General features: G+C 49.5%; 2 protein-coding genes and 2 pseudogenes across 5 annotated transcripts; all 4 read left to right on the top strand.

Annotated features, from left to right (window-relative positions):
• Nucleotides 1-15701: 15701 nt before the first annotated feature.
• LOC146176911 (uncharacterized) lies at nucleotides 15702-22237 on the top strand (annotated as a pseudogene).
• Nucleotides 22238-24984: 2747 nt separating this feature from the next.
• LOC146176910 (iris-like) lies at nucleotides 24985-49328 on the top strand. Its single transcript, XM_084581422.1, has 6 exons — nucleotides 24985-25322; nucleotides 27698-27887; nucleotides 38933-39114; nucleotides 43489-43749; nucleotides 44274-44517; nucleotides 49026-49328. The coding sequence occupies exons 1-6, from the start codon at nucleotides 24985-24987 to the stop codon at nucleotides 49326-49328; spliced, it is 1518 nt and encodes a 505-aa protein (XP_084437548.1).
• Nucleotides 49329-57902: 8574 nt separating this feature from the next.
• LOC146176909 (protein roadkill-like) lies at nucleotides 57903-63978 on the top strand (annotated as a pseudogene).
• Nucleotides 63979-66669: 2691 nt separating this feature from the next.
• LOC146176908 (myosin heavy chain, non-muscle-like) lies at nucleotides 66670-71167 on the top strand. 4 transcript variants are annotated; one of them, XM_084583027.1, is made up of 2 exons: nucleotides 66670-66756; nucleotides 69749-71167. In XM_084583027.1, exon 2 carries the CDS (start codon nucleotides 70189-70191, stop codon nucleotides 70624-70626), a length of 438 nt encoding a protein of 145 aa, XP_084439153.1. In that variant the 5' UTR covers nucleotides 66670-66756; nucleotides 69749-70188; the 3' UTR covers nucleotides 70627-71167. The 4 variants fall into 4 exon arrangements, 3 of the variants coding, with proteins under 3 accessions (XP_084439153.1, XP_084439155.1, XP_084439154.1); XR_014701576.1 differs by lacking the exon at nucleotides 66670-66756 and adding an exon at nucleotides 66763-66967 and having other exon boundaries at nucleotides 69749-70189; XM_084583029.1 differs by lacking the exon at nucleotides 66670-66756 and adding an exon at nucleotides 67041-67190.
• Nucleotides 71168-71415: the final 248 nt, after the last annotated feature.

The raw sequence follows: 71415 nt of genomic DNA, 5'->3' as shown, positions 1-71415 counted from the left end.
CGAAAGCGTTAAATGCCTTTTTTCCGGAAGGTTGAGCGGAGGCATTGCGTGCGAAAAATTCCATAAAGCCTTGACGTCACAACCCTGCCTCACCGCCTGACAGGATATCTGCCGACTCGCGGATTTCATATGGTCTGTGACGAAACACACCTAACCAACCAATTAGCATCGGTGATGCCATTGATCTAGTGTCGCCTGCACGATCACCTACCAAATCGGCCTTGAAATTGCCTGTTGGATGACAGGTTGAAATCAGAAGTTAACGTGAAGTGGCCGAGCTATGATTGTTCGGCGGGATGTACGCGTCAAGAGACACCGTGACCCTTCTTTCTGTGACAGATTATTGGGTAAGATGAAAAACGTTCTCTTGACCAATCAGATTTTCGGTGCAGTCGCAGCATAGCACTAGGACGTTTTCTAAACGTAGTCTCTATAAAACTATTGAATGAAATTTTCGACTTTTCATTGTGCAAACCGGTAAATAATGCAGTAACGAGTCCTAATAATCGAAATGCTTCTCGCTAGTGCTGGTAAACCGGTTCACACGAATAATATAACTAATATTTGAAAAAAAAAAACGACTGTCCTTGGCAAATTATGAGAATTATGAGTTAAACGTCATCATGAATTCAGTCGCATTTCAAACATTTAACGAAACCAGATAAGTCTATAGCATAACTTACCGAAATTTATGCTACCGGATTCACTTAACTGTTTTCAAAGATGAGCGCTCTCTCCAATGTATGAAATCTTCTGAAAACAGCGGAAACATTTTTTTTACTTTCTTAGCAATGAATATCTGTATTAGTAAAAAGATGTTTGCCAACCCCGTTAGTTGCTATCTAATGAACAGAAGCACATGAACTGAGGCGGCGGAAATAAAGGAATAGTGGTGAGGGGGAGAGGAAATCAAAGAGTTCAGCAAGAGGAAGAAAGGACGGGGTAAGTTAAATATTAAAGGTATGTACAGGGGGGGGGGGGGGGGTCAAAAAATCTCAGGTCACTACGAAGAGCCGCGGAATAGCTGCTCTCCGCGATCGCGGCGCTGTTATCGCACGCGTGCCTCGCCATGGGTTGCCATGGCGCCATGGCGTGCGCTTAGAGGGGGTGAAGCCTCCCTCTTTCTCGCTCTCCTCGATAACGAAGATGGTGAAAAGATAGTGCGGCATGAGTCTTCAATTTTCGCTATTCGCTCTTCGCGTCCGGCTGTGACGCAGCGCTTCGCGTAGCAGATGACAGATTGCAAAAAGAAACGCGCTATAGGACTAGCGACCATATTAAGTTACCGTCTGCTTCTCCCTGCTTCTCGGCTTCTTGGCGGACGATATCTTGAGTTTACTTTCACATAATCGCATTTGTGGCTAGTACTGATTTTTCATGGCCTATAATAGTGGTATTGCCGTTTTATTTTCTTGTTTTCTCGAAATTTAATGCATTCAAAACGTGCCAGAGGATGCATAGTTAGCTTGCATGTCTAACTGCCATTATTGCTCCATTACTGCGAGGTTGCTGTGTGAATGAGTGCTTCAGCGCAGGTAAAGCAAATGAAGTCGCTCGTTTGTAGCGCAGTTAGGACGCATTGCTAAAGGTTCTGCGGGCATTTCGTGCATTGCTATCAACTATGATCCAGCTATCAGGCTTACATGTCTGGACCAGCACTCGTCCGAAGCATTCCCGAGATTGAGGAGAGTATTTTGCTACGATGCCAGAAAACAAGCACTGACGTCTAGGTTTTAGGAAAAGCCGTCTATGACCAGCAGAATTTGTTGAGAATAACCGAGGTGTTCGTACGCCGTTCCCTAGAAATTAGGCGCCGCGCTTCTATTTCAAACTTTCCACCTCTGTATCAGCTCTGTGGCCTCATCCATCCACCGCAGCGGGGGAGAAGGGCGCTGTGGTCGCTTTGTGATCAACTCACGCCGGATCGGCGATCGTTTTGGCCCACTTCGCACCGCGCAGTTCTCCAGCTGTCTCTAAGAACGTTGGCCAGTGCATTTTTTTCCTTCTTCCTACAGTCGCAACAACAAAACCGTTATCTCTTCCGCACTCACCGAATCAGCACTGCACGTTGTTATTGTTGCGACTGTAGGAAGAATGAAAAGAAAATGCATGGGCCTGCTACAGGCTCTGCAGCTCAGCCACCTCCGCTGCCTCGTGCGTACAGAGGAGAAAATAAGAAGAAAGAGGAAGAGAGAAAGAGCGCGTCGCAACAGCCGTCATCGGCCTCCAAAGCGGTGGCAGTGACGGCCTACAACAGGTACAACAGCCAGTGGCAGGCGAGCCCCCGCCTGAAAAGGCGGGGGCTTACCATTATCGGCCCCCTATACTCCGTTTCATACATCAGGTGCAACGCCGCGAAAGCTACGCAAGTAGTCCGCAAGAAAAAAAATGGAGGCGTATGACTACACGCACGTTTTATGGTAGAGTGGTTCTTGCGGAAACGGACTGTATTCCGAGCATACAAGTTTGCAATAACTTGCTTCACGTGCTTAGACATCTTCGCAGTGCGGATCTTATAGAAAAAATGCGCACCGAAGAACCATTTTCTCAAAATGAAATGCGCAGCGCAGAGGGCACAGCCAGCGCCATCTAGTGGCACAGCTGGCAAGGTTGCGGGGCAGCGAAAACGCGACACGAACGCAAACCACATAAAAACATACAAATTCACCGAATCCGGTCCTTTCTCCTTAAAAAAAGGTGCTCTTTATGAAGTTGATGGCAAATGTAAGACGTAGTAAGCTTGCAGACAAAATAACTATTATTTGCTCTCGTCAAGAGTAGGCACTATTTTTCATCGCGGATGCGGAAAGCGCGAACAAGAGCTATAGCATTGGCAGTGTTGCACTTGATGTATGAAGCAGCCACCCGTTTTAATATTACCGGCGCTGCGCGTCCGCTACTGTTCTAATGGCGCAGTCCGAACAAACCCAATTGGACCAGCAGGGATCTACGCATAGAACAAGCATCTCCAACACAGTTTTCGAGTTTTTTTTTGCGCCGTGGTGCGCGAGGGCAATGAGCTCGTGCTCATCGCTGTCAATCTAGGCGTCGCCCTTCCTCCTCACCCCACCATCTGCACATGCAGACGTGTCATTGCGAGGGGGTGATTCGCAAAGCATCAAGCGTAGCAAATGACGTTTAAGCTTAGAAACTGAATGGAGCTATACTACAAGACACGTCGGTAATAAGCCGTTTTCATGCTTGCACCACTCTCGAATGCGGGAGATGCAGTGAATTTTTAATTAATCAGTTTGATTGATTAATGCCAATTGCGAGGAATGTATGATAATGCGAGAGAGAATCAGTAATAATTGGTTCACAAAATTAGGTGAGAGGTTTTTCTTAGTCCAGGATCCCAATGGCTTGGGCTGCCTCCCACTGGTGAGCAGCGTGCACTGCTCAGAGAGACCCGTGTGGGCCAGCTCCGCCTTCCACACCGTTTGGCTAAGTGCTTGAGTTTTATCTATTATTTGCAATTACATATCATGTGAACGATATCATAGACTTATCCGCGTTCGCTGCATATGTTTAAATTTTTCGGGTCAGATTTTGGGGCACTTAGCAAGGTTTGGAAAGGTATGTTCCTCCAGGCTACTGCCCCCTGTCTGCAGAGGTCTTTGTGAGGTCCCGCATATCGTTTCCTTTATTATTTTCAAGTATTGCATTAGATCCATGCATGTGAGATGTCTTAACGGATTTGAGGAAGCTGGTCAAGTATCAAGGTCGGTCTATCGTGCCGACTAACTCGTTGCTATCGATTCCCTCCTGTGTCGGTATCCACAGAATTGTGTCTTTCAAGTTGCCAGTTTTGTTTTGACATTAGTGTTTGAGACAAAAACATTTTCGTATATTGTGCAGTGCGAAAAAATATGGGGATTCTTTTGCGCCAGACAAAAATTCAGTGCATCAGTCTTCTGGTTCATTATAATGCATCAGTAGACTGATGCACACACAAATAAAGGACACGGGACTGGCGCGCGGCGCTAATCTTTCTATTTAAAAAACTTCAGTGCAAATGAACTAGCCCGAAGGTGAAAAGAAGAAGGGACAGGAAAGAGCGCTCCTACGACACAACTGGATGCCGTCGTCAACAACACCACATGGTCAACCTGTCGGGCCAGACACATCGCGTACTGCCTTAAGAAGGGATTGGTTCCATAAGAATTTCAGCGCTCTTTCCTTTCCCTTCTTCTTTTCGCCTTCAGGCTATATCATTTGCGCTGATGTTTTTCAAATCGTTATGGACCAACTAGCCCCAACAAAAAGTTTTACTTCTGCTAAATTATCATCTGGCTTTATTCGTGTCCTGGTGTGAATCCCGGAAATGCATACCATTTAGCCAATCTTCAAGTTTTTATGGCGAAATACTTTATTTGCTCATACTTTCGCCGTTCGTTCGTCCGTTCACACTATAGCAGTCAATTATTTGGTTTGGTTTTGGGGTTTAACGTCCCAAAGTGACTAAGGCTATGAGAGCTAAACGCCGTAGTGGAGGACTCCGGAAATTTCGACCACCTCGAGTTCTTTAACGTGCACTGACATCGCACAGCCCACGGGCGCCTAGCTTTTCGCCTCCATCGAAAAGCAGCCGCCGAGGCCGGGATTCGATCCCGCGTCTTTGGGCACAGTAGTCGAGCGCCCTAACCACTGCGCCACCCCGGCGGGGTAGCTAGCTGTCAATCATGGGACGCGTTGTAAAAAAATAAAAATCCTCTCTCTTCCGGGATTTTTTTGTTCAGCACGGCGCCGCCGCTTGGCTGCAGCAGATCGTTCCAGCCTCGCCTTATACTCATCATCTGACATACCGAAAGGCTGCGCCCCGACTACTGCGAGGAGCCGAGCCACAGCCCCATTTATCCTCCTAGCGTGACGTCACAAACAGCAAGCGCCCTCTCTCGGCTGCGACACAGCGCCGTGTATGGACTTACCGCCGCCATCCGATGGCGTGAGCTGGGGCCCTGTCTCTCGGTCTGGCATCAACGCAGACCCACTGTTGAAGTCAACCTCAATGGAAACCCAATACCACAGAAGGACACCATCAGGGTTCTAGGGCTTTACATCAACGACAAGGGCAGAAATGTGTACGCCCTCACTCGGCTCAAAAACACCAGTCTGCAGGTTGCGCGTATGATAGCCAGGGTCACTACCAACAACAGGGGTATGCTCGAACAAGACACCCTGCGCCTGGTTCAAGCATTCATCATTAATAGAATTGTGTATTCGACACCGTATCTGCACCTCAAAACGGGAGACTATAAGCAAATCGACGTCATTATACGAAACGCAGTTAAAAAGGCGCTGGGCCTGCCCCAAAGCACTTCCACAGAACGTCTTTTGCAATTAGGGGTGCACAATACAGCCGAAGAACTCCTTGTCGCCCAACGCGCCACCCAGATAAATCGACTAGCAGCAACCCGCACGGGCCAGACCGTTCTTATGGACCTTAACCTGACTAGCCCGCAAGGTCTCGTACAAAAACAGGCTATACCGCCCGGGTGGTCAGACTCGTTCATAGCCAATCCCCTACCCCGCAATATGCATCCTCTGTTCCACCAAGGGCGCCGGAAGGCGCGGGCCAAATACATCCAGGAAAAGTACGGGACGGACACTGCATCCTACTACGTAGACGCAGCAAAGTCAGAAGCGGGGTACACGGTAGCGGTTGTGATTCACCAACAACAACTGGTTGATGCCCTCACCATCTGCGATGACAATATAGAAATGGCGGAGGAGGTGGCCATTGCTTTAGCCGCCACGCATACCACCTGCGCCTATATAATAACAGACTCTATGGCTGCCTACCGCAACTACATCAAAGGGCGAATATGTCCCCAGGCTGCCAGAATATTGAAAAATTATGGACACCCCGAACAAGACAAATGCCTCGTCTGGACACCGGGACATCAAGGCGTGGAAGGGAACGAGTGCGCCCATGCCGCTGCGCGAGCTCTCCTCCCCCGGGACTCGACCCCTCCATCCTCCACACCGCCCTATCCCGGCCCTCTGGCGACGTATGCGGAGAGGTTACAGCACTGCAGACTCTCTCGCAGAAAATATCCACCCCCAGCCAAGGGGCTCTCCAAAGCGGAGGAAGTTAGATGGCGACGCCTACAGACAGGTACATATAACACACCAGCCCGTTTAAACACAATACACCCCGGGTTCTGCGACCCCAAATGCAAATATTGCGGGGAAAAGGCAGGCCTGCACCACATGGTGTGGACCTGCCCACACAATCCTCCAGATGATCCGAATGCAGTGCCAACAATTGAGGGGTGGGAGGCTGCCCTATCCAGCTCTGGACTAGAGGCCCAACGGGCCATCGTGACACGTGCGCGGGTAGCAGCGGCAGCCGCTGGAGTCCCGGACTAGGGACCCCACCTACCATCCCCCTCCCTTAAATATCCTTAATAAAGTTTTTCACTCACTCACTCGGTCTGGCATGACGTCGCACTGTCCCGTTAAAGGTCATGTATGGAGGCACCATGACACGCCAAAGGCTCGAAGTGCTAGCAGTATTGCTTTCGCAATAAAAGTGCTCGCTAAAGCACCCGCTGCACTTAAATCTAGAGGGATATCTGTAAACTGCTATTAATAATCCGGAATTACCTACCAGGTTTATTCTACTCAAGTATCCTCTTTATTAGCCAGCTGTCATGCTTTTGACAACATGTTTCCTTTCCAAACTTGCTAAACTATAAACTTTAGTTTCCTTCTTAATAATGTTAGTCTCACCTTTCAGCTCGATGAATATCTTGAAATTCGATATTGAAAAAGTATGCTCAAATACAATTTCTGCAGGGACTACTCTTACCATGGTGCCCAGCCGAGCGCATGGCACGCGCTTTCCTTTCCGCCACGCTAAGCGGTATGAGTGCCGTTGCGGTGCCCAGGAACTTAGAGGCCTGCTTGGTCAACACGCGCGGCACGAGGTTCATCCTCCGTTTCCGCTTCCGCTGGCCCGCCCTGTCGGCTTCCTCCGCTGCTGCCTTATTGTGGTCGTCGTCATTCTTTTTGGACAAGCTGGAGCGGTGCACATCGAGCGCACCGGAGGCCTTGGACGCCTTCCGGCTAACAGACTTTCTCCGGTTGACCGTCTCGCTCTTCTGCATGCCGCGCGGGGAGAGAGCCAAGAGAATGAACATTCTAAAATTTTGCTCACTTGAATGATTATGTGGTTTAATTGTCTCCCAGCCCGGACAAGAATCTGACAGGTTGCAAATGATCTAATGAGTGGAAGTTTAGTCAGGGAGATCGATTTTCGCTAATAACGCGATAGTGCTATCGTAATCATGCAAGACATGCGCACACAGTGCACTTTAAATATCCCCAGGTGGTCGGAATTACTCCGGAGCCCTTCACTACGGCACCCCTGTCATTGTGCTTTCACTCCCACCTTCCTCCCTTCCTTTGCGGAGCGGTTTAGGTATTCACAGAACAAGTATGACAGATATTGCGCCTGTCCCTTCCTGTGAACCAATTAAAAACACGACAGTGTTAAAGGCACTGATCAGCAGAAAATACGTTGGCATTGTGTGCTTGCAAGTATGGGCGGTTCACGTTTAAATCGGCCTTCGCTTGCGTAAAAGTAACACATTTCTGTGTATTTAGGTGCTCAAAAACTAATCATTCTAATTTAAGAAAACTGTGACGAAGGCCAGATATACCACAACTACTTAGCGTAGCAATACTCTAAGGAGAGCTCCGCCCAAGTAGTCTTGGCTGCATAGCAATAGAAATCGACTCCCGAGTATAGGAATGACGTGCCTGATTCCGAATCCATAATCCTGGAGTACCAACCTCCCACCAGGAAGAAGTCCAAGTATACAGCGCCTGCCAACTCGACCATGTCATACGATCTCGTGACGTCATACCACCCGTCGACCAATCAGTGCCCGGCATTGCAACCTACCAACCACCACTTGTTAGAGGCATGCTAGTAATTGTTAGTTCGCAACGCCGACGCCAACTCCGACTTTGGACTTTCTAGCAAAACTGATGATTTGAGCGCTGCTGGATATATATATATATATATATATATATATATATATATATATATATATATATATATATATATATATATATATATATATATGGCTCTTTAACATATATCTTGTAATTGAGAAATATCACGTATAGCAAATTGATTATCTGCCACTTGCCGCCTTGCGTGATCACCTCAACCAAATAGAAGGCCGCACATGATTAGCGCAGCATCACAATACGTTTCTTTTTTATTTTCTTACGTATCTCAAGCTGCGTCATTAAGATATAATACCATAGCCACCGTTGTAAAAGGGTCAGCACTGAAGCAACTCCGAACTGTCATTAGCCTTGTCGCCTTGAGCAACGGGGGCGGAATAGTGCTGCTGCAGGCGTCAATAGTAAATATAGAGAAAACAGATGGAAACGGGAAACGCTCAGAATTGCATATTACGTATTATTGATCCTGTTGCGCGTTTAAGTCATTTACTTTTTCCGCTCGTCGATACGACCCCCTTAATACTTTATACTTTTTGTCACGATGTGACGCCACTATAAGCGTGGCACAGCTGTCCGACCCTCTGACATAGGGTATCTCGATCACGATGACCTCTATGAACGACGGCGGTACTAGTATCGGGGTGCCTTATATACTCCTTCAAGATATTTCCAACCTACCACCGCTTAGGTGGTGGACGACGGCTGTTATTGCGGCACGTGTCTTTCTCTCCCTCTTCTTTTTCTTTCTTCTCTATTTTCTTTCTGTCTGCCCGAGGCAGCGGAGGTGCCGGAGTACCCGGGTTCGACGACTACTGTGCCGGAGTACCCGGGTTCGAACCCGACCTCGGCGGCTCCGTTTCGATGGAGGCGAAACGAAGAGGCGTCCGTGTGCTGTGCGATGTCAGCGCACGTTAAAGATCCCCAGGTGGTCGAAATTACTCCGTAGCCCTCCACTACGGCTCCTCTTTCTCTCTTTCCACTTTCACTCCCATCTTCCTCCCTTCCCTTACGGCGCGGTTGCGGTGTCCACAGAAAAGAAGTGAGACAGTTACCGCGCCTTTCCCTTCCTATAAATAAATCAGGCAGCGGAGGTGGCTCAGCTACAGAGCCAGTAGCAGGCCCGTGAATTTTCTTGTCCTTCTTCCTACCGCCACAACAACAACAACCTGCAAGAAGGTGTGGTGAAGGGTGGCTGTTCCCGGCCCTACGAGGCTGGGGCTGTAGGTCAACGGCGCTTGAGGCAGGGGCTAGCCAGCCACCGATTTTTATCTGTTTAGGCCGTCATTGCACACGCCACTGCTTCGGTGGAGGACGACGGCTGTTGCGGCGCGCGTCTTTCTCTCCCTGTTCTTTTTCTTCTCTGTTTTCTCCTCTGTCCGCACGAGGTAGCGGAAATGGCTCAGCTACAGAGCCAGTAGCAGGCCCGTGCATTTTCTTGTCCTTCTTCCTGCCGCCACAACAACAACAACCTGCAAGAAGGTGTGGTGAAGGGTGGCTGTTCCCGGCCCTACGAGGCTGGGGCTGTAGGTCAACGCCGCTTGAGGCGGGGGCTAGCCAGCCACCGATTTTTATCTGTTTAGGCCGTCATTGCACACGCCACTGCTTCGGTGGAGGACGACGGCTGTTGCGGCGCGCGTCTTTCTCTCCCTGTTCTTTTTCTTCTCTGTTTTCTCCTCTGTCCGCACGAGGTAGCGGAAATGGCTCAGCTACAGAGCCAGTAGCAGGCCCATGCATTTTCTTGTCCTTCTTCCTGCCGCCACAACAACAACAACCTGCAAGAAGGTGTGGTGAAGGGTGGCTGTTCCCGGCCCTACGAGGCTGGGGCTGTAGGTCAACGCCGCTTGAGGCGGGGGCTAGCCAGCCACCGATTTTTATCTGTTTAGGCCGTCATTGCACGCGCCACTGCTTCGGTGGAGGACGACGGCTGTTGCGGCGCGCGTCTTTCTCTCCCTGTTCTTTTTCTTCTCTGTTTTCTCCTCTGTCCGCACGAGGTAGCGGAAATGGCTCAGCTACAGAGCCAGTAGCAGGCCCGTGCATTTTCTTGTCCTTCTTCCTGCCGCCACAACAACAACAACCTGCAAGAAGGTGTGGTGAAGGGTGGCTGTTCCCGGCCCTACGAGGCTGGGGCGGTAGGTCAACGCCGCTTGAGGCGGGGGCTAGCCAGCCACCGATTTTTATCTGTGTAGGCCGTCATTGCACACGCCACTGCTTCGGTGGAGGACTGCGGCGCGCCTCTCTCCCTGTTCTTTTTCTTCTCTGTTTTCTCCTCTGTCCGCACGAGGTAGCGGAAATGGCTCAGCTACAGAGCCAGTAGCAGGCCCGTGCAACTTCTTTTCCTTTTTCCTACAGCCACAGCCACAACAACAACCTGCAAGAGGGCAAATGCTCTCTGGAAGCTGTGTGCTCCTTACGCCAGCATGCGTTCCCTGACGTCTCAGTATTGTTCCCACACCTATTGTTCCCATACACGGTCGACTGGTAGCGTCGGGTGAAGAAAGGAGCCCACATCACTGAGGGTATACAAGACAAAAGATGAAGGTAGTATGATCTTTTGTCTTGTATGCCCTCACAGTGATGTGGGCTTCTTTATTCATCACTGTGTGAGGGCGTACAAGACAAAAGATGAAGGTAGTATGAACCCACTGGGGTGGCGCAGTGGTTATGGCGCTCGACTACTGTTCCCAAGGACGCGGGATCGAATCCCAGCCTCGGCGGCCGCTTTTCGGTAGAGGCGAAAAGCAAGGCGCCCGTGTGCTGTGCCATGTCAGTGCACGTTAAAGAACCCCAGGTGGTCGAATTTTCTGGAGTCCTCCACTACGGCATCTCTCATAGCCTTAGTCGCTTTGGGACGTTAAATCCCACAAACCAATCAAACCAAACCGAAGGTAGTATGAAATGACAGCTGGTAGGGCAGTCTAATGAATCGAAATATGCTCATGTGGTTATTATCAAATATTTTGGATCCGCTTGCAAGGAATTTCCAGTGACCGATTTGTGATTCATGGGTAGTTCTTTACCTGCCTGTCTAGACGTGACGGGACCCCAGAATCGTTTAAATGATTTGCAACGTTAGGCCATAATAATTCCCGATAACGCACATAGGTTTCAATGTAGTTTAATGACCGGAATAAGTGTTCTCTATTGCAACAAATGCTTAAGATTAGAACATTGTCAGTCGCTCAACAAACAACGCAGTCATGTAATTACTGCACCGCCCACGGCACGTATTCTGGGCGCAAACTAAGATTGCCGCGAAAGCAGAAGCCGCGGGATCGCCGGAAATTGTGAGTTCGCTTATTAGACGGCACGTTGTTGAGCAGATGTGATGAATATATGTTCTCGGCCGCTGATGGCCAGCTCAATGTAACCCGAAATAATCCCCTGCTCCCAACATTGTCAGCTGTTTACAGCGCGTATAGCCTTCTGCCGCGATCACTTGCCTCGTGCTCTGCAGCTGACTTGCTAGCAATGGCAGACGTCCGAATCTCTTCTTCAGGACTCTTGACGGAGGTTAGCTTGCTGCCGGCTGCTGGCGCAGAGCTGTACTTGCGATTTCCAGGATTACGTTCGGGACTCTTGGGAGAGGTTAGCTTGCTGGTGGCAGCGGCCGAGATGGACTTGCGCTGCCCAGATGTCGCCGGGGGATTACGTTCGGGACTCTTGGGAGAGGTTAACTTGCTGGCTGCATGGGACGTGATGGACTTCCGTTGCCCAGAGGTCGCCGGATGGTTATGTTCGGGACTCTTGAGAGAGGTTAATTTATTGCTCTCTGCAGCAGCCGCGATGGACTTGCGTTGCCCAGAAGTCACAGGCGGGTGGCCTTCGAGACTCTTGGCAGAGTTCATCCTTTTCATTTTCGAGGGCGAATAAACGTTCTTGCGTGCACCTCCAATGACTGATTTTTCGGCACCCTTGGTGGACGTTGCCTTCAGTGGACCAGCTTCCGCATCAGTCTCCTGCTCTTGTGGTCTTTTGGCAGGGATTGACTTCTTTCTACCTGCTGGGCCAGCAGGTGATAACTTGCGCGATATGGTAGTGGCATGCTTGGAGCCTGCCGGAGGGCTTGGCTTCTTCGAGTCTACCGGCAGATGATGCGTGCGCAGCTCCGAAGGCCTGTTTTCGTCGCTCATGCTTGCACGGTGGAAGCCCCGGCACACAAGGACTAACGGGGGTGAGAAATTTGCGACCGTGCAGATTCGAAACATTCGTGGAATCGTCCAGGAGCACGAACCACGCGATCTCGTGCCCTCGAGTCTGTGGAAGGAACGATGATGATGCGTCACATAGCTGATCGACGTTTTGCCAACAAGAAAAAGATGAGTGGCATACGTACAAAAGGGGCGATGAACATTCCAAGCGGTGTTCGTTCTTGTCACGTGGAGAAATACCACCATCACACTGCTCTCTCTAGAGATGCTTCCATCAGCCGCGAAAAAACTGCGATTAAGATACTTTCGCAGAATTTATATAAAACTATTCCGCTCGTGTTCCGGATTACATTCCTATATTCTTTTGCGGAATGTTTAGTTCTTGGATTGGCTCTGTACAATATTCCATGTCATGTATCACACGGCATGTAAAACATGAGGTCATACTAATTAATCGGGAGGAGATTGCCCCTGGCAATAGGACTTACGATTACATTAGGGATTTTCTAATCGAAAGAACAACAGAAATAGGTATGCCTCGAAGAGATCAGGTCGGAAAGAATTAGGCTAGGCGGCAAGAGCACCCCACAAGGCTCAGTGATCACTCTTTCTTCTTCAACCTGGAGTTAAAGAACCTTCCACTATTATTGAGGACTATGATTATTGAACAATTTTAAAGGGACTAAAAATACGCTATATGCTGACAATGTCGCAATATGGACACACGCAAGGTAACGATGTGGAAATGGAAGAAATTCTGCAACAGGCAATTGATCTTGGGCCCGCCGAGGTGTTGCAGTGGTAAGACGCCCGACTACTGTGCCGGAGTACCCGGGTTCGAACCCATGACTACATGAACATGACTACATGATTCAAGTTCGTTTCTCACTTACGCCCTCTGACCAGTGGGCTGTAGCGGCGGTTTAGCTCGGAGCTTGTTCATGATATCACGTAGGCGGGATGCGTAGTAGCCGGTGGAAATAAGGCATTGCTGTAGGCCGGAGGCAAAAAATCACCAGGCAGACGAAGTGTCGTGCCGTAGACAAGTTACGCAGCGCTTGCAGCCGATGTCTGCCTTGAACGCCATGCGTAGACCCAAGAGCTAGATAGAACATTCCTCGATTCGAAAGTGTTCCTCACTTGCCATGAGTGTTGCTTTCAGTTGCCGGTGAAACTTCAACTCTTCCATTGCTCATTGGGTAGTAGGCCGTAGTCTTGATGCGCGAGGTGCCGAAGAGTTTTGTCAGACTGGCGAATAACGCGGACCCAAATTGGCTTCCTATGTCCGTTGTAATGTAGGAAGTAACACCAAAACGGCATAACCAGTGGCCTATAAAAGCGCGAGCAACAGTTCCAGGTAATATCCGGAATCGAAATAGCCTCCGCCGAACGTATGAAACGGTCGACACAAGTCATTAAGTATGTTTTGCCCTGACAAGGTGTCAACGGCCCGGTTATGTCCACATGAACATGGTCTAAATCGCGCATCTGGTCCTGGGATCTCCTCCAGCGGTATCACATCGTGATGCTGAACCTTGAAACTTTGACCTGCAAGGCACTCGCGTGTCCACTGTCGGGAATCACGGTTGATGTCGGGCCATGTGAAATGTGCCGTGAGAGGCTTTTGGATTGCCCGAATGCCTCGATGTGAAAGCTCGTGTAGCGATGCGTACAGCAAGCAAACACGAATGGTCGAGCTTTACCTATAGATATGTCTCAACAAATTTCTCCTCCTCCGGACACAGAGCAGGTTGAGTAACGTCGATGCTTCCAGCAAGCGACGCAATTTGTCATCATCGCGTTGAGCCGCTGCCACTTTTTTTAGGTATATTCCCATGGGACAAGTGATGGCATTTAATAGGCTGCACGACAAAGCATCGGCAACCGAGTTGTCGATTCCCTTGATGTGGCGGATATCCGTGGTGACTTCTAATATGTAGGACATCTGCCACAGTTTGCGAGCCATGCGAGTGCCACTATCAGAATTGAGGGACCATAAGGCGTACGTGAGGGGCTTGTGATCTGTCTTGACGAAGTTTTAATTTCCTTCCAGGTAATGACGAAGTACCGGATTGCTGCGTACACGGCCAATAGTTATCGCCTGAAAGTGCCGTAATGCTATGCAGTCGGTGTCAGTTTCCGAAAAAAGAAAGTGATAGGCCGCCGTGCTCTCCTGGGTGATTGAAGGATGGCACCGATAGCTGCGTCCGCGGCGTCGACTATGACGCACTGTGGAACGCAAGATTGCGGGTGGGCGAGAAGTGTAGCAGTGGCAAGGCGTTCCTTGATTCCATGAGCCTATTCGGCGGCGTCCGTCCACTGTTGTTGTTGTTGTTGTTGTTGTGGCAGTAGGAAGAAGGAAAAGAAAATGCATGGGCCTGCTACTGGCTCTGTAGCTGAGCCACCTCCGCTGCCTCGTGCAGATAGAAGAGAATATAGAGAAGAAAGAAAAGCAAGAGGGAAAGAAAGACGCGCCGCAACAACAGCCATCGTCCACCACCACCAGTGGCGTGTGCAATGACGGCCTACAACAGTTAAAAATTCAGTGCCAGGCTAGCCCCCGCCGCAAGCGGCGCTGACCCACCTGTACCAGCCCCACCAGAGTCAACCCCTCTCGCAGCGTTGTTGTTGTTGTTGTGGCTGTAGGAAGAAAGAAAAGCAAATGCACGGGCCTGCTACTGGCTCTGTAGCTGAGCCACCTCCGCTGCCTCGTGCGGACAGATGAGAAAATAGACAAGGAAGAAAAAGAAGAGGGGGGAAAAGACGCGCGCCGCAACAACGGCCGTCGTCCACCACCGAAGTGGTGGCGGGTGCAATGACGGCCTACAACAGATAAAAATCAGTGGCAGGCTAGCCCCCGCCGCAAGCGGCGTTGACCAACAACACACCTGCAGCGGAATCTGCCGCTGCTTTTTATGCGCTCATCAGTTCAGAGGGAAAGGGAGGGAATTCATGTGCGAGCAAGCTGTGATGACTCAGTCATGGTGTCGCGACGGAAGTCTCCTCCACCTCCTGCAGACGGATGAGGGCGACGCTTTCTCTCGAGTGCCGGGTTTGGCTGGCGTTTGCACTAACATGCCGCACACAGATTACGGCACGTGTGGATCTGACAGGTCGGAGCATGTTCGCGGCAGGAAGCGTGAGTGGCCGATTGCACGGCGCTGAATTGGCCGAAATTCTCGCTGCTGCGCTGTGGCCGCGTCGGTTGTCGCAAAAGACGGAGGCGAATCGTAGCAGTAGGTAGTCGAGGTATGCATGACAGAAGTGGAGGCCATGCAAAACACCATTGATAAAGCGCTGGAATATCCGGCATTTATGAGGCCGAATGGCATCCGCGGGAGCTCGAACAGGCCGAAGGGCGTTGCTATCGCCGTCTTCGGCACGTCACCTGGAGTCATTTGTATCTGATGGTAGGCCCACACCAGGTCGCTTTCAGAGTAAATCGTCGCATCCTGTACGCTCGCTACATTATGAATATGAGGTACTGTATAGCGATCGGGCACTGTTGTTCGATTGAGGGATCGATAATACCCACAAGGTCGCCAGTCTGCTGGTGTAAATTTAGGTACCATGTGCAGTGGTGAGGCCCAAGGGCTGGTCAATGGGTGAATTGGGCCGAACTCGAGCATGTGATCAAATTCCTATTGTGCTACTTGCATCTTTTATGAAGACACGCGTCGTGGCCGTGCATAAACTAGTGGGACTGTGGTGATGATGTGGTGGCATACATTGTGTTTGATGGCCGTCCTTGGCTGTGGTGGCCGCGTCAGCTCGGGGAAATCGTTGAGGATGCTAGCGAATCGGCCTGCGCCTGGCATTGCGCCACGAGCGCGGGAATGAGGGGCGGATGCTTGGGTGGCTTCCCACGTACTTCTGAACAGGATTTGTCTGCTTTTTGAAGCAGAACGTTCTGTAGTATCATCAGAAATTTCTGTAGTTACAACAAAAAAGTGCTACAGAACTACAGACAACAGAAATATACTACAGAAAAACTACAGAACTACTGAAAAAGCTGGTGTTTATGACAGAACTGCAGAATATTTTGTAGTTCTGTCGTAAACACTAACTTTTTATGTAGTTTTGTAGTAATTTTCTGTAGTTCTGTAGTTTCCTGTAGTATATTTCTATTGTCTGTAGTTTTGTAGCACTTTTTTGTTCTAACTACAGAAATATCTGATGATACTACAGAACGTTCTGTTTCAAAAAGCGGACAGAAATCCTGTCGTAACAACAGAAAATGTTCTGTAGTTTTTAGCTGGTGTTTACGACAGAACTACAGAATATTTTGTCCGGAATATCCGGGTTTGAACCCGACCTCGGCGGCTGCGTTTCGATGGAGGCGAAACGAAGAGGCGTCCGTGTTCTGTGCGATGTCTGCGCACGTTAAAGATCCCCAGGTGGTCGAAATTTCCGGAGTTCTCCACTACGGCGTCTCTCATAGGCTGAGTAGCTTTGGGACGTTAAACCCCACAAACCAAACCAAACCAGTATATTTTGTATTTTTGACACGGTTCTGTAATTTTTTTCGACTGAGAATGACTAGGTTTTAGAGAAGACGAAAGTTTAATGTTGTTTATGCATTTTGTCCTCAAAAATAAAAACCAGCGCATTCGCCCCACGTACATGAAACGAATATTGCAGTACATGTGCCGCGCATACATTCATTGTGCACTGAAAACAAAACATAACCAAGTATTTGTCAATGGCCTATACAGCTCGTTCTGTCGAAACGCTGTACCTGACATGGTCTGCACCGCGTGATACAAACAATCGGGGCTGCGTAAAAATTATGTGCGGTTAATTTGCAGCTCCAGCGATTGGTGATTGATTGCTGTGTGATAATAATAATAATAATAATAATAATAATAATAATAATAATAATAATAATAATAATAATAATAATAATAATAATAATAATAATAATAATAATAATTGGTTCACAGGAAGGGAAAGGCGCAGTATGTCACATTTGATTCTGTGGACACCTGAACCACGCCGTAAGGGAAGGGAGGAAGGTGGGAGTTAAAGTGGAAAGAGAGAAAGAGGAGCCGTAGTGGAGGGCTGCAGAGCAATTTTGACCACCTAATGATCTTTAACGTGCGCCGACATCGTACAGCACACGGACGCCTCTTCGTTTCGCCTCCATCGAAACGCAGCCGCCGAGGCCAGGTTCATGTCGAATTTACGAAATAACTGTGATTAACTGATGAAATAAAGAAATGAAAAAACTATAAAGGGAATTTTAAAGATGCCGAACTGCTCGGAATAAAAAGCCAATGCTTGATTATGCTAATTAAGAGGTTTTCAGGGTAATTTTTTGGAATAAATAATTGAAAAAAAAAATGAAACGCGCTCAGTAGAGTCAAACTAATCGGAATGGAAAGGCAACGTTTGCTGACCAGGAGCATCGATGTATAAACTATAAAAAAAAAACTGAAAAACTAAAAGAGTATCGTCCCTGGGTGTGAAACACTTTTGTGTCATACCCTTAACAGCGTAGTTTAAGTGTCCCCCATACTTTTAATTACGTGCGTAGTCGGCCAATTCGCACACAGTGGGACCGCTGAATATTTGTTAAACGAAGAGGAAGGTTATTAGCCGCAGTCAAAATAGATCCGTTCATACCCGAATAGGATAAAAATTTGCGGCATTGATAGATAAACCTAACCAGGGTCAAGGGGTTCAGGGCGAAATGAAGTGAGTGTTTCTAGGACAAGTAATACCCAACGGCTGCGCTAAGAGGTTAATTGAAATTAAGCAAGGTGTAATAGTTCTTGTAAGCATGAAAGTTGCCTAATTGCAATTCAAAAAATTTTGAAGCAATGTTTACTAAAATCGTCCCTGCCTTGGTGCCAATGCAAAAGAACTTATGTAATTTGAGCATGTGCATCACGTCATTTACTGGGATAAATTACATTGTTACATTCTGACATATATTCCTTGAGTGAGGTCAGAGAGGCATGTTTATCAGTAGCATATCCCAGCTGCGCATCCTTGCATTGCTGGCAGCTGACAGAAGGCAAGATTATTTTTAAAATCAAACTTTCTATGTGGTGTAGATGCTGCACTCTGTTGTGGATGGTTCTTTTGGTTGGTTTGGTTGGTTTGGTTTGTAGGGTTTAACGTCTCAAAGCAACTCAGGCTATGAGAGACGCCGTAGTAGAGGACTCCGGAAATTTCGACCACCTGGGGTTCTTTAACGTGCACAAGCGGCCGCCGAGGCCGGGATGTGATCCCGCATCCTTGGGAACAGTAGTCAAGCGCCGTAACCACTGTGCCACCCCGGCGGAGCCGATGAACATAATTATAATTTCTGAGTCATAATTACCTCATCAGCTTCAACTTCTGCCCTTTCTTTCTTTGTTTGGGAGAGAAGGCCTACAAGGTATTCTCGGTCGTCAAGATTGCAGCTGAACTGGGCGCGATATTCGGAGGTCGTCGGTTCGAGTCCAACCAACGGCGCTTTGGTTTTCCTTCCGCTTTTCATTTAATAATCTTGCACCCCTAAAATCTCATGAGACTTATTGCCAATATAAACAACAAAGGTAAAAACAAAATCCCCAACGTTTACCTTGGACTCATAGACTTTTCGCTCCTTTAAATATATATATATATATATCAGTTGCGACATCGCAATTCCACCAATAAATACCATTTGATCGTCTGGTTTAGCCAGGAGCTTATAAGCAGCAACATTCGGATACGGAGTGGCGCAGTGGTTACGGCGCTCGACTACTGTTCCCAAGGACGCGGGATCGAATCCCGGCCTCGGCGGCCGCTTTTCGATGGAGGCGAAAAGCAAGGCGCCCGTGTGCTGTGCGATGTCAGTGCACGTTAAAGAACCCCAGGTGGTCGAAATTTCCGGAGTCCTCCACTACGGCGTCTCTCATAGCCTGAGTTGCTTTGGGACGTTAAACCCCACAAACCAACCAACCAACTCGTAAAAATACCGCTGCAGCAATAAACATTGCAACATGCATTGCGCCGCAAGAGTATACACTAATCGACAAATAGCACTCTCTAATTTACACATTATAAGGATTGCTTAGGAATCCCATGTTTTTTTCTTTCTCTCTTTCCAGAATTCTATAATAAAGGGGGAATGGTGTCCGCTATTGTGAAGAGATTTGATGTTCATTGTTTCAATCTCAAATGCAGTCAGTGAGTCAGAATATAGGAGCGCCAAAAAAGGGCCTCTGAGGTTTTTCGCTGAAAATTCTCAGTTTCGAAAAAACGCTTGACCAACCCCCTTTTTTGTGTGTGTGTGTGCTTTTTCAGTCCAACTCGTCAAGTGAATGCGAGCATTTATATGTTTCTTTACCAGGTCCGGATCTTTCCGGTCCGGAAAAGAATTTACATTTCTATTCAGATCGGTATAGCATGGACAGGTCCAGACCATGTGGAACTGCTATCCTATTCCAGTGAGTACAGTTAGGATTAAAGACTTCCGAATGCCATCTACTGTACAATTGAGGGTTTGGAAACACCCCGGTTTGCAATTTCCTCCACGTGATGTCTTCCTTTCTGCTGAGCTGTTTATCCGCTGCTGGATAGGTCTTACCGAGCTTGTAATGAGAAATGATTTCAGTGAACGTTCTGTGTTCGTCACCCGAAGGCGCCGCGTCCTCGCGCGGACGCGGCCCGTGAACGCCGATAGTGTAGAAAGTAAGCCCTCAGGTGATCGCGTGCTTCTCGCTCCCCTTAAGGCCCAGATGAGCCGGGGACCAGATCAGTGCGATTTGCTCTGCTGATACCTGCGCTTCTTTCAGAAGTTTGGTGGCTGCAGCAGAGATTCTGCCCCTATCGTAATTCTTAATGGCTGCTTTAGAGTCAATATCACCAAGACAGGCCGCAGTATACTGACGTCCCTGTGTTACAATCCCCGAGCTCCCAGTCGGCAATCGTGCGAGGTCAGCGATGAGGCGTGGGCCCACATCCACGTGGACCCCATCCCGAAAAACATGCACCCCGAGTACAACCAAGAACGGCGGCAGGCGTGGGCCAAAGCCCTCGTCGAGCAACACGCCCAGGACCCGCACGCCCGGTTCGTGGACGCTGCGGAATACAAGCGAGAAGGATTCGTGGCAGTGGCCGTTGCGGCGGCTACCGGCATCAAAACAACGGCAGCGAGCGTGCGGTGCACGGACGCCACAGACGCCGAGGAGGTTGCCATCGCTCTGGCGATCTCGGAGGCCGAGTGTCGCACCGTGCTCAGCGACTCGAGGAACGCTTTGCGCAACTTTGCCAAGGGGCGAGTGTGTGCGCCGGCGGCCGCCATCATCAGTAAGCTTCCCGACCGAAGCTGCATCCAGGAGATACCCGCCGGAACTTCAAAGTGCTTTGCAGAATGCAGACAAGGACATGCAACTATGGGCCGTCCAGCAGGCCCGGGGTGCGCTCGAAAAGCACAAGCCTCACAACCCACCACAAACGGGCCAAATGAGGTAGTGCAGAGTAGGGCTTAACCCCGGGTAGACGACCCGTCGCTTGCCGGCTTCCTAATAGTTATACACATACATACATACATACATACATACATACATACATACATACATACATACATACATACATACATACATACATACATACATACATACATACATACATACATACATACATACATACATACATACATACATACATACATACATACATACATACATACATACATACATACATACATACATACATACATACATACATACATACATACATACATACATACATACATACATACATACATACATACATACATACATACATAGGTACATACGTACATACATACATACATACATACATACATACATACATACATACATACATACATACATACATACATACATACATACATACATACATACATACATACATACATACATACATACATACATACATACATACATACATACATACATACATAATCACTCTTTTACCTTTTTGTGTTATTGTTAGAGCAATGGCAACTGCTGACTCAGTTGAACCTCAAGTTCACAGCAACAAATCTGGCAGCTCCTAGCGTAATCCGGTCAAGAATACCGTGAAAAGGCCCGCCGAGAGCTACGGATCGCCTTGTACACTGCTGTGCACAGTTCCATGAACGCTGTAGACGAATTCGGTGAGATTCTCAATCGTGAATTCAAGGATTTTACCCTGCACAGAACGAAGTACACAGCTAAAAGTACAATGTTCTTTTCTCATATTTTACGGAAAACCTAGGCAAACAACTGAATGGCTCCAGCTATTCGCTCATGTTGCATGAGACGACCAATGTATCCACTAAAAAGTAACTTGTGCATGGTTTTGGGGTTGTTCAACTCAGCTGAAAACAAGATTAATTGCAAGTACCCTCCTTGATCTTATAGAGCTGTCTGATGGAACGGCAGAAACTCTTCCCGACACAGTATTGGACCATAGCATATCACTGTGCGTCGCTGGCAGGAATTCCATGTGAGGCAAGCACAATTCTCTTTTCAGTCTCCTTAGTGAAGACAACAAAGAATAGATTCTACCCGGGTTCCCCCCCAGGTGGTCCCAATTACTCCGTAGTCCTCCATTACGGCTCCTCTTTCTCACTTTCCGCTTTCACGCCCACCTTCTTCCCTTCCTTTACAGCGCGGTGCATGTGTCTACAGAAACAAGTGTGACAGATACGGCGCCTTTCCTTTCCTGTGAACCAATTATTATTATTATTATTATTAAAGGCTCTGGGCACAGCCTGAACCTGGTGGCGGCGAAGTGGAATGAAGGCGCTTTGCTCTGCAGTTGAGCACTTAGTGCGAGAAACCTACAACTACTTTGCACACAGTAGCAGAGCACTCCCAGATGGTACCCTACGGGGCCAGGGTACTCCCCTGATGGGGCTGGGACAGGTAGACCACCGCCGCTTGCGGCGGGAGCTAGCCTGCCACAGAAGTTTTGTCTGTTGTAGGGCGTCATTGCAACCGCCACCGTTTCGGTGGTGGACGACGGCTGTTGTTGCGGCGCGCGTCTTTCTCTTTCTTTTCTTTCTGAAGCAACGGCGAGCTACGGAGACGGCAGAAGAGCGCGAAGAAAGACTTTCTAAGCGGCGTGCCCAGTATGCAGCTCGGCGACATCGTAGAGACTGACCCGTAGAGGTATTGGTATTGCACAGGGTATTGCTTTCGCAACTACCAGGCTTAACCAAGCTACGCCCCAGCTAATGTTTGGCTGCTCTTCCATCGAGCTGGAGTCGGAAATAAAGTTAAATTGGTTCACAGGAAGGGAAAGGCGCAGTAACTGTCACACTTGCTCTGTGGACACCCGAACCGCGCCGTAAGGGAAGGGAGGAGGGTGGGAATGAAAGTGGAAAGAGAGAAAGAGGAGCCGTAGTGGAGGGCTACGGAGTAATTTCGACCACCTGGGGATCTTTAACGTGCGCTGACATCGCACAGCACACGACGCCTCTTCGTTTCGCCTCCATAGAAACGCAGCCGCCGCGGTCGGGTTCGAACCCGGGAACTCCGGCACAGTAGTCGGGCGTCTTACCACTGCACCACCCCGGCGGGGCTCGGAAATACGACAGTTGTTGTTCTTGTGGCTGTAGGAAGAAGGAAAAGAAAATGCACGGGCCTGCTGACAGTTGTTGTTCTTGTGGCTGTAGGAAGAAGGAAAAGAAAATGCACGGGCCTGCTATATATACTGGCTCTGTAGCTGAGCCATCTTCGCTGCCTCGTGCAGACAGAAGACAAAATAGAGAAGAAAGAAAAGGAAGAGGGAAGGAAAGACGCACGCCGCAACAACAGTCGTCGTCCGCCACCGAAGCGGTGGCGGGTGCAATGACGGCCTACAACAGATAAAAATTCGGTGGTAGGCTAGCCCCCGCCGCAAGCGGCGGTGACCTACCTGCCCCAGCCCCACCATGGAGGACTTTTACACGACAGTCGCAAACAGGTGGCAGTGCACTTGATCACGCATCTGTTTGATTTTCTGGCGCGCAGCGACAGCTTACAAGTACATTTGTAAGCTCTGGCGAATGCCCTTTTCCACACCAGGCCCAAAGAGCACGAAAAATTCTGTCCTATCCAATTTCTAATGCGGATGCAGAGCGCGGATTCTCTTGTGTCACCTTGACAAAAAGAGACATCCGTAACAAATGATGCTGTAATTACGGCGTCTACGAATTGAAGAAAAAACAGCATCTACGTTTAACGTTAATACTGAGTTATTGAATAGAATGTGCCAACATTATGCTGGCAAGGAAAAAATATACTTTAGATAATCTACGCACACTGAATCTTTTTATTGTGAGCCTTCCATGATCTTCTTTCATTTGTACATGCCATGATCTTCTTTCATTTGCACATACCATCATCATCGTCTCGCGGCGCCGGCTCCGGCACGCGCCTGGGTTCGTGATCGGATTAAAACGCTAGACAAGGCATCGCTGGCCTTGAGGTCACGACCTTGCCGTCTCGACCTAGCCTTCTTTCACAGTATATTTAATCATTTATTTTCAAAAACTTCAGGCTGAACATAAGCAAAAGTGCGATACATTTTGTAATCCTAACATTGACTGCTCATTAAAAAGAACTGCATAAAAACGATTGTGTTTTACTTGGCTGCTAACCTGGCACCAAGTTTAATGGTCTTGGTTACTTTACGCTACTTTTAGCTTCAGTTCTGGCTCTTTTTGAAATCTGCCCAACGGCTAACCCTGCTATGAGCAATAATCGAGAAAACGATCCGAAACGTTGGATCGTTTTTTTTTTTTTTTTTTTTTTCATTTCGCCGTTTCAGCTCCCTCTGAAAACATTTTTTATAAGTTCATTTTTAATTATTTTCCTACACCTGTTCCCGCATTCACTCTCCTTTGGTACCACTGAGCTGAGATTCAGCAAAGTACAGTACGCTCCGCTGTTCACAAAACCCCTTACTGCCTCCGGAACATTTCCCTGCTAGCTGCACCATTCCGTTCCTCGCCTTCCTTTTCTTTCCTCTTCAAAATTAATATTTTAATTCGTAGGCAATACCTTTATCCGTGTGCTGTGCGATGTCAGCGCACGTTAAAGATCCCCAGGTGGTCGAAATTACTCCGTAGCCCTCCACTACGGCTCCCCTTTCTCTCTTTCCACTTTCACTCCCACCTTCATCCCTTCCCTTACGGCGCGGTTCAGGTGTCCACATAGCAAGTGTGACAGATATTGCGCCTTTCCCTTCCTGTGAACCAATTATTATTATTATTATTATTATTATTATTATTATTATTATTATTATTATTATTATTATTATTATTATTATTATTATTATTATTATTATTATTATTATTATTATACCTTTATCTTTCTTTTTATCTACATCAGGCACTCTATTTCAATGTTTCTTCCGTACATGTGCTGCCAATACCCCTCATTGGTTAGTGCCACTCTCCAAGGTCACAACTCCTGATGAATTTCGAGCATCTGGAAGCTGGCGTCGCGAAACTCATGGCCCGCACTTTGCGTTTCAGCGAAACGCGTCCTGGATTTAATCCTGCAACCTCAGAAGTAACCACTCTACTGAAAAACCAAAAGTTCTACCGGACAATAACTTCATAAAATCTCATCTAATCGCATAAACTCTCATACGGTGCACATCATTATCGTAAAATATCGTACATAATTTATGATAATGCACAAGAAACTATGAGACCTTGTGCAATTATATGCAACTTGCATGTGATTTGTTATGTGAATTGAGTGAGATTGTGTGAGAAAATGTGAGGTTATTGCCTCATACAATTAGCCCGATAAACATTCAGCCGTACAGAGGAAAAGGCGTTAGGACCGCGCGTCGTCGCGTTTGGTAGGTAGAAGTAGAAAAGGCAGGCAAAGAGGAAGAAGTACACAGCGCAGTCATGTTTAAGGGACGACAACCCTCGGAGGCCTCCGCTGCGGCGCCCGTGACCGCCGTGCGAATCAGTCCGCCGGTGTCGGGGACAAGTTCCCCAGGGGACGTGTGTACCTCTTCCACGGCATCGGAGGACGAGCAGCACAAGCAGCGCAGTGCCACCGCCTCTCACCGTCCTTCCCTGTACCTGTGCCGCCGCAGCAGCAGCAAGGTCTCCCAGTCCTTCGGCGGCCAACCGATCTCGACCACTGGCGGCGCCCCATACTTCTCGCGCTCGGGGAGCTTCCTCGTGGAACTGTCGTCATCCGGGCTAGACAGCGTGGTAGAGAGCACCGAGGTGGAAAGGTACGAGACTAATTGCTAACTATTCATGCGTTCAGTCCTACGCCGTATAAATTGGGCTTGGGAGGGCAGCCTTGAATGCTACGTCAGACATCCTGCGTCAGAATAAGTCCCGCATCAGGAGTGCTGCTGCACATTTCGAAGCAGCTTGCGATCCGCACGCAAGTAGGATCCACGGATGTTAGATTTCAGCCTTTGTTTCGACGGATCGCCAATTGTTCTACAATTAATGGGAAAATCGCAAGCAGTGCCGAGGCCATTTCTATGCGAAGTTAAGGTCCCGTAGCTAAGAATTAGTCACGTATAGCACATAGACATGCCTTCCTTTCCCAAAACATTAATCCCGCCGCGGCTACTGCATTTCGTTGGCGCTCAAATACAAATTGTCCACGAGATGTACGTTGTCAGTGCACTTTATATAAATATCAGGTGGCCTAAATTCGCAGTCAATCACTACGCGCCGTCCCTCATAGATCACGTGTCGTTTCTGGATGATAACCACTTTGTCCATTAACCTGCGGTCATAGCTTGTCTCGAGGTGCTAAGTTTTTGTGCCATTTTACTTCTTGTTAATGATGCGTAAGCCATTGCTGTATGCGAATCATCACGCAGGTTTCGACTATAAGACGGGTAAAAAATTTTCAAATGCCATTTTATTTCTCATCAGTTTCGGTTTCAACAGTCGGGGAATGGCTGTGACGTCATAATCAAGTCTAGATCACGCACGGCATGAAACAAAAACACGCTGCCGCTTTCTGTTGTTTTAATCCCCGTTCTTGTCTGAGGCTTGCTTTAGAGTTTAGCAAATGCAAATGACACAAGAACGATTATATCGCTGTTTATTCATCCCACACGTGATTTAGATTTGACTTTGACGTCACAGCTATCATTTCGTTGTTGAAACCGAAACAGGTTAGAAAAGAAATTGTAATATAAATTTTGCAGAGATCATAGGCGAATATAACGTGGTTATCGTACACTAATGTCTCACACATCATACAGAGGATAAAACACGAATCCAAACATTGTCTATAATCATTTGTGCCTTTCGCGAATGGCAACCCGGCGTAGAAGGATGTGCTGGGATTTCTGAAACTTCTCTGACTGGCGGATTTCCCTCTCCATACTGTACTCTCACGTGTAGCCATAACGCGAGCGTGGCATCAATGTACCATCAGTGACCCGGCTAAAACGGCGTATGCAACCCACTGGCAGCGAGCAGAACCCCGCTAACGGCTTTTCCCGAAAGCGAAATGAGTTCACATGTGAAAATACATGTGATGCGATGCATCTACATTACCGGTATGGGTTTTACAACCTTTCGGATTTTCATTCGGACAACTCTATCGGGTAGGGGGATAGGATAAATGCGGGATAACAATACGAGGAATGCTGCGCTTGAAAGGCTGACGGATGCGGCTTTCATTCTGCCCCTCGCACACCGCTGTTCCCCTATACTTTACCCTTATCCCCCTAAACGATCGTAGGACGACGCTCTCGGTTAGGGAGACAGGGGTAGAGTGGAACGCAAGTGCGCATGCTCAGAGCCCTAAATCACTCCTTGAGTTCTTCGGCGAAGCTAAACGAAAATTTACGAAGGCCTCCGAACTCCGGATATTTTCGGACAAGATAACGGCGTCCGGCGAAGCGGGGGTCACTCGCCTCATCGCCAGTTCTTCGTTGGCGCTCCACTATGTCTTGCGTTATCTGCAGAGGGATGGGTAACGAAGCTTTTCATTTGTCTGAAGGTTACCGCATCGCAAAGTTCTAGCGACGAAACGGCTCAAATTTTAATATAGTTTTTGGATTGTGACAGCTGCTACGCTTAGCGAGGAAGCGTTGTTTGGGCGCTTTGGGGCAGAAGGAGCGGGATATTCAAAATATTACGCAAGCGCTGATTGCCCGGTGCAGCTGCGCCGGAAGGCAAAGGAGAGAAGAAATTGAGAGAGCAACATTCGCTGCTGATGAAAGTATAGCGCCATCTGTGTAGGCTGTTCTGCTTAATGCGAAGCAACCGCTGTTAAAAATGCTTGCATTTTATATGAGCTCCGAGAAGCTGCGACCATAATTGTTTTGTCTGTTGCATATAGATGCCCGCGACAGCGGAACGAACGTACAGTCTTTGTCAAAAGTGTAGAGCCCAGGGTGTCTGCTTTTGAGCAGCTTCGTGCGGCTTGTATTGCATGTCCAGTGTTCCGAATCTCTCGATGGCAAGAAGATTTTTTGTCCTACCCTCTCCAGTGGGAAGGACCTCCACTTCGATGTGCATTCTCGCTATTTCGCGTCATATATTCTCTATTATCACTTTTAATTCCGCATCAGCTGCAATTGAGCTGCTTGATAGTGGATTCTCGCGCATTGTGGCGATTGTCCCGCAGTTTCTTCCCCCTGCCGCGGATGTTCCGAGTGGCTCCGGATCTGAGTGGATGCCTACTTCAGCTGTCGCTCGACCTTTACCGTAAGCTGCGCGAGATGGGCCATGCCGGCAACATGCTTCTATCGCCCTTCTTCGTAGCCAGCTCGCTGGTCATGGTGCTGCGCGGCGCCTGCGGAAACACCTACGACCAGGTATTCCCTTTGACTCCTTCTGAACCCATCCCTAGTGAAAAAAAAAAAAAAAAACCTATTAGTCACAATAACCTCATACATATTCTCATACCAAACTCATAAAAATCTCATATAATTTCATACTAAACTCATACTAAACCATCATATGAGAAATATATGAGAATGATATTAGTATGAGTTTAGTATGAGAAATCTGTATGAGGTTATTGTGACTCATATGGTGTTTTTCACTAGGGATACGTTCCTTTGTTGGCCGCCGGCGAAGGGTCCTGTTTGTTCACACTACTTCTTGGTCGCGGGTTCAACTCCAACTCAGTATGATATACCAGTGCGATATTACAGCCGGATACAGCTCAAGAACAAAGTCCGAATTCCCTTCAAATCAGCAACTCCCACCAATAGCGTCTACCGATTATCACGACGTCATGAATAATAGAGAGATTTAGCATACCATGATCCGCGATTCGCCACCGTGGCCCTCTACCGCTCGTGGGCGGGGCGCACAAGCTGATTTATTCCGATGCAGCAGGTCTATGTGCCGACATCCAGTATGTGGAGCCATCTATCGGCATCAGAGTGATCTGGGCATGCGCAGGGGAACGCGCGGTGGCGGATCACGGTAGCGGATCGCGGATCACGGTGTGCTAAATCTCTCTAATGTCTTATACACGCAATAGCGTGACATAGCGCGATGTGGCACATGTTAGGAGATTCACGAAGCCCTAATCGAATCAACGACGGCACCGTAACAATATATGGGCGCCACTAGCTGAACTGACCTTAAAAAGTATCTGCTGTTAAGTTATTGAATTGTATATCACTATAGTAAATTTAATCGAATTCATCGAAAACAAAATGTTGGAAGCCACCAAGCAGTTTCTCCATGATCATATTATCACTTGGAAAAGATGGCGCTTTTGTTACAGCGCCTACAACTATTGAACTTGGTGCCAAAGAACTACTCAGCTGACCTTGCAGCTGAAGCCCCTTCATGATTTGCCGCAGACCAGGTTCCCTAGTGCCAGCCCCCCTGCCCCACGGCTCTTCCTCCTCACGTAGCTTCCCGGCTTCCGGTATTGAACGGAAGAGCTGCCGTGGCCGCGTTGCATAGCTGTTGTTTTTAGTGTAGCAGCGTAATGCTACACTAGTCGTGCTCGAACTTTGAAGTACGCTGGGCTGATGCGACTGAGGTACCGAGGTGAGGCGAGCCGACGCATGGAGGGAATACTCATACGTGAAGTACAAGGATCTTCTTTTATATTTTTGCATTGAAGCTTACTGGTATGTATATAGTTCATGAGCGTAGAATATTAGGCATGTTGGTTCTTCATAACAGCACATAAGATGTCTGTGAAGTGTGCGGTTACACACACAAGTAGTGAAACAACTTCCTGCAGCCATTTAGTGAGACCAGTAACTGGACCTTCTTGAAACCCGACTACATACAAACTTCCGGCTTTTCTGATTACACTCTCTCTTCGTGTATGAATAAAAAAGCAAACTTGCTTATCTTATTCCGCCACGGAAACATTGCTTACGCATGTATTTGCGGCGTAACGCCTTAAAGCTCAATTTGAGATCAAGAGTGTGCTTTTTGCGTTAGCTTAGGCTTAACTTGATGTTGCACAATTGTCGATGTGTAGGTGAATTAAGATTTTTCGGATGTGGATTGTCGTATTTTTTGTTTTGTCGTTTTATATTCTTCATTTGTGTATAGAAGGTGCTGCCGCGGGTACTTGTGAGTAGCGATTCGAATAAAGTCTGATTTGGAAACTAACGACATATTACATTCTTTGTCGTTGTTTGCTTTTTCGCATCCTACTCTCCTGTTTCACTTTAAAGGATGACTTAGTCGTCAGTGTGGTTCACAAGAGCAAACAACAGTGGTTTGCATTATCTGTAGTCGTTCAGCCACTTCATGGTGTTGAGCGTTTCATGAAAATGTGTCAGGGCAAAGTTCTGCAGTTGGCAAGAGTCATGGGTGCACCTGAGAAGACCCGTGATAACGCTATTTTCCTATTTTTCCTATTCTGACGAAAGACCACGAGTAACTGCATTTTAGAGTCTCGCCGAGTAACTGTAAAGGCAAAGCCATTTAGCATGCAGAAATAAAAGGGGCTGTTAACCTTAATCTTAGCTTCTGAGATGCGGAATCCAAAAGCAAGACTAATGGTTTCCAAGCTCGGCTCATGCTCCAGCCGCCGCAAGCACAGCAGAGTAGCCGACAGCGATAGGATTCCGGAGTACCCTACGAAGTGCGGTGTTGTCTCCCCTGCTTTTCAAAGTTGCGATCAAAGACCTTCCTGTCGAATTAAACCCCATATCTGGTATCCGATATGCCTTATATGCGGATGGTATCTCTATCTGGGCAACAGAGAGCAATTGCGAACACACGAAAATTTGCCTATAGAACGGGCAGCAGGGGTGGTAAATGGTTAAGCCTTATACTGTGGTCTTCAAAGTGCTCCTACCAAATCAGAATTTGTTCACATCCGTCGCTCTCTTCGGGAAGACACTCCAGTTTCCCTCACTCTCTCTCTTCGGGTGCGATTGTGCTCATCCTTGCCATCTTTATTTACCAACAGCGTATACCGGACACAACATTTGCGAAACTCCTCATGTATGGCGACCAAGTGGGTCTTATAGCCCGCCAGGTCTCCAACAACCATTAGGGTGATAAAGCAGATGCCTTGCGGCTGGCACATGCCTCCGTAACGAGTCTAATTCTCTACCCAACCCTCAGTCTTCACATATGCAACCACGACAAGGACTTGACCTCTTACATCGCAGTCTTCAAACGAGCTCGGCCTTTTCCGTTGTTATCGACACTTTTTAACATTGCCCTTATTCATCTCCCAAATCCACTTTCTGAGATTCCAGACATACATTCGCCCTTTATGCGGCATGTCAAGGCAGTGACGCCACCAATATAGACTCGCCTCCAAACAACCCCACTATTGACACCTACGTGAAGGAGAGAGGCCAATCATGCTCACCGTCTAAATCTCAACTCTTCCTTTAGCGTCCCAAATCCACGCATATTGATAGCCCACCTATCACTCTGACACTCAGTGCACAGCCGATTCCCGTAGTAACTCAAATCAGAGTACTAGGAATGACTCTCTACTCCCATGGAGCACATGGAGATGTTATCAAAGCAGTCCAGACTCATGCTCATCAAACTACTCGACTCATCCGTCGTGTAGCACCTCGAAAAACAGGCCTTCATGAAAGAAATACACTTCGCCTCACACAAGCATACGTTACCAGCAGAGTCACATACCCTCTCCCATACTTACCCCTCACTAGCAAGGAACGTGATCGAGTGAATGCTTTACTCCGCAGGTGTACAAAAACAACCCTGCGCCTGCCTCCCAGCACCTCAACACTCCGCTTACTCAAACTTGGGCCCATAATACATATGAACTCCGTGAAGCCACGCTGACATCAGCAGGTCGCGCACTGCTCTCTTCTCAACACATATCCCCAATAGGACTCCCATCTAAAGGCACCCCATTACCTCCTGCAATTATCTCCAAAATTTTGGTACCCCCCCCCCCCCCTTCCCAAAAACATGAACCCAGAACGGGATGGGAAACGTAGAACAGCCAGGGCGCAAGCCTTACACAGACAATATGAAGAAGACCCCAGTGTAGCATATATAGATTCAGCCACCTATGCAAACACCCATTGTAAAGTACTAGTAGTTACTAACAATCATGCAAAACTTATCTCTGCTTGCTCAATTCTCACCGATTCTACAACAGAGGCTGAGGAGGCAGCCATTGCGTTAGCCATGACATCCACACCCGCTGCGAAAATAATTTCGGATTCCAAAACAGCTATCCTAAACTTTGCCAATGGTTTAGTGTTCCCCAACACCCACCGCCTTTTGCGTTTTTGGAAACCCCGACAAACTGTTACCCTTATTTGGACACCCGTGCATGCAGGCCTTCCCGGCAATGCGGAGGCTCACTCCCTGGCCCGAGGTCTCACTTTCCAAGCTGGGGAGGAAGTCTTCCTCAGATGCCGGGGAGTGCCTGCTGTCCTTTCGTGGCATCCTTACCTACCACCGCGAAAATAGGACTTACGCACCCCCTGCCCCGAATCTCACAATAACACAAGCTGCCCATTGGCGCAAGCTACAAACGCGCACAGCCCCATACTCCATCCTTCTCCACGCCCGCTTTCTTGACCAGTTTTCTTCTTCCTGCAAGCTCTGTGGCAAACCTGGCGACTTTCTACACATATTACTCACCTTCCCCTCATTCCCTCATCCGCCTTCACCAGAGGTGGCCCTAGATTACTGGGAGAAGCCGTCAAACCAACCAACCAACCAACCAACCAACCAACCAACCAACCAACCAACCAACCAACCAACCTGGTTTGTGGGGTTTAAAGTCCCAAAGCGACTCAGGTTATGAGAGACGCCGTAGTGGGGGACTCCGGAAATTTCGACCACCTGGGATTCTTTAACGTACACTGACATCACACATCACACGGGCGCCTTGCTTTTCGCCTCCATCGAAAAGCTGCCGCCGAGGCCAGGATTCGATCCCGCGTCCTCGGGAACAGTAGTTGAGCGCCGTAACCACTGCGCCACCCCGGCGGGGTGTTGTAGGAAGAAAAGAAAATGTAAGAGCCTGCTATAGCTGACCCACCTTTGCTGCCTTGTGCAGACAGAAGAGAAAACAGACAAGAAAGAAAAGAGAGAGAGAGAGAGAAAGACGCGCGCCGCAACAACAGCCGTCGTCCACCACCACCGAAGGCATGGAACCTGAGCAGCAACACGTGCAATACGGGGAAACATCTTTATAAACAAGTCATAAGCCCAGCTTGGTGGCCATGTAACGAAGTCTGAGTACACATCAAAGGGAAATAAAGGTTCCTTCGCATCAAACACTTCTCCTATCAGCAGGTTCAAGGGTAGTAAAAAAAATAAAAATCACTGCAGAAGCTGTATTGGAGTAATGCGAAAGCACCGATGCTGCTGTTGGTTGCTTCTGGTTGCTTCTGGTTGCTTAATTCACTTTTTGTTTGCCCATTTTAGTGTTTGGTACTTTCAAATTGCGCGCCAATTCCTTTCTATGCCCCTTTACGGCTCTACTTCCGGTTGCGTGACGTCACATCATCTAGCTCACATTTACTTCTTATTTACCCATTTTAGCCCTTGGTACTTTCAAATTGCGCGCCAATCCCTTCCTATGCCCTTTTTTTTCAGCTCAACTTCCGGTTAAGTGACACCACATCCTGACATCATATCCACTACGGCACCCTTTCTCTCTTTCCGCTTTCATTCCTACCTTTGTTCCTTCCGTTACGCGTGGTTCAGGTGTCCACAGAACAAGTGGCAGATACCGCGCCTCTCCTTTCCTGTGAACCAGTTATTCTAATTAATTACCTAATAACTTATTGGCCTAATTATTTTTAGCAACAGCATTAAGTCACCCCCTATCGATTGACACCACTTATTAACCTCTACCACTTCCCAATTACTCTCAGCTGCTGCGGACACGATTTTACGGACATGTTCTGCGGACACGGTCTGCGGACAGTGCCTGCGGACACGCTCTACGGACATGATCTGCGGACAGAAATGTGTTAACATCGTGAATTAACGCTTTCGCAATAATAATAATAATAATAATAATAATAATAATAATAATAATAATAATAATAATAATAATAACAATAATAATAATTGGTTCACAGGGAGGGAAAGGCGCAGTATCTGTCACACTTGTAGCAGTGGACATCTGAACTATGCGGTAAGGGAAGGGAGGAAGGTGGGAGCGAAAGTGGAAAGAAAAAGGGGAGCCGTAGTGGAGGACTACAGAGTAATTTCGACTACCTGGGGATTATAGCGGGAACAGGGGAGGGACTGCGGAAGGGTGGCAGTTCCTGGCCCTACGGGGCTGGGACGGTAAGTCAACGCCGCTTGCGGAGGGGGCTAGCCAGCCACCAAATTTTATTTGCTGTAGGCCGTCATTGCACCCGCCACTGCTTCTGTGGTGGACGACGGCTGTTGTTACGGCGCGCGTCTTTCTCTCCCTCTTAATTTTCCTTATTTTCTCTTCTGTCCGCACGAGGCAGCGGAGGTGGCTCAGCTAAAGAGCCAATAGCAGGTTGGTTGGTTGGTTGGTTGGTTGGTTGGTTGGTTGGTTGGTTGGTTGGTTGGTTGGTCGGTCGGTCGGTCGGTCGGTCGGTCGGTCGGTCGGTCGGTCGGTCGGTCGGTCGGTCGGTCGGTCGGTCGGTCGGTCGGTCGGTCGGTCGGTCGGTCGGTCGGTCGGTCGGTCGGTCGGTCGGTCGGTCGGTCGGTCGGTCGGTCGGTCGGTCGGTCGGTCGGTCGGTCGGTCGGTCGGTCGGTCGGTCGGTCGGTCGGTCGGTCGGTCGGTCGGTCGGTCGGTCGGTCGGTCGGTCGGTCGGTCGGTCGGTCGGTCGGTCGGTCGGTCGGTCGGTCGGTCGGTCGGTCGGTCGGTCGGTCGGTCGGTCGGTCGGTCGGTCGGTCGGTCGGTCGGTCGGTCGGTCGGTCGGTCGGTCGGTCGGTCGGTCGGTCGGTCGGTCGGTCGGTCGGTCGGTCGGTCGGTCGGTCGGTCGGTCGGTCGGTCGGTCGGTCGGTCGGTCGGTCGGTCGGTCGGTCGGTCGGTCGGTCGGTCGGTCGGTCGGTCGGTCGGTCGGTCGGTCGGTCGGTCGGTCGGTCGGTCGGTCGGTCGGTCGGTCGGTCGGTCGGTCGGTCGGTCGGTCGGTCGGTCGGTCGGTCGGTCGGTCGGTCGGTCGGTCGGTCGGTCGGTCGGTCGGGTCGGTCGGTCGGTCGGTCGGTCGGTCGGTCGGTCGGTCGGTCGGTCGGTCGGTCGGTCGGTCGGTCGGTCGGTCGGTCGGTCGGTCGGTCGGTCGGTCGGTCGGTCGGTCGGTCGGTCGGTCGGTCGGTCGGTCGGTCGGTCGGTCGGTCGGTCGGTCGGTCGGTCGGTCGGTCGGTCGGTCGGTCGGTCGGTCGGTCGGTCGGTCGGTCGGTTCACAGGAAGGGAAAGGCGCAGTATCTGTCACACTTGCTCTGTGGACACCGCAACCGCGCCGTAAGGGAAGGGAGAAAGCTGGGAGTGAAAGTGGAAAGAGAGAAAAGGGAGCCGTAGTGGAGGGCTACGGAGTAATTTCGACCACCTGGGGATCTTTAACGTGCGCTGACATCGCACAGCACACGGACGCCTCTTCGTTTCGCCTCCATCGAAACGCAGCCGCCGAGGTCGGGTTCGATTCCGGGAACTCCGGCACAGTAGTCGGGCGTCTTACCACTGCGCCACTCCTGCGGGGCGCCAATAGCAGGCCTGTGCATTTTTTCCCCTTCTTCCTACAGCCACAACAACAAGCAGTGGAGGTTGTTTTGGCAGCTAGCCTAGCACTCGGGGACAGGCTAAACAAGCCTGCCATACCGCATGATCTGAAACATAACTGCACGCAAAGAATACGTATTGTGTATATACATTACATACAATAAACACATTATCCACAGACTATTAGCACTACATACGCACTTACACAAAATAAGGTCAAATACATGATTCCTCAGAGAGGGGAAACAATATAAGGGAAGGGGTGGGGGGACTGGAGGTTCTATTAAAGCACAACTGGCATCTCAAGTCTGCTCACCGTACAACATAGAAGCGCGTGTGCCAGAGCCGCAAAAAGCACGCCTCGCCATACGTTTCTAACTGGCCAGACTGATACTTGCAGATGACGAGGCGCAGGATCGGCAAGGCTGGGTACATTGCGCGGGCGAGAATTCGGCGCTCCTCAGTGATGCACCTGCGACGCCACAACACATACAGAACCACAGTGAACATGTTCGAAAGGGTTGCGCCGGTGTCTGACACCGGAGTTCATACGGACGTTAAACATCCTATAGGTGAGCCGCCACATTGTTCTCGCAACTACACACTCGAAAAAACATGCGAGAGGCTCTCGGGAGCAACGCAGTTGGCAGGTTGGCAGACTGTTCGTTGGGTGCGATACTCCATCTGGCGAGGCGCTGTCTCGTGGGGATTCCGCCCCAGCGTCTAAGCCAGTCAAAATCTCGCACTTCATTTTGCAGCCGACAAGCTGCCCACGCTTGCCATTCGGGGACAGCGGTCTCTCGTTACTCATAAGCTGAAAGCTTGTCAACGGCAACTGTCAACGGCAACTCGCTGATGCGTATGGCTGGCAGGTCGCCTACATTAACACCTGACAGGTATGCAGCGAGAGTCGACTCGTCTCGGCAACCTCGCGGTAAAAAGGCCGGTCTGTCCGCCTGTGGACCGAGGTGAAACACACTTCGCCTCACCCAGGCTTACATTATAAGCCGTGCCACATATGCCCTCCCATACCTCCCCCTCAAACAAAAGGAGAGAGACTGGGTGAACTCGCTCCTACGAAGTTGCACGAAAACGGCTCTACGACTTCCCCCCAGCACATCTAATGCCCGACTCCTTAAACTCGGTGTACACAACACTTTCGAGGAACTTAGGCTACATTAACGGCACAAATAGCCTGCCTATCCAACTCGGCAGCTGGCCGCACTTTATTATCCCACTTAAACGTAAGCCCAGTTACACACCCCATTGACGGTGTACCCCTTTCTCCTAACCTCCGCTCTAATCTCATCGTACCTCCAATCCCTAAAAACATGCACCCTGAGCGAGACCAGGACTGCAGAATAGCCAGGGCTCATGCCCTTGACAGACAATATAGCGACGATCAAGAGATGGTCTACGTGGATGCAGCAGAATATACGTCAGGCTCCCGTATGGTCCTGGCTGTAGCCGACAATCAAGAAAAGCTGCTTACTTCCAGCTCTATAATCATCAATTCTACCACAGAGGCAGAGGAGGCAGCCATCGCGCTTGCTCTCATCTGTACATCTGCCACAAAAATTATCTCTGACTCCAAATCTGCGATTCTAAATTATGCTAACGGCTATATATCCCGCACCGCTGCTCGCATATTATGCTTCTGGCAGCCCCGGCACACCATAAGCCTCATCTGGACGCCAGCACAGGCCGGCCTCCCCGGCAACGAGGAGGTTAATTCCCTAGCCCGATGTCTTACATTCCGGGTAAGTGAAACGGAGCCCTTTCTACAGGCCAGGGAGCGCCTTCTCTCTTTCCGTGATATTCGCTTGCACTACCGGGACAAACGAAGGGAATATACACCCCCAGCCCCCTCTCTCACCATAGCACAGGCCGCACACTGACGAAGCTTGCAGACTCGGACGGCTCCATACCCTACACTTCTACATGCCCGATACCCAGACTAGTTTTCCTTATCATGCAGACTCTGCGGCAAACCAGGACACTTCATACACATCCTTCTTACATGCCCAACCTTTCCTCATCCCCGATCACCGAACGTCGCAGTCCTACTGGGAGTCTCTCATGAAGAGCACTTGAAGTCAAGAACAACGGAAGGGTTATCTCCAGTGCTATGAGGAGGATTGCTCTTCAAGGACTTTCTTTTGCTTTATAAGGGTGTCCTCCCACATAGTAAGGGAGCACCCAAGTGCCATGCAGGGGACTTCGCCCCCACTGTTTGTTCAATGGCAATAAAATGTTTCTACCACCACCTCACGCACTAAGAGTGAAATTTCGCCCGCGTATGCAGATACAACGACCATCTCCTGTCCAACTGATGGAAAATCTCGAATACGTCTGTCCCCGACGCCCCTACGCAGCAGCGGTTGTTTTGTGGTTTTATGGGGTTTAGCGTCCCAAATCGACTCAGGCTATAAGAGACGCCGTAGTGGAGGACTCCGGAAATTTCGACCACCTGGGGTTCTTTAATGTGCACTGACATCGCACAGCACACGGGCGCCTTGCTTCTCTCCTCCATCGAAAAGTGGCTGCCGAGGCCGGGATTCGATCCCGCTTCCTTGGGAACAGTAGTCGAGCGCCGTAACCACTGCGCCACCCCAGCGGGTACGCAGCAGCGGGTCGAGCGAAAGTATAAAGAGTACCGGTGAAAGCGGGCACACCTGACGCACTCCCCGCGTAATCGGAAAGCTGCCGGCAGTTTGGCCATTCAGTACTAGTTCACTGCTAAGGTCTGTGTAAAGGCCGCGTAGGAGCTGAACAAATTCGTCAGGAAAGCAAAATGAGCGGAGCACGGCGAACAAGTAACCATGTTCAACGCCGTCGTAGGCCTTCGCCTGGCCCAAGGCAACGAACGTTCTAGCGATCCGTTTGGCACAGGCGTGTACCGCACAGGACTGATATGGGCTAGCCAAATCCTCCAAGTAGGTTCGCGGCCAGCACTGAAGAGGTTTATTGCAAGTAATGTAACTAGCATACCACCTGGCCAACAGCCGATAGATACAGTGGTTACACCGCAACAGCGGTATAACCTTCGCGAATACGTGCAGATCTGCTGGACAGAAATGAAAGCCATCGATTAAATGCTCCGCAGTTTGTTTTCCAGACTTTGCCTCGACAGCTCAATCCCATGTGGTTTCTTGGTCGAAGCAAAATTGTTATCTGCTCCACTTACTCTTACGAACATAAGAAAAAAATTTCTTGTGCTAAGACGAGCCGTAAATAATCGAATTGTAAGTTGGCCCTACTAACGCTACATGGTTAGACATGTGTAGCAGTGCGGTGCGTCTGCGATGGCGGCGCGGACACAAAATTAGCGAGGTTTTAACTAGGGTTAACCCGAATTACGCATGCGAAAGCACGGTTTAATTCGTTTAACTGTTGGTCGGTATTAGTTTCTTTTTTGCTCCAAGTTCCGATTTGGTTGCGCTCTAGAATATACACACATTAGGCGACGTGTTCACGTTTGCGGCTTCTTCTCTCCCGGTCCAACTCAGCCCTCCACAATAGCAATGTCGTCTAAATATTCACATTAAGGGCACCTGATTTCCTATTTCAATCCTTCGCAGTGGCGATCGAAGGTACTACGAAGACAGATGAGAGAAGTTTTGGTGTCCCCTTTGCTTTTGAATTTTTTTTTGTAATGCACTGAGAAGACTACGTGTTTGAACACTGTGGTTTCAAGCCTTGATCGCCGCTTGACAGGTTGCCCGCGCGCTGCACATGGATTGGGACCCTTCCTCGGCTGCGTTCAGGTTCGAGCAGCTGGCCTCCGAGTTTTTTCGGGACTTCGAGCGCGCTAAGCTGCGGTGCCTGGGCTTGACTCTCACCTGCTTCACGGCGTTGTTCTTCGATGAGTCGGTGCCTCTGCACAAGGACTACTACAGGTACGGCAGGTTTAACACTGTTGGATAATAGGATTAGAGGTAAACAAGAAATACACACTATTATTATTGTTTAGAGACTACGTCAGATGCCAGCCGCTGCTTATGGAAGAAGAGAACGGTATTCGTGGGGAGTATCGTCTATTCTGTGAAAAGATAGACGTCTTTCTTGGTGATCTCATTCGTGCGGCGGTAATCAAAGCAGAATCTCCAGCTATTGTCTTTTTGTTTACTAAAACTACAGAGGATGCTCATGGAGTGCTGGAGGGAGTGGTAATGTGGCTGTCCAAAATCTTGTCCACTTCGGTATGTATAACTTGGCGCACAGGAAGAGATGCGCAATAGGGCCGTCAGTGAGTCGTACCGGCATCGCCTGTATTAATGCGGTGGACACAACAGAAGTTCGGCCCAAAGGACACTCGTCGAAATCGTAATCGTTGTAGGAATCCAAAAGTTTGAAACGGGCGTGGTTGGGTGGCAAATCTGTAGCGCTGTAGCTGTCTGTAGCTGTCGCTGTAGCAAATCTGTAGCTGTCGGGAGAGCGGGGTGCAGAAAGATCTTGATGGAGCTCAGGTGAGAGTGTGATTTCGGTGAGGGGCAACAGATCCCCGTGTGCGATGTCATGAGGCAAGTCTTGAGTCGAGAGGCTGAAGTTCAGAATCTGAAGATAGGTGTACGCAGTGTCAGTGACGACGGGAAGGAAACCGATGACGTTGCGCTGAAGAATTTGTCAGTGATAGGAAAAGTAAGGTAGGCTCGATCAGAGTTAAATGTGTCGGTGAGCAGCACATGAGCAGTACGGCTGGCAATGCTGACACGCGCAATGCACATTCCAATCAATATTTGTATTATGAGCCGTCAAAAAGTCGATGCCGAGATTTACAGGGTTAGGGTAACGATCAATGTCGGTGAGCAGCATATGAGTAGTACGGCCGGCAATGCTGACACGCGCAGTGCACATTCCAACGACTGCAGCGCCACTGCCATCGGCGATGCGAAAGGCGGAGGAACCGGCAACCCTCAAAATGTTGAGACGGCGACGAAAGGATGAGCTGAGGACAGACACTTGAGCGCTAGTATTAATCATAGTAGTTACAAGTATACCATCTAACGTAAAGTTCGAGAAGGTTGTGTCGATCAACGGTGGTCATGAGAGGATTTTGGAGGCAAGTCGTCAATGCGGCGTCACCTGCATGCGCTTGCACTGGCTAGTTTTCCGGAAGGGATCCAGAATAGTGCGGAGAGGACGGGTGGCGGATTTGCGGCGACTCAGAAAGGTGGGGGCGAAGCATGGCGAGCGGCTAGACCTACGGGCGGAAGGTTGGAGTGTTGAAGGGGCGGGAGGGCTAATCACTTGGCGATGGCGGGCGTAGTCCGTAGTCATCAGGAGGCGAAAACCAGTGGCTGTGGCAATGGCGAGAAATGCGGATGGCCGACGCGTGCGCAGTGAAAGCAGATGGGCCGGCCGTCCGAGGTGTGCCATTCTGAAGGACTACAGGAGCGGTAGCACATAGGGAATGAGTAGCAGCCGCAGCTATTAGAGTGGCGGGTGGGGAGCAAGATTGACCGGAGGGTCTGCCAAATTTGAGGCCCACGTTTGCAAACTCCTGGCGAACGACTGCTTGAACGAGGGCAGTCGTTACTTAGTTGGCTCAGGGCTGAAGGCGTCATTATTCATATACTCTAGTTCCCTGCGTACTATCCAGGTCACATTTGCAGAATGCGATGGCTGGTGTTGTGTAGGTGCGTCGCGAACGAATACCTAGCAGCAGTGTTAGGAAGTCGGTCAAATGTAGGAGCGATTTGGCGGCTTTTGGCTTCCTGAAACAGCCGGCAGACCTGAAAGACGATGTCGACGGTAATACATTCCTTGCAGAGTAGAATACTGAATATTTTGGAACGCAATCCCATTCACGACGTGGCCCAACATATCGGTCCTCGATATGGCGCTGTCCAGTTAACAGCACAGCGCTATAGGTTGTCCTGAATGTATACGGTAGGTATGATTCGTTGGCTGACTGTGCTTGACAAGCCAGATCATTTTTTGCGCTGTGCTTGCGTCCAATCGTCTTGCCAAACAAGTATTTCAGCTTCTTCTTAAACATATCCTAGGATGTCATATCTTCATGCGTCTCGAAGCAGACGAGCGCCATTCCTGTTAGGCAGACAATTACGTTATCAAACTTGGCAGTATAGTGCTTCATCGGTTGTGCTTGTCTACCCACTTACAAAAAATGAAGCAGTCGTTGACTTCGAATTCATCGGTGTCGCGGATGTTTCCCGGTTCGCGAGGCACCACCATGACAACGGCCGGCTCTGGTGTTGCTGCAGGGGACGGGAAGGTGACGGTCATCGCTGAGTTCCAGTAGGTTGTGGGTCTGGTATAGTTGCACCCCGCAGACTCCACTAAACTGTTCCCGGGCTGCAAGAAACACACTCCACTGTCAGGAATACTTCTGAAAGACCAGCGCACACCACCTTCAACCCCCTATAACAATATATTCACGAAAAATCTCACAGTAGTTCTATTTCTCTCACAATTATTTTCAAGTTTCCAGTAGTCCATATTTCCTTCACAATTATTTACAGTTTAATCCTTAATTTTTGATGCCAGTTTCTACTACTCGGTGAAAGCGCTGGAAACAAAATTGGAAGCAAGATGTGCCATGCATAAGAAGCTTGTAAAATCCCCGTAAAATGTTAATAAGATTATTTTACACTATACCGCGGGTGTCTCACAAATAGAATTGATTTTGCAGAAACCTGGACTTTGCAGCTTTGAACAAGTGCCCTTCAGCGAAAAGATAGACATGAAAATTTACGTTGGTTACTGTACACTTCATTCCAGCCAATTCCAAAGGGACATCTGAGCTCGTTTATTTATGATGCATGCGTTTGCGGAGATTCGATATGAACTATCCATCCGCAAAGTACGCACGCCCACGCAACACCGAGCTGAGCATGTTTTTATTAAATGGTAAGGTAAATTGCATGACCCCACATATTACTTTGAAATGTTGCGATAATGCTAGAACCTAACAAAGAAAACGTAACGTGGATATTATTTTAACGTTCAAAGTAAAAGATAACGGTGTGTTGTAAATGTTATGTAAATGTTAAGAAATTCGAAATAATATATTTTCTACGTAAACATTCGCTTATCATTCAGACTAAATATTGTTCTAATGATGTGCTGTAAATGTTATTATAAAATCATACCTGTAAATCAATTGCGCTTATATTTTAAGGATTGTGCCCCTGAATTTGATCATCGTTTTTGTAGTCGTGGTGATTCTTTCCCACTCAACCTCTTAGATTCTGGCTGCCATATACTCCAAGCATAGCCTCAATATTTTTCTGAAAAAAAAAAATCGCATATCTTTTTGCTCATATAAATCACGGGACGTCCTCAAATAATTCCTATATGAGCTCGACTCTATCCTGTCCATTCGGAGGTGACTCTGCCTGATGTATTTTCTGTGATATGTTGTAGAACTGCCCTCGCGTTGCCCTCGTTTGTCCTTGCAAGGTGTTATGTAGCTTAATTGATGGTTTTATGTGTTCCTGCAGTGTTCCTTCACTGTTTAAGAGAATATATGATACATTTATGTGATTAAAAAGCTTAGTTAAGGTTCGGGCAAGGGTACTTGAACGTGTATTTAATTGTAACGTACGTTTAAAAAACGCCAGAATAAAGAACAATATGAACAACATATAAACAAAACAAAATTGGTTGGTAACTCTGGTTAACCCCAGTTAAATTGCGATAGCAATGGCGGAAGCTTCTTTTGCCTGCTACATTATTCCCATATCACGCCTTATCAGTGTAAGGTGCAACTTTTCCCTCTCCTCCTTCTCAGGCCTGTCAGTGTAAGGTGCGACGTTATTGAGGACACTTAAGCTAATCCTTTAAAAGAAGGCTGGTAACTTACGCGAGAGCGTAAGTTACCAGCCTTCTTCTTCTTTTCCCTCTCCTCCTCCTCCTCCTCCTCCTCGGCCGTTCAAGGTGAAGCGTGGCATCCGCCGGGGATACGCAATGGCTCGAAACCTGGGGCAGTATTGCTATCGCAATAAAAGTAAAATTGTAATGTTTTGGCGCTAACTGTGTAGCACCTTGCCTCCTTGGCTCTCGTTCTTCAAATTCATTCATTTCGTGCTTCCTAGAACTCGTCAAAACTCTACGAGTGTTTTATTATGCGCGCTTTCTATTCGTAGCTGTGCACGACAGCAAGACTGTGGAAGCCAATCATACCGCTGCATAATGGCTAGGAACAGGAAGATGACTCGGACAAGCTTCTCGCTACTGTCACTATCGTCCAACTCGCTACGAGTGACTTGGTTCAGGAGATGATCATTACCGGCAACCGGCTGTCGCAGGTTGCAAGACACCATGTGCTACTTCATGGACCGACGGGACTTCCGCAACCACGGCGCCCAGTGCCGCCTGACCATGGACGCGATGGCGCGGGCCATCAACTCATTCTCGCTGCCTCGGGAACAGGTTTTCCCGCGTGGCTCCGTGGACCACGACACTCGCCTGGTCCTGCTGTCGTCACTGAGGCTGGAGGGACACTGGAAGAACCCCTTCACCGTCTCCAGGAGGTCCTTTCTCAACATACCCATGAACAAGATCAGCGGGTACGTCGTTGGGGTGACCAGTTTGCCCCATTTCTGGGGCTGCGCCATGCATATATTACAGCCGCGTTTGGGCGTTGCAATATTTTCTCCGCCGAAATCAAATCAGGATCGAGTGACGAGTCGAGCAGTGACGTAGGTGGATCTAGAAAAAGAGAAGAATAATCTTTCTTTCAGTATAACTTGGGGTTGGTTGGTGATGTTAAAATCTGAGATGAATGAGCGCTTAAAATGCTAAACAAAAACGTCAACCAAGCAATATAAAGCAAGCCATCCGATCTGGTCACTGCCGTTTGATCGCCGTGGGCTATTTTATGCGCTCATGAGGCAGCCCAATTTGCACAATGGATTTATTAAAACCGTGTAACAACGGAAAAAGCAAGGATAAATAGTGTTTTCGTGTGGGAACATGCCCCCCCCCCCCCCTAAATTTTTATTTTTGTGCAACTGGCTGCGCTTTCGTCCAGACTGCGTGCCCATGGAGTTGCTTTCCGCATATGTGACATTACATGCGTGTGTTCCGGCAGTGTTCCCACGATGCAGTGCACGGGGCCGTTTCGCGTGGCCGACTGCTCCGAACTGGAGGCGACTATGGTCGAGCTGCCATACCAGAACCCGAGCAACGTCATGATCATCCTGCTGCCCACGGGCGCGGGAGGCCTGGCTGCCGTCGAAGAGAAGTTGACCACGCCGCTCGTGCTGAGCTGCATCGACCGGCTCCGCGAGGCCGGAGATGTCGAGCTGTCCTTGCCCAAGTTTTGCATTAGGCAGGTGACGTGCGTGCCAATCTATAATATACACAATGTCAGGAACTACGTAGTGGAGGGAAGTACGGAAAGGTAGTGACTTCGTACGGGGTGGGTAATTGATAGAGGTACCTTTTCTCGGCACATCCGCTGTTTTCCCATTAAAGACGCACTGCAGCGTTTTGAACGGGGTAGTAATAAAGGTCTCAATAGTCAGAAAGTCTGGCGTCGGTGTTGTGAGCAAAAGAATCTCTGGCATGATGCTGAAAGGTGTTAGTTCACAACTAGCATGGCCGGACACTGATTCTTTGATGTGTACCTAAGGAACAGAAGTGTACCTAAGGAACAGTTTGCCCCCTTTTGATTAGTTTTTGATCGTTGGTTTCGACCAGAGTGCGCATGTACCACCAAGTGCTTTTATGTTCCCTTTATTGCAAGTAAATCCTCAGTTGATGTTTAGCGCTCGTCCTGTCTTCTCCCATGTCTGTGTATGCGTTATTTGCGCTAGCCTTTTTGTTTATGATTTTTTGATGGTTTGTGCGACTTAAAGGGGTCATGACCGCTAACAACTAAGCATAAACTGATTACTGCATTTCACTCCTGACACATTAAATTACAAATCCTCTAAATTTCAGCTCATTCGGTGCAGTAGATAGTTTTAAAACTAATTTTTATTATTAATATCGAAATCAGCTTTCTGGTCTGGCAACCATTGGCCGCTGATGTCAAAACGAGATATCCCCATGTCGTCTGCTATTCGCGGTGTCGGCTGCACTCTTACATGCACGCCGTAGATGGTGGTCACTGAGTTTTGGTTTTTCTTCATGATAAATATTTAATTCACATATTCTCTTTTCTTCGAGAAGCCTTCACATAATATGCGACCTTTGTGATCCTCGGACTTGTTTTGGGCTTCGTCTAAAGATTGCCGAGGAGGCCTAAACCCACGGGCTCATGCATTATAATTTAGGCATACAATCGGAAGCATATTATTCTTACGTTATGAGACTTAGCTTGTTTTATTAACAAGTGTTCCCGCATATAAAAAGGTACCCGTCCAACGTTTCCTTCTGCCGCGAAAGTGGGGAGGGGTTAGCGTTATGTTCTTGATTGCTGAGCTATTGCCGTCGCTCTTTGGGTCCAAACACTAAGAGTAAATCTCAAACAAGCATAAATTGACGCGAGAGCATGCCTTGTGACATTATATGAGCAGGCAAAACTTTTGAATGAAGCGGTACCTCTTAACTTGCTGATATGCGCGTGTTAGTCAGACTTAATTATTTTCGTCTGGTAAAGCATTTTTGCAAACCTGTGTTCAGTCTGGCCACGGCCAGCGCACGAAAGCATGTGCCGACGCCGCTTCAGTCTCGTCATCGCAAAATACATCGCGATTCGATTGCTCTTCAATGCATGCCCGCACCGCGTAAGAGCCTCTCAGCCGCCGCCGTCTCCGTCTCGCCTCCCCTGCAGCCGCGCGGGCGACTGTGACCGACTCCCGAGCCTCACCTTGAGTTTTTTTCTAGTATTTCTCCAGCAAATGACTAGTGAGTGATTGAACTTAGGCATACAAGATTTAGTATTTAGTACGTGTGAACCCTAATCTCCCGCAGGAATGCGCCGATTCGCGGATTACGAATGCGCCCCCGGCGTTTTTGATCTTTTGCAATGACTGGATCTATGCTGCTCGTTCGCACGACATAAAATGCAAGTTGAGCTGGCAATATAAGAACTATTCACTTCTTTTCGAACCCCTCTCTCTCTTTCCGCTTTCTCTCCCACTTTCCTCCCTTCCCTTATGGCGCAGTTTAGGTGCCCACATAACAAGTGTTACAGATAATGCACCTTTAACTTCCTGTGAACCAATTATTATTTATTATACGGGCAGCGCAAGCCTGCATGCAACTGTTATCTGCCAGGGAAACCCACTATTGCGCATTTTGACAGCGTCATCATTCCATGTACACACAGAAAGCAAAGCAAGATATTAGGATGCAACTTTTAAAAAGTTTGTTGGCAGGAATGGGCCATGATACGAGGCGTCTTGTGTAACTCTCTTGCTCAGAAGCGACAATGAACAATTATTTTTGTTCATATTCTGTCAAATAAATGAGAGATGCGAAACTTGGTCTCATAATTTCGTGTAATCGCTCAAGGGGGTCAGTGGGGAGGTAAGTGCAGTTGTGTCTTCCCGATGGCTCTTTATAATCATTTGGTCGTAAATGGGATTAGAAAGCTAAATAGTACCAGCTTCCTCAGCCTTTCTTCCTGCTTGGCTTTTCGATTAAAGCTTTTTCCTCCAGTGTACATGTGGACCGTCTTTTGTTTTTCGCTGCTTTCTCGGTGCGGCTTGAGCAGCAGCGCTCGCCTCCACGTTGGTTGGAGGCAATATGAAAAACTTTGCCCTTAGCGGCATTTTTATTCAATTTCTTTCACTTTCACTGCTGATTTGGTTCTGTGCTACCTGAGAAGTTGTTTGCATCACATATTTTAAACAGCCTAATTTAGATATACTTCTCGAGTATGCAATGGCTTGTAGGTTTGTAGGGCCTAACATTCCAAAACTACTCAGTCTGTGAGAGACCCCGTAGTGGAGGGCTCCGAAAAGTCAACCAGCCGGGGATTCAACCTGCACTCGCTTCGCGCAATACACGGGCGCCTTGCTTTTCGCTCGTATCGAAAATCCGCCACCATGGCCGGGATCACCGCGGGCCTTGACTTCAATCGTCGAGCTCCCTAACCACTGAGCCACCGCGGCGGCCGGGGGAGTGGAATATAGAGAAACGAAGTTCTAGCTGGAGCGCTGGATAAAAAGGAACGCCAATTCGGCTGCTAAAACGCGTATAAATGATGTGGTGCCAAAAATTACCACTGCACTTATATACCACCGCTTTGAAATGAGCATTTCTGGAGAAGGTTAAAATTCAGCAGCCTCCCTCAGTGTCCAAGAACCACAAACTGCACGAACCACATGTGGCTTATGACTGCTATGACAACGCCCTTGTCTTCAAGGAGCAAATCACTCAGCATTACTCTGGGGCTTCGTCGTCACACTTTATTTGCCTCACCCGAAGCTCTCAGTCAAACCTGCATGAACGGTTATGAAGGACCCTTGAGTTCTGCCTCTGTAGGGTAGAAGAAGCATTACTGGCTTCCGTCTGCGTCTCCTCTTGCGGATTGGGGTTCGCGTAGATGCACTTCACTCTTCGATTAACCACTGACACAAATTGTGTCTCTTTGTACTCATTAGCATACAGTCTTGCTACTACATTATGTGAAACACCTCCCGGCAGCGATATAAAGCCCAGCTTTGACCGAGCGCTACTAACACATGCCTGCGTGGTTGTGACACGGAATCCAAAGGTCTCGGTAGGTTATGTTCGGATCTCACAGGACGTCCTTGAGTTGGCAGCTACAGTCAACTCAGCCATGTCATGGGGTCTTGTGACATCCCGCAACCACATCCCAGTCAGTTCCCGGCCATGTCACCTGCAGACTACCGCCTGGCAGTGGAAATAATCGTGATTTATAATCGCTCAAAGCCGATGCCATCGGGCCTTCTGGAGAATGGGACCTTAAGCATTGTCGCTTTAAAGTGCATCTGCAGCTGCCCACTCTTGTCTGCTGACCAAGAGTGTAGGAACTCCGAAACTGCCAGTGCGAAATGTGTGCCTTCCAATGCCAGCACTACATCTTTTGATGCTCAGTCGGCCTTGAATCCCAACTTCTCAGCGCTGCACCCCTCAATTGTCGTGTTTTGTTAGCGCTGGAGCCCTGACACTTCGCTCTCAGTTCCACGCTTCCCTAGTCACAAAAGCGCCATCTAGGCAACATTATTTTCGTCCTGAACAAGCGAGTGTTTTCAAGGGGAAAGTCTCAGGACACTTACCCTATCCTTATGTTTTAAGGTCGCGTTGTGAGGCACAATAATCAGGAGTGCGCTGGGAAAAAGGAACAGCCAGCAGCCCCGTATGAGGGTCCTGAGAATGAGCGAAGGAGAGAAGTCCAACGTTACTAGAACAGAGTTTGTTCTAGTAACGTTGGTGCAGTCGGAGATTGGAGGGAAATATCAGAATTCAGTGACGGCGCCGGAAGGCGTTGAGGGGTAGGGCAACGGAGACGCTGGGAAAGAGGGAGGAAATGACGGCGGTAGCGCGCGAGGCCTGGGCACCACCGCTGGAGGTTAATGTCAACAGTGGTACCCATAGAACATTCTAGAAATGGCGAAAGCACACTCGCCCACCTTGTATACGTCGCCGCTTGGACTCAGGGCTTCATTCCACATCGCTATGGTGACGACCCACCATGCCCTAGTTACAAGCGGGAAAGTCAGACAACATACGCCACGTCCAACTAGGCTTCACACTCTTGTAGAGTTCTAAGCATCCCCTTTATTTTTTTTTTTGCTGAAAGAGAGCGCCGATGCTTTCTTGTCCTTCTTGTATACAAACCGCTGGTTGCGAACACCTGCCGGCCCAAGTGTCCGCGAACACCGTGACTTGGCGTCAAGTCCTTCACTTCTCGTGGTGCAGGCAGGTGACCGACCTGACCCAGCTGCTGCCCCTGCTTGGCGTCGTCGATGCCTTCACCGAAGAGGCTCGACTGGACCTCCTGACGCCGGCCAAGGGTGTGCGGGTATCCAGCATCCGACACATAGCCACCCTGCACGTAAGCGAGGCCGGCGCCAAGCGGTCCTCGTCGGCTCGCTCGTCGGGTGTCGGCGCCAGCAGCCCGCGCGGGAGGAAGGTGGTGGCAGTGGACAGGCCCTTCATGTTCATCGTGCTCAACAGGAGGCCCGACCTCGTGCTGCTACTCGGCTCCGTCAACAGCGTCCTGTGATGGGGCTTACAGTTCTAGATCCTGTATGGCACGAAAGCCAGAGACTATACAGCATCGTCATTACATGTCGCTCCCTCCTCTTATGTACGCCTTGTATGTAGGAGCGTACTATAAACTTCGTGTGAATTAACGTGCTTCAGGAATTAAGACACGAGTTGATTCATTTTGTCGGCGAATATTTCTAAAGCGAAACGATGCATTAGTAACGTTAGGTTAAGGACAATGCTATTTTTTTCAAACACGTTTGGCACTTGAACCTTAACAGTTTTGCAAACGATGAATCACGTATGAAAATAGAATTAAACGTTGGAGCAAAGAACTCCAAAACCCATATCTACAGCAAGGCTGTTTCTTGTGCTATTTGGTAGAGTTTGCACATTTTGGCGAAGCCTGAATCGCAGAAAGAAAAGACAGAACCCGAGAAAGACATGGCAAAGAGCTAATTTACAACTTAACTGTGAGAAATTTATTTGAAGCACAGAAGCATATATAAAGAAGAAAGCACTCCACAAAGGAAAAATAAAAAGACTCATTGTACTCTCATGCCATGACCATCAAAGAACACGATTCCTTGTCTGACGAATGCACGGATGAAGTCCGGTCGCGCAAAGCTGCATTCATGCGAATCAAACGCGCTTCGATTATTTCACGTATGCATCGATTTCTGCTCCTCGCCTCCTCAGCAGTGCACACGCTGTAGAATGGCTCGCATGTTTTACCAGGCCAGTCATTGTAGTGTTGAGACAATTGTTTCAAGCAAGGCCAGCTTGTCCCCAAGGTCCCTTATGCCGCTGTCAGAGGTCAAAATTAACGAAGCATATTGTGGTTCTTCGCGCTCGCATGCCTGGTTTTTTCAGGAGCAGGAATTTTTTGCAATGTTACGAACTCAATCTCGTCAATATGATGCCACCCACATACCCCCAAAAGCCTCTGAGAGCTGTGCATTACGAAGTACAGCCGTATTCTAAAATACCCTTGAAGCGATCGGAGAAAGTGAATTTACCTATTTTACTGCAATTTTTTTACAGGAAGAAAGAAAAAACTTTATTTTGCCCTGTATTATTTTGGCCGTTTTGGGGGGGGGGGGGGAAGGGGGCGTCTTCGGAGGTGTCTCCTTGTTGCATCCCCAGGAGTATACTCCATCGACCCCGTCCACATCTATCCAATGGTCGGTCGAAATTTTTACTGTGTAAATCAATGCATCTAAACCGATCCAGCGGTTCGTTTGAGACCATTCGTCTAACGTTTCAAAATGGACGCCTAGCTATAAAGTAGGCAGAGTTAAATCATCACAATTCTTTTCATCACTGGCACTTTTGAACATTATATTCTCAGTTAAAATCCCTAATGGTCCCGACTCTGCCTTCCTTGCAGCCCTGCCATTACTCCTCTACAGGGACAGCTGCAAGGGAACCTCACCTAAAGTTCCCAGAATAGAATTTTAATGAATAATTAAAACAAGGAAAATTAGCGCTTCCAGTAGCACTTCGCCCAACGTTATAGGCTGCTTAAACTATTGGCCCGAATCGCTTAGCCTCTTCAATCAGCCTACTTAATTCAGTGATTTAGGGGTCGCTCAAAGTGGTCTTCCTTTGCCTGAAAGTGAGCTTCTATACCGCAAACAGGAGTCAACATCAATGGTAGTTTAGTTTAAACAGATGGCGTCGGCTTTTGAGCTTCACGTGATGGGCTATCCACTTCGTGAATATACTGCAGAAATGTAGTTACCATTTCACACTAATCGCTGATTAATGGAAAACAAAGAGCACATTCTTCTCACTTTATCTCCAATCTCAAACTTTGAGCGAAATATTTAGTTTGTTGACCTCAAGCTGTAAAATTACAAAATTAGGTAAACAAAACAGCAGCTTCCGCCATCCACACCACCAACTGCGTCTCATCTGCTTCTAGTAGTTGACGGCTTATGCTGCTTCACGGGCACCTGCCGCACTAGATGTCGGATTGACAGCGGGTTTCGCTGTTATATTAAGCTCCTCCTTTGAAGCCTCCAACTCACTCCCACGATACCTAATTTTATTTCGTTCTCAATACAAGTTACGAGAGCCATTGCCCAGGCATCATTAAAGCCCTTCAATAGGGGTTTTTGGCATCGTTTTCGCAGGTTTCTTTTTCAGTGCGGTTCACTCGTTGTGTTGCGGAATTGACATAGACCTTCGAAACTTCAACGCCTAGCTTTGAGTGAACTTATGATGCTGCATTCTTCGCCAGTCATATTCTGCAATTAAGACGCACAGAAATGAAGATGAAAGCAAACCCTGTCATGTCCGATTTTCTTCGGTGGTGTTCTCAGTTCCAGCTTATTTGGCTGTGAATTTACTCAACTATAGCGTTATTCATAGCCATGAAAATTGCCGTGAAACCCACTTTCGATTCCGATTGTAATCTTTACTGCGTCGATTTATCCCCGTACAAACACGCGAAGCATAAACAGACGACGCCTATGCGGTTACACTATGCTGCTAGCTTGCTAATCCCTAATCCCTGCATTTACGATTAATACAGTAGAAACGTGCGCGCACATGGATCCAGAAGAAGAGCTAATTCTTTAATATGGGTACTGATGCAAGTCGGGCTCAGAAGGCGACGATGCATCGAGGCGGAAGACAGCCAGGGAGGAGAGGCAAAAAGGAACCTTATATACACTTTCTACATACTGAAGAAGGTACAGGTCATGAGAGGAAAACGGAGCTATCTGTGCAAACAATATCCGTCAGTTAAATAGTGTTTGTTATCCCCAGTTCCCTAGCTGGGGAAACAAAGTTCATCGATAAATTCCAATCAGTAGGGCCAAGGGATCACTCGAGGTGCCGCCCACTGCCGAGGGTGAACCTCCTTGCACATCTTCCGGTGGCGAGGGCAAACTTCTTCGATGTCCATGACGATTTTGTGCGGGCGATGGAGTTTCGGTACCCCTAGCAAAATAGTCCGAGACGTCGCCCTTTGGCGGTGGTCATTCACCCCGCGAAATTCCAAGGGGGTGACCTGCTTGCTTTGACAATTCGGCGAGCGAGGTCAATGCTGCTCGGCGACGCGTCTCGTGCCCATTAAGCACAAGAATAGGTGCCCTGTTGTCGCCGTCGTGGCGCCACGGGGATTAAGGCTCGAAGGGCAGGTCGTCTCTATCCCGAAGGAGGGGAGGCGGGAAGGGTTGGTCGTCGCAGCCGGAAACACCTGCCGTCGCCACCGCTTCGCTGCTTTTGGCGGCGGTCGCTCGCGGGCGTCCGCTTGGTATGCCTCCATTTTCAGCTGCTGGAGTCTGCGCATACCTCGGCCAGAACTCCGGTCACAACAGTATTTAAATCACTCGACTACTGAGCGGGCGACCAGAGATCGATCCCGGCCGTTGCAACTGAGTTTCAACGTAGCCGAAGCGGAAGGTTCCGTCTACGGTTCACATTTTCTGGGGCCCTCTTTCACTACGGCCTGCCTTGTAGACTGGTTGCTTTTGGATGCAAAGCCAAAAAACCAACCAAACAATCACGCAATTTCCTCCAACGCCTCACGTATATCCATTACCATATAACCTAAGGTTACACATGATGTCCAAGGCGACTTGAAATAGGTGTATAATGCCCTCTTTAACGAAGGGTTGAGGGGGAGCCTCAGTTAGCAGGTCAAGCCAGCAATTTAGACATGGGGATTGTCTTCGCCTCCGCCCAGACGGCGAAAAGTCCTCTTGTCGAAGCGTTCACACGCCTTGAGAAGTCCGAACCCGACCACGGCGGTTGCGTTTCGATGGAGGCGAAACGAAGTGGCGTCCGCGTGCTGTGCGATGTCAGTGCACATTAAAGATCCCCAGGTGGTCAAAATTACTCCGTAGCCCCCCACTATAGCTCCTATTTCCCTCTTTCTCATTTCACTTCCAACTTCCTCCCTTTCCTTACGGCGTGGTTGAGGTGCCCACCCCGCCGGGGTGGTGCAATGGTAAGACGCCCGACTACTGTGCCGGAGTACCCGGGTTCGAACCCGACCTCGGCGGCTGCGTTTCGATGGAGGCGAAACGAAGTGGCGTCCGTCTGCTGTGCGATGTCAGTGCACGTTCAAGATCCCCAGGTGGTCGAAATTACTCCGTAGCCCTCCACAACGGCTCCTCTTTCTCTTTTTCCACTTTCACTCCCATCTTCATCCCTTCCCTTACGGCGCGCTTGAGGTGTCCACAGAAAACAAGTGAGACAGTTACCGCGCCTTTACCTTCCTATAAATAAATAAATCAGAGGTTGAGGTGTCCGGTGTTCACAGAGCAAGTGTGACAGATACGCCTTTCCCTTCCAGTGAACCAATTATTATAATTATCTACGCAGTCACGTGGTCTTGACTCGCTAGCGGCGGCAGCGGCATCAGTCAGTCGCTGCTAGTGCTGCCTCCGGCGACCCCCCCCCCCCCCCCCCTTCCTTTCCTCGTGTTCTCCGGTTGCTGCGCGGGCTCCTGCCCCCATCGTTCGCTGCTGAGTGTACCCCCCCTGCGAGGCTCCGGTTGCCGAAGCGCCGGCTTGCCCCGCCGGGGTGGTGCAGTGGTAAGACGACCGACTACTGTGCTGCAGTACCCGGGTTCGAACCTGACCTCGGCGGCTGCGTTTCGATGGAGGCGAAACGAAGAGGCGTCCGTGTGCTGTACGATGTCAGCGCACGTTAAAGATCCCCAGTTGGTCGAAATTACTCCGTAGCCCTCCACTACGGCTCATCTGTCTCTCTATCCACTTTCACTCCCATCTTCCTCCCTTCCCTTACGGCGCGGTTGCGGTGTCCACAGAAAACAAGTGAGACAGTTACAGCGCATTTCTCTTCCTATAAATAAATCAGTTTAAAAAAATCAGCGCCGGCTCGAACTGGGGGGATGAAAGGGGGCGGAGCTGGTTACGAGGCCGACGCCGACGCGAAACCCAGGAACGGGCGCTAAAGAGCTGCACTCTAAAAGAACTCTCCTGTGAGGCCACGATACCTGCTCGTTGTTCCAAAGGCTTTGTTCTCTGTTTTACGTGTGGTGCATACGACCTTGCATCCGAACATCTGGTATCAGCTCGCACACTCCATCGAGCTCAAGAGCGCTTTTACTGGGCGTTCCACGACAGAACGATGCGTGGCGAGCTACACGCAGTGTCAGCGTCATAAACGCCCTACCTCCGCTACATCTGGCCTACTACCCTGTGGCGCCTCCCAGCAGTCCGTTCGAACAGGCCAGAATTGATCTGCTTGGGCATTTTCCCAAATCTCCAAACGGCAATCGGTGGATCGTGATAAGTGCAGACTACCTTACTCACTATTGTGAAACGGCTGCTCTACCATCGGATCCCGCGCAGCAAGTTTCGCTGTTCCTTCTGAACTCTGTTCTCTTGCTGCATGGACCCCCACGGGTAGTAATCAGTGACTAATGGCGCCAATCCACTGCCGATATCGTTCGGAAGTTACTACGTCTATGCACAGTCACCTCCAGACACAACACCACATCACCAACAGACAAACGGTTTGACGGAATGCATCAACAGGGCCCGCATTCCGAGTTTACGTCGTCATCGAAAGTGTCGCTCTCTGCTCAACCTCGAGTCATCTGATTGGTCGAAACGCCGGAACATGAGGTTGTCACCTCTTCCGGTTTCGCAGTGGCAACGCCCGGTTCTGGTGCTTAGACCAATCAGATTACTCGAGGTCACGTGAGATAGCGGCACTTCAAAAACGACGCAAACTCGGAATACGGGCCCAGGACACTCACGAACATGCTTGCCATGTATGTGGACTTGGATCAAAAGAACTGGGCAATTATACTGCCCTGCGGCACATACGCTTTCAATACCACTACTTATGAAACTACCGAATACAGTCCATTATACATCTTGCATGCTCGCCCGCCCCGCTACACCCTCGACACAATCCAGCCGTTTTCTAACAGTGAACATCTGGGCCCTTATTCTGAGTTCGCGGCGTTGCGACTGTAGGAAGAAAGAAAAGAAAATGCAAGGGCCTGCTACTGGCTCTGTAGCCGAGCCACCTGATTGATTGATTTATAGGAAGGGAAAGGCGCGGTAGCTGTCTTACTTGTTTTTGTGGATACCTCAACCGCGCCGTAAGGGAGGGGAGGAAGGTGGGAGTGAAAGTGGAAAGAGAAAGGCGAGCCGTAGTGGAGGGCTACGGAGTAATTTCGACCACCTGGGAATATTTAACGAGCCACCGCTTCACGAGGTGGATCCTCTAATGGGGCTGGGATGGGTAGGTCGCCTCCGCTTGCGGCGGGGGCTAGCCTGCCATCGAATTTTTATCTGTTGTAGGTCGTTATTGCACCCGCCACCGCTTCGGTGGTGGGCGATGGCTGTTGTCGCGGCGCGCGTCTTTCTTTCCCTCTTCCTTTTCTTTCTTTATTTTATCTTCTGTCTGCACGAGGCAGCGGAGGTGGCCCCGCCGTTGTGGTGCAGTGGTAAGACGCCCGACTACTGTGCCGGTGTACCCGGGTTCGAATCCGACCTCGGCGGTTGCGTTTCGATGGAGGCGAAACGAAGAGGCGTCCGTGTGCTGTGCGATGTCAGCGCACGTTAAAGATCCCCAGGCGGTCGAAATTACTCCGTAGCCCTCCACTACGCCTCCTCTTTCTCTCTTTCCACTTTCACTCCCATCTTCCTCCCTTCCCTTACGGCGCGGTTGCAGTGTCTACAGAAAACAAGTGAGACTGGTACCGCGCCTTTTCCTTCCTGCAAATAAATCAGGCAGCGGAGGTGGCTCAGCTACAGAGCCAGTAGCAGGCCCGTGCATTTTCTTTTCCTTCTTCCTACAGCCACAACAACAACAACAACAACAAGCCACCGCTTCGGTGGTGGTGGACGACGGCTGTTGTGGCACGCGTCTTTCTCTCCCTCTTCCTTTTCTTTCTTCTCTATTCTTCTGTCTGCACGGGGCAGCGGACGTGGTTCAGCTACAGAGCTAGTAGAATGCCCGTGCATTTTCTGTTCCTTCTTCCCACGGCTACAACAACAACGACTTGTGCTGTCGAAATGTCGTCGGCGTAGTAGTGGTGCAGTGGTAGTGGTAGCAGTCGGCACCACGGGTCGGAAAAAATCGGGGGCTGCGTGAAAAAAACATATGGCAAGTTGCGATGGTCGGTGAGGAGTTAATAAAATCACTTTATTGACTTGATTATTAACGAAATAAAAATGAAAAACATTGGGAAAAGGTGGAATACAATGGTGCCGGAATGCTCAAAATACAATCAATGCTTGATGATAATTAAAGAACTTAGTGTAATTGATTGAATAATTAACAAATGAAAAATATATAATAGAATTCAAAAATGCCAAAATTCTCAGAATTAAAAAACAACGTTTGACGATGCTGATTATTATTATTAAATTTTAGTGTGCTTAGCTGATTAATTAAATGAAATAATTTAGAAAAGAGAGAACGCGTTTCAGACTGCCCCAACGTACTGCTGAGAACGGACAGCCAATGTCTGCTGATGCTAAGTGTTGGTGTAGAAAAGAAAAATAAAAGTTAGTAAACAAAAATAAAAATTGAAATAGATTGTCAATGTGTGTGAAACGCCACGTTCTTTTGTGAAACCCAAACGCGTCATACTCTTAACGGCAGAGCATCTTTTTCTTCTTCGCTTGTTCGCTTTCTCAAGTGCGCTCGAGGTGGGAGCGAACCTGGTTGGTTGGTTGATTCACAGGAAGGGAAAGGCGCAGTATCTGTCACACTTGCTCTGCGGACACCTGAACCACGCCGTAAGGGAAGGAAGGAAGGTGGGAGTGAAAGTGGAAAGAGAGAAAGGGGAGCCGTAGTGGAGGGCTGCGGAGTAATTTCGACCACCTGGAGATCCCCAGGTGGTCGAAATTACTCCGTAGCCCTCCACTACGGCTCCTCTTTCTCTCTTTCCCCTTTAACTCCCACCTTCCTCCCTTCCCTCACGGCGCGGTTCAGGTGTCCACAGAAAACGAGTGAGACAGTTACCGCGCCTTTCCCTTCCAGTAAACCAACCAACCGACCATCCTTAACGTGCGCTGACATCGCACAGCACACGGACGCCAATTCGGTTTGTCTCCATCGAAACGCAGCCGCCGTGGTCGGGTTCGAAACCGGGAACTCCGGGACAGCGGTCGGGCGTCTTACCACTGCGCCACCCCGGCGGGGCGGGTGTGAACCTGCCCGGTGCAGTTTTAGTGTTGACCATTCGGACTGTACGCCGCCGTCTGTGTGATTTATGCCTCAAAGAGGCTGCAACTGAGCAGACGCCGCTTCTGAGTTGACGGCGGGACCGCAGCGGCGCAAGGTCGGGTGGAAGGACGGCGCAGTAGTTGTGGATTTACCCGTTTCTGCGGCGTCCGCCCACACTTTTTCAGCGTTTTGGAGAAATCCTTCGGAGGTAGACCCATCGAGCTAGCGTCGCCGGCGTGCCGGTGGCCACTACTGCACCAGCGTGCTGCTTCCTCCGCTCCCGGCGTCGCCATCCAGCTCTACTACGGCTGATACCTGCAGTCCGCTGCCGGCCGTAGGCTCGGACGGAGGAGGAGCGAGCCTAACCTGGTCGGAGCGTCTGAACGCCGCCGCTGCGTGTAGTGAGGTGCTGGTGGAGTTGTCTAATAGCATGACCATTTCCCGCCTGTACACTCCACCTCCATAGAGCGAGATCAACATGTCCACGGCCGGGATTTGGTTCTACACACAGGTTAATGTCAGGTTCTCCTACATGTGGACCATCGATAACTTCAGCTTCTGCCGGGAAGAGATAGACGAAGCGCTCAAAAGCTCGGCATTTTCTGCTAGGGCCAATGATAATCTCAAGTGGTGCCTAAGGGCGAGTCCCGAGTTCCTGTACGAGGACAGCGAGGATGACTACGTGTCCCTGTACCTGCTACTGCTGTTCCGCAACAGGAGTGAGGTCCGCGCCAATTTCAAGTATTCCATCAACACTGAACGGGAAGAGACCAAAACCAAGGAAAGTCAAAGAGCGTACCGCTTCGTTCGCGGCAAGGACTGGCGCTTTACGATGTTCATTCGAAGAGACTTATTCTTGCTCTTCGAGGCCAACGGACTTCATCCTGATGACAGGCCCACACAAGTGAGCGTTGTTGTAGTTGTAAAGAGGAAGTAGTGCACGACGAACATTCCAGCCAGTGGCATCGCGATCGCTGCGCGTGACTGTGTTCGCTGTCGCTGTGTTCGCCGCTGATCTGCACAGTCCGGCTGATCGAGTCCTGCTGATCTGCTGAATAAACGGTCCCCGTCATACATTTGGTGTAGCTGCCGGTTAAGATCTATCCTCTCGCCCTGGAACTCCGCAGTCGCACATTACCACCTCCTGTGATGCCTGAGGACGTTAACCACCAAGCCGTACAAGTTGGCTCGGTCATCATCTGTCCCGGCTCCCTCCGCCAGCGAGACCCCGCCATCTTCAGCGGCACTGACGACCACGACGTCGAGGACTGGCTCAGATTCTAAGAGCGAGTGAGCGCCTATAACAAATGGGACGCGGAAACGAAGTTAAGCAACGTGATTTTCTATCTCACCGGCGTAGCAAATCTATGGTCTCGAAACCACGAAGCGGACATTCCATTATGGTCCGCGTTTAAAGCCAGCTTCTCTGAAGTTTTCGGCCGTCCGGCTGTGAGGAAACTCCGCGCTGAACAGCGTCTCAGCAGGTTGGCGAGAATTTCACGAGTTATATCGAGGACGTCGTCGACTTGTGCAAGCGCGTGAACGTACAGATGTCAGAGGCCGAGAAGATCAAGCACATTCTGCAAGGCATCGATGACGATGCCTTTCAGATGCTGTCGGCTCAAGATATCCGCACCGTCGCGGAAGTGGTCACACTGTGTCAAAGTTATGATAAACTGGAAACAAAGGGCCATAACTCGCGCAAACACCATGCACTCTGAGTCTCTTGCTGGCCTGACAGGTGCAGGCAAACATTCTGCACTCCTGCCACAAATTAAGAGCTTCATTCGGGAAGAAGTTGCTCGACAGCACTCCCTTATGTCCTACCATCAAGAACCTTCTTCACACCTAGCTCCCAGTTTGCGCCAAATTATTCAAGAACAGGTAGATGAATCTCTTCCTCCAGCCCCTCAATCCATACCTGTCGCAGCGCTGTTAACATATGCGGCTGTTGCTGCCCGACCACCACCTACATATGCTTCGCCGCCACCTGCCTACGTTCAGCCGCCTCCTGCGCCTGCGCGAGAACCTGCGCAGTTTATTCGACCAGCTCCAGGACCACGTAAAGCCTGGCGCACGACGGATAATCGGCCAATTTGTTACACTTGCGGGCTTGCTAGACACATTTCTCGTTATTGCCGCAACCGTCTCCCAGTGTCGGGACCACCTACTCATGGTTCTGGGTACTGGTCTCCGACGCCTCAGTATTCTGCGCCTACTGAGCCTCCAGCCCGCCATCATTTCTCCCCAGACCGCTCAGCCATGTCCGACCGCCGTTCACCGTCGTCGCGACGCCGCTCTATCTCTCCGATGCGACGTCGACAGAACGCTTCACTTGAGGAAAACTAGAGGCCGCAGTTCCTGAGGCAAGAACTGCGACCCCGTCGAACTTCCCAAGTCCTCATCTGTCGCCGGCAAAACCTAATTGAAGTTTCCGTCGAGGGTGTTGCTGTCATAGCTCTAATTGACACTGGTGCTGCGATTTCGGTAATGGACGCAAAACTATGTGGCACTTTAAAGAAAGTGAAGACGCCAATTGCGGGACTTTCGTTGCGAACGACCAGCGCTCAGCATATCAAGCTTTTAGCAGCGTGCACCGCTCTAGTAGTTATCCAGAATTGCCTTTATACGATTGAGTTCGTCGTGCTGCCAAGTTGCTCACACGCTGTAATTTTAGGCTGGGATTTCCTGTCGCGTCACGCTGCTATTGATCGTGCTCGAGCTGAAGTGGGGTTCTCGACTGTGCCCGATGCCTTACCAGACGCTGATCAATCACGACCTTCATCCCTGCTCTTCTGTGCTTGTTCGTGTCGCTTGTGCCTCTGTTAGCGATGACACCGTTCTCTTCACACCAGCCCATGCTTTCCTGCGCCGCAAGTGCCTTCCATTGCCCTACGCAGTGCTCGCTATTTCCGCTGGCCTTTCCATGTTATGGGTCTCTAACCCATTTAACTCCCCTACTGCTTTGCGCCATGGTGAATGCCTCGGAAGTATCCAGCCAATCGCATCTCTTCTGATCTCTGAGGAACCTGACGACGCGCCGCACTTTGCCGTGACTGCGCTCAGCCCCCCTTCACCTGCGCCCGCTCCCACCCTCTACAGACTTGTTCCTCCGTTCCATCGACGCCGATCTTCCTCCAGAGCAGCGCACTCGGCTTTTGAACCTACTAAATCACTTTCGCTCCTCCTTCGACTCTCATCAAAGTTATTTGGGTCAAACTTCTACAGTCACTCATCGCATCGACACCGGCACCCACGCACCACTGCGACAGCGCCCCTCTTGTGTGTCTGCAACCGAACCCCAGGCTATTGAAGAGCAAGTCGACCTAATGATCCAGAATGGCGTGATTCAGCCCTCAAGCAGCCCTTGGGCGTCACCTGTTGTCCTCGTAAAAAAGAAAGATGGTTATATCCTCTTCTGTGTCGATTATCGCCGCCTTAATAAGATTACGCGAAAGGACGTCTATCCTCTCCCACGCATAGACGACGCTCTCGATTGTTTGCAAAGGGGCCGAGCTCTTTTCTTCCCTAGATTTACGTTCCGGGTACTGGCAAGTTCCCTTGGAAGCGGCTGATCGCCCCAAAACTGCCTTTGTAACTCCCGGCGGCTTGTACGAATTTACAGTTATGCCGTTTGGCCTGTTTAATGCTCCGGCAACATTTGAGCGGATGATGGACACCATTTTGCGTGGCCTAAAGTGGAAGACGTGCCTCTGCTACCTCGACGACATTGTCGTCTTTTCTCCTGACTCTGATACACACCTCTACCGTCTGAAGCACGTTTTGACCTGCCTATCTGATGCCGGACTGCAGCTGAATTTGAAAAATGTCGTTTTGCCGCTCGCCAGCTCACCATTCTCGGCCACGTTGTTTCCAAAAAAGGTGTATCTCCAGACCTTGCCAAACTTCGTGCCGTAGCAGCCTTTCTCAAACCGACTTCCATCAAAGATCTGCGTAGCTTCCTCGGGCTGTGCTCTTACTTTCGCCGCTTTATTAGGAATTGCTTCCATTGCTGCTCCCTTGACAGAACTTCTGTCCGGCAGCTCCGACCTTCCGTCGTGGACACCAGCACGCGACGATGCCTTCAATGCTTTACGCCACATCCTCACGGCACCGCCTGTCCTACGTCACTTCGACCCCACAGCGCCTACTGAGGTCCACACAGACGCCAGTGGTATTGGCCTCGGCGCTGTGCTTGCTCAGCGCAAATCAGGTTATACTGAATACGTGGTCGCCTGTGCTAGCCGTACACTCACGAAGGCTGAATCCAATTACTCTGTCACTGAAAAAGAGTGCTTAGCGATTATTTGGGCTCTTACTAAATTCCGCCCTTACCTCTATGGTCGCCCTTTTGACGTAGTGACGGACCACCCTGCGCTTTGCTGACTTTCCTCACTGAAAGACCCGTCCGGCAGACTGGCAAGATGGGCTCTTCGCCTTCAGGAATATGATGTCCGCGTTGTTTACCGCTCCGGCCGCAAGCATCACGACGCCGATGCACTTTCCCGTTGCCCCCTTACAGCTGAGGTCGCGAGCCTTTCCTCTTCCGACGATTCCCCGCCATCGCTTCACATCAATGGCGTGCCGTCAGCGCAGCGACAAGATCCTTGGATAAATTCTATCCTCGATTTTATCTCCAATCCTACAGCTGCTTTTCTATCGCGTGCTCTCCGCAGCCATGCTTCCCACTTCGCCATTCGTGATAACCTCCTCTACCGCCGCAATTACTGCGCAGATGGCCGCAAGTGGTTGCTAGTTATTCCCCGGCAGCTACGTTCGCAAATCTGTGACTATTTCCACGTTGACCCAAAATCCGGTCACGCGGGCGTCTTCAAGACATACACTCATCTTCGGCTGCGGTATTACTGGCGGGGCATATACACCTTCGTACTCAAGTACGTTCGCTCATGCCTCACCTGTCAACGTCGCAAGCCATCTCCTCAACGTTCTGCTGGAGAGTTGCTGCCGTTACCCAGCCCACCACGCCCTTTCGACCGCGTCGGCATTGATTTGTACGGACCGCTTCCCTACACTGCGGCCGGCAACCGCTGGGCTATCGTAGCCGTTGGTCATCTGACGAGGTATGCAGAAACCGCCGCACTTCCATCTGCCACAGCGTCAGAAGTAGCTTCCTTCATTTTGCAGCGATTTGTTCTTCGCCATGGCGCACCTCGAGAGCTGCTCAGCGACAGAGGACGCGTTTTCTTGAGCGACGTTGTGAAAGCCTTGCTCACCAAGTGCAACATTATTCATAGAACCACCTCCGCCAATCATCCCCAGACTAATGGCCTCACCGAGCGTTTCGATCGTACCCTTGGCGACATGCTCTATATGTACGTCTCCTCCAACCACTTAAACTGGGACCTCGTCCTTCCGTATGTCACGTACGCATACAATACCGCAGCGCAGTCTACTATTGGCTTCTCTCCTTTTTTTCTCCTCTACGGCCGTCACCCCTCTGCTACAATCGACACCATACTCCCGTATCAGCCAGACATATCAGAGTATACTCCTGCGTCTCAAGCAGCCCAGCATGCGGAAGACTGTCGACAAATTGCCCGCGCATGCACGGCTAACACTCAGTACCGCTATAAATCTAACCATGACAGCCAACACACGACACCGGACTTCTCGTCTGGAGCTCTTGTGTGGCTGTGGATACCTTCCAATGCTCCTGGACTGTCTTCAAAATTCTTGCTAAATACCATGGCCCATACCAAGTTCTGGAGCGCGCCTCTCCGGTTAATTATGTGGTGGAACCTGTTACGCCGTCCCATGATCTACACCGGAGCGGACGCGAGATTGTTCACGTCCAGCGCCTCAAACCCTATTGCGACCCTGCCGTCTTGCTCACGCCGTAAGTCGCCAGGATGCCTCCTTTTCGTCCCGCTGGTAATTGTGAAGAGGAAGAAGTGCCAGGAACATTCCAGCCAGAGGCATCGTGATCGCTGCGCGTGACTGTGTTCGCTGTCGCTGTGTTCGCCGCTGATCTGCCCAGTCCTGCTGATCAAGTCCTGCTGATCTGCTGAATAAACCCCCCATCTTACACAGTGAATATATCATGGCAGAACAACGCCAACCAGTTCGAGGTCCCTAAGTGCCGGCTCTCGCGTGACTTTAGCCGCCTTTTCGAAAGCCACAAGTTCATCAATTTCATCCTCGGTACCAACGGCCGGGTCTCCTATGCCAACAAAGCAGTTCTTTCCACTCGCTCTCCAGTATTTGCGGCAAGGTTCGAGCACGAGATGCAAATGAAGAATCGAGTACAGATCACTGACATGGGCCACGAAGTGTTGCGCAAAATGCTTCAATTCATTTACACAAGCCGAGAACCCATCCCCACAAAGTAGCCGACGACCTGCTGGCTGCTACAGAAAAGTAGCCCTGAAGCGGGAAAAGGTGATACGCGAAGAGGCCCTGTATTAAACCGGTCCGTCGAGACTGCTGCGGGGGTGATAATTTATGTTGACGTGCACAGTGCAAACCGTCTTTGAGACTGCAGACTAAACGACCATGATCACCAGCCACACCTGATTGCCGATGCCTTCCAGACGCTCCCTGCCCGGCACCTCCAGCAGGTTGCCAAGGGGATGGGCTTATATATTTACACGATATGATTGCGCAATGGAATAAAAAACTTGCTGTTACGGCACTTCCTTTTGTGAAATTTGAGCGCAGCTCATCAGCTGTTTCAGCTTTTCGACAGATTGAGGAAAAGTATTAGAGAAAGACATGTATTCACAACTACTCTTATTTTTCACACATATTCCATGCTAACTCGTTTTCCGCGAGTCACAGATACTGGGTCTTTCCTTTCCTGTAAACCACTAACTGGATGTAATTAAGTTTCGATAGAGGCGAAACGAAGTGGCGTCCATGTTATACTGCTCTAGAATACTGGTCTTCTAGAGCACTATATCCATGTGCTGTGCGATGTCAGTGCAGGATGTCAGTAGGAGATGGTTAATGGTTGATCCTCGTCCTACGGGGCTGGGGCTGGTAGGTCACTGCCGCTTGCGGTGGGGAACAACTGGCTCTGTAGCTGAGCCAGTTAATTGTTCCTGTTATTGTGGCTGTAGGAAGAAAAAGAGAATGCACGGGCCTGCTACTGGCTCTGTAGCTGAGCCACCTCCGCTGCCTGATTGATTGATTGATTTATAGGATGAGAAAGGCGCGGTAACTGTCTCACTTGTTTACTGTGAACACCTCAACCGCGCCGTAAGGGAAGGGAGGAAGGTGGGAGTGAAAGTGGAAAGAGAGAAAGAGGAGCCGTAGTGGAGGGCTGCGGAGTAATTTCGACCACTTGGGGATCTTTAACGTGCGCACCTCCTCCGCTGCCTCGTGTGGACAGAAGTAAAAATAGAGAAGAAAGGAAAGGGAGAGGGGGAGAAAGACGCACGCCGCAATAACAGCCGTCATCCACCACCGAAGAAGTAGCGGGTGCAATGACGGCCTACAACAAATAAAATTCGGTGGCTGGCTAGCCCCCGCCGCAAGCGGCGTTGACCTACCGTTCCAGCACCGTAGGGACAGGAACTGCCACCCTTCACCACCCCAGAGGCCCGCAGAGGAGATGGCTCAGCTGCAGGGCCAGTAGCAGGCCCGTCTATTTTCTTTTCCTTCTTGCTTCAGTCGCAACAACCACATACTGTTGTTGTTGTGGCTGTAGGAAGAAGGAAAGGAAAATGCACTGGCCTGCTACTGGCTCTGTCGCTGAGCCACCTCCGCTGCCTCGTGCGGACAGAAGTAAAAATAGAGAAGAAAGAAAAGGAAGAGGGAGAGAAAGACGCGCGCCGCAACAACAGCCGTCGTCAACAACGAAGCAGTGGCGAGTGCTATGACGGCCTACAACAGATAAAAATTCGGTGGCAAGCAAGCCCCCGCCGCAAGTGGCGGTGACCTACCTGTCCCAGTCCCACCAGGGGAGTCTCAACAACATGTCAATGCACGTTAAAGATCCCCATACAGGTAGTCTAAATTACTCCGGGGCCCTCCAATACGGCACCCACATCAATCTCTGCACTTTCGCTATCATCTTCCTCCCTCCTTTATGGAGCGGTTAAAGTGTCAGCAGAACAGGTGTGACAGACATTGCGCATTTACTTTTCTGTGAACTCATTATTAATGCGAAAGTATTACTCTGCTATATTCACAGATTTCTGTCCGCAGACCGTGTCCGCAGGCCATGTCCGCAGATCGTGTCTGTGTCCGCAAAATCGTGTCCATAGCAGTCGTAATTCAGAAGTGGTAGAGGTTAAGGAGCGGTGACAATCGATATAGTGTGACGTAATGTTGTTGCCGAAAAATAATTAGGCTGAAAAGGTAATTAGGGAATTAATTAAAATAACTGGTGCACAGGAAAGGAAAGCCACAGTATCTGCCACACACATTCTGTGGGCACCTGAACCGCGCATAAAGGAAGGGAGGAAGGTGGGAGTGACAGCGGAAAGAGAGAAAGGGGTGCCGTAGTGGATATGATGTCAAGGATGTGACATCACGCAACTGGAAGTAAAGTCAAAAAGGGCATAGGAAGGGATTGGCGTGCAATTTGAAAGTACCAAAGACTAAAATGGTTGATTGACTGATTTGTGGGGTTTAACGTCCCAAAGCGACTCAGGCTGTGAGAGCGCCGTAGTGGAGGACTCCGGAAATTTCGACCACCTGGGGTTCTTTAACGTGCACTGACATCGCACAGCACACGGGCGCCTTGCTTTTTGCCACCATTGAAAAGCGGCCACCGAGGCCGGGATTCGATCCCGCGTCCTTGGGAGCAGTAGTCGAGCGCCGTTACCACTGCACCACCCCGGCGGGGCGAATGAAAACAAGAAGTAAATTAATCAACTAGGAGCAATTACAAGCAACCAACAGCAGCATCCGTGCTTTCGCATTACTCCAATGCAGATTCTGCAGTGCTCTTTAATTTTGTTATTGGCTCTAATTAATTACTTGATTAAACCACATCAACCACTTTGTCAACTGCATACCTTTCCTTGACGCTCTATCTTAACCCTTTGTGGGATAACGGGACAGAATCGTTCCACGTTTTACTCTGACTAAAATGCATTAGAAGCCGAATCCATTCAAATGCAGCGCCACAACATTGTGCTGCCATCTATTGTGGATGTGTGAAGAGATCTCTGCTGATGTTTTTGAAGAATTTCCACAGATGGCACCTCTGGTACGCAATTAAAAGTTTGATTGTAGCACCATGGTAGCAGCACTCAAAATTTTCGCGCCCATACAACTAGATCCACGAGATTTCGGCATGAATGGTAAAATTTTCCTTTTCTGCCCATTCAGAGGAATGTTTTGTGCATGCGTTTGTGCCAGTGTTTTGAAAATCGCGGCAGCGTGACGCGCAACAGTTGCGCCAGGGTACTCTAAAATCGTCAGCTTATATTGCTAAGCCTAACTGCCCGTATGAAATTGCAGTGGACTCGCTCACATGCGCAGAGGCACTGGAACTCTTTTTCAGCCTTCCGGGTGAGTTCGAAACCAGTGAGGATGAGGCTGTGAGTAGCGAAGAAGAGTTTGAGCCGCAGCTTGCACCACCAGATTCGAGTACCGACGAAGATGGAAACGAAGCCGGCCCATCAAGGCTGAATCGCATGCACGCGAAAACTCACGCGAAAGCGAACGCGACGGCGGCACGCGTCGCTCGGATCTGCCGAAATAGAAAATTTCGCTCGTTCGCCCGGAAGTAACCGTACGTCACTGCCGCTCATTTCGCATGCTTTCTTTATTTTGCTGTGTTGCATTGTGATTTTGCATTACCGCGTAAACATTTCGCTTTGTACGAACAATAGTGGATAGCCAAGGATTCAAAGAACGTCTAATCGCAACCGAAACAACAATAGAAACAAGGGGTCACGTGACTATTCGTGCCGATTGCGGCAAACGGAAGAAACGCCGACCAATAATTTCAAATAAAAGAAAAAAAAGCAGGCGCGAAACAGTCACGAATCACGAAGTAGATGTGCTAGAAGATGAAGTTGGCGACAACTGGACTACAAATGAACCGCACATCCAGTTTGGGATTCCAAAGTCATGGGACCCTCAGTTTTCAGTGAAGCCTCTGGTGCGCGCAGCCGACTGTTTTGATTTATACTTTGATGGAGAAGTGTTCCAAATTATTTTAGAGCACACAAATCGTGCCGGAGCGCAAAAATACCCTAAGAAATGGGTGGTACTGACAAGAGAGGAGCTGCGCGCTTTTGGATTGCTGCTTCTGATGAGCGTGACGCCACGAGCAGCACATCTATCACTACTGGAGCGGAGACCCTTTTTCAGCTGCGAAGAAATCTCCTGTGATATCCTTCAAGCGCTTTCAGTACATCATGAACTCGCTTCGGCTAAACGTCGACCCAAGCAAAGAGAAGAAGAGAGGGGAAGATGGCTACGACCATCTTGCAAAACTTCGTCCCCTCATCGATAAACTCAGCAAGAAATATCAGGGAGAATATACGCCGTCATCTCACCAGGCCATTGATGAGAGCATGGTTGCTTTCAAAGAAGATTGAGTATGAAACAGTATCTTCCCATGAAGCCCAAAAAGGGGTTATAAAGTCTGGTGCAGGGCAAACTCAAAGACAGGTTATTTGCTTCAGTTCGAGGTGCATGAGGGGAAGAACGCACAAAGACCTGCCAATCAAAGCCTTGGTGAGCATGTCGTGCTTTCTCTGTCAGAAAACGTACATCTTGGAACGCAGCTATTTTTTGACAACTACTTTACCTGCACTTTTCTAATGGAAGCACTCGCTGAGAGGAGCATCCTAGCTGCAGGGACTGTCCGCACCAACAGAAAGGACTTGCCCGAGGAATTGAAACGCAACAAGCTGAAGAAGGGTGAATACCTGTGGCGCTCTAAAGGTCAGGTCACAGCCTATCAATGGCATGACACTGAAGACGTTCACCTATTGTCCAATTTCCACAATCCAGCGGAAACTGGAAGTATCGCAGAAGCTTGCCAATGGTTGTTCAGTGGCTGTCACCTGTCCAAAAGCTCTGGCAGACTACAACATGTCGATGGGGGCTGTGGACAAATTTGACCAGAAGCGAAATGCCTATACTTCTGATAGGCACTCCAAGAAGTCCTGGTATAGGCTATTTTATTTTATTTTCGATGCTTCTGTTGTCAATGCATTTATACAGCACAACGCCAACGATGACTTATCAATCTTGTGGTTCCAGCTTGTTCTTGGACGGCAATTGATAAATGGACAAACGTTCAGGCACTACGCTAGCTCTGGTCCATTCCAGAAGAACAAGGAGGGACGAAAGAGCGGCCAGAAAATGGTTGGAGTCTGTGATGAAATCAGATTCACAGTCAGCGGCCACAATCCGCAAAAAGTGCCCACAAGGCACCACAGGAAATGAGGTCCGCATAAAGTTCATGTGCGGGGTGTGCAAAGTGCCCCTTTGTGCCACTTGTTTTGGTGCCTTTCACACTAAATAGGCACGTAAGTGAGCCTAGGATGGCGTCTTCATGAGACAATGGGACAGTGTTGTCCCACTTCCAAGAGTTACGGAATATGCCAATGGGACATATACGCCCTACTTTTTTCTAATAAACTACTTATGTTATCAACCTAAAATTTGTTTCATATCATATCTGAGGCCTTCTAGAGCTTAAAAAACCAAACCATTTCCCTACATTACTAGGAAATAATATATGAACTCATAAAGGGTTAAGGTATCATTGTTTTTTCCGATATACTAACTAGTTTCTCTTTTACAGCGCTGACAATGTCATGTATACCTTTCCTCGATGCTGTATTCTATGGTTAGAGCCCCTAGAAGTACAGGGACCCTAATTTGGTACCATTCTTTTTTGACCTAGGAGGTGATTATGAGGGCGAAGAGGAGGAGGAGTAATAACTTTATTTGACGTCCGGCAGGGTTTAACGCGACCGGGTCTAGGTCTCCCAGGTGAGAACGTTTGTCTTTTCACGGCCACGAGGGCCTGCTGGACGACCCAGATTTGGTCGTTTAGACTGAAGCTGCGCAGGGCGGCTGACCACCTCGACGAGAGGGTTTTGGGATTAACACCTGTAAATTGTGCCTTGCACTCCCAGAGTATATTGTTACGGTATGGGACACAAGGAAGTGCGGCAAGTTACTGTGTCTGTTTCTGTGACTGCGTCTGTCTCCTGCGTCTGTGACCCTTCCCCGTATGCGTCTAGCTATGTCCTAAGTGTACTACTAGCCTGTAACATTTTTGGTGGCAGCGGTGCGATAATCCTGCATACCCGCTTCCATTACCAGGCTCCCGATGTGGCGGACAACAGGCGTTCACCACAAGCTCATGCCGCCGAAGACGCGACGGCCGGAGCCGCTGGGCCTAGGTGTATTCGAAGGGGCTCCGTCCTTCCCAGCAGATGGACGCTGGTGCTCAGCGCTTCCTGGAACTATTCTTCCGGCGACTGGACGCTTCGCAGGCCCGAATGGCTGCCCAAACTGCGGCAGTGGCAGCTCTCCGGCGCGAGGTTCGATTCCTTATGCCGGTCGACTCGAACATAGCGGATCAGATGCCTTTGGGCATCTCTGTCACTGCCCACGACCAAGAGGCCCACTTACGAAAGTAGCTGACCGAGCGGGAGCGCAACCTGGAGAAGCAGATCGCAGCAGGTGGCTGAGCTCGAAAAGCAGGCGGACAAGAAGGGCGAGATGGCCACGCAGGCGGAGGATGCCCGCTCCAGAAAGACATGGACGCTCAACAGCGGCAGATCCAGGAACTGCGTGTCCTCAACGACAAGCTGGGCAAGTCCAAGCGCAAGCTTCAGGCCGAGGTCGTCACCATCGAGCTTGAGAAGCAGAGGGCCAAGGTTTTGGAGCTGGAGATGAAGCAGCGAGAGTTTGACCAGCTGCTGGTAGAGGAGAAGACTGCGTCGAAGCGGCTAGCCGCCGAGCTGGACACGGTCGAGCAGGAGTGGCGCGAGAAGGATACCCACATCCTGGCCCTGGCGTGGGAGCTCGAGGAGCACGACACCTTCGAGAAGCTTGAGCGGTCCCGCAAGCAGTTGCAGCTGGAGCTAGAAAACTTAGTCAACTCACAAGGCACCGCAAACCGAAATGCGCATGAGTTGGAGAAAGGCAAGCGCTCCCTGGAGAACCAGCTGGCTGCGCAGAAGACGCGTCTGTAGGAGCTGCAGGTGGACGTCATCCTGCAGGCACTCAAGGCCCAGCGCGAGCTGCTGGTGCACGACGAGCTGGCCGAAGAAAAGGGGCGGGCCCTCACCAAGAAGGTGCGGGATCTGGAGGCGGAGCTGGATGAGGAACGGAAGCAGCGGTCGGTAGCCCTGACGTTTGCTCCCCGAACCGAGAAAAATAATAAAGACGACCGACGCACCAATCAGAGCGCGAGACGGCGAGTAACCGATAGCCGCGGGCTCGTAAAACGTTCAGAAAACGAAATTATGGCCGACGGCAAGCGCTTAAGTTCCTGTCGCTCTCCAGTCGACACAAACCATCGCCTAACATTGGTACTGTGTTAGTAGTGCTCGGCCCAACGTAAGACCAGTGCATTACCAGCACAGTACCAATATGCCACCTGGAAATCACTGTACTATACTGTATTACTATACTATAGTATTAATATTACTGAAAATAAATTTTCAACTTTCATTTACGTAGCCAACAAATATATCGAAATTCGCTTCCATTAAACGAAAGTACGAATTGCCCGAAGTTGAATTTGTCGCCAGCCTACTGCAGATGTTACGAAGTGTTCACTTGGAGACCACTTTTTGCATATACTCGAGAGAGCAGTTCAAACGTGCCGGTGTGCAGCTCTTCAGTTCGCTTAGCAAAGCTACTAGTCTTTATCAAATGGCCTCCAAAACCTTTCCGATTTTTCATGCAATTAAGTGCAGCATTGAGCCTTTAAGCTTATCGAAGCAATTCCTCCCGCCCGAGTACGTATGCATAGTCTG

The sequence above is a fragment of the Amblyomma maculatum genome, chromosome 10 (genome assembly GCF_055883805.1).
Source record: "Amblyomma maculatum isolate TAMU_Amacu chromosome 10, ASM5588380v1, whole genome shotgun sequence".
In the NCBI taxonomy this organism is placed as follows: domain Eukaryota; kingdom Metazoa; phylum Arthropoda; class Arachnida; order Ixodida; family Ixodidae; genus Amblyomma; species Amblyomma maculatum.
Note: the sequence above shows the minus strand (reverse complement) of the source record. Positions and strands in the feature narration are given on the sequence as shown.

What these genes read in the sequence shown, in the direction of transcription:
- LOC146176908 (XM_084583027.1), top strand. Translation starts at nt 70,189, where the DNA reads ATGGACGCTCAACAGCGGCAGATCCAGGAACTGCGTGTCCTCAACGAC.
- LOC146176910 (XM_084581422.1), top strand. Translation starts at nt 24,985, where the DNA reads ATGTTTAAGGGACGACAACCCTCGGAGGCCTCCGCTGCGGCGCCCGTG. An exon ending in GCGGAAACACCTACGACCAG is followed by an intron (nt 27,888 to 38,932) that starts GTATTCCCTTTG and finishes GCCGCTTGACAG; the next exon opens with GTTGCCCGCGCGCTGCACAT. An exon ending in CCCATGAACAAGATCAGCGG is followed by an intron (nt 43,750 to 44,273) that starts GTACGTCGTTGG and finishes GTGTTCCGGCAG; the next exon opens with TGTTCCCACGATGCAGTGCA.